Genomic DNA, 60,380 nt, shown 5'->3' on the forward strand with positions numbered 1-60,380 from the left:
GAAAACGTGTAACCAACGCTGAAAAGCCTTTGACTCTATCTCAATCCCTTGAGAAGTTTGCAGCACTTTGAAATAAATTTTGATGGAAAAAATCGAGGCAAAATAGTGATTTTTGGCAATTTTGAGATGTCCCCTCGTTGCCATGGTAACAGGAAATTTAAGACTGAGCATGTCGTTACAAAGGCAATGGTCCAGCAGGGTCATTCAAATAGAATGGTCTGGAAACGCGCTAAGTAAACTCTTCTCGCTGCAATTAAACATGTCTCGGTATAACTCGGTATAGTTTGCTATACGCAAATTATGTTTAAGCGTTCAAGAAAAGGGCGAATATTAAATACAAGAGCAAAAATGAAAAATTTAACGACATGATGTTATTTAAAAATCTTTAAACTTGCGAAAAAAGGATCAATATCTCAGAAAAAAATGTTTTTTTTTAAAACCATATTTGTTGAAAAACATAGATTGCTTGTTCAGAATATTTGCCGATAAACGGCGACATTTTGAAAAAAGCACCAAAATTAAACATCCAATATTTTCAATAATATCGTGAAATATTAGAATATTTTTACATGATACGATTTAATAACATCTTTTCTCTGTAAAATCAATTTCTATTTTGTTAATGAGCGATGCATAAATTTAAAAAAGCTCATGAAACTCGGACCTATATTTTCAAATTTGAGCAGTAGATTTTTACCTTGACACCGGGAACGAAAAATTCCTTATTAGATTGCAAATCTATAAAATTGTTACTTTTAAAGTAAAAACTGATAATATAATGTTAGTAAGTTTTTAGTATTTTTTTTATCTTATAATTTGATTTTTGAATGGTGATGTGCTATGCCAGATAACCCAATCACGTGACTCAACCGAGACAGCTTTTTTCGTAAAATTGGTCCGTCTCCAGACCATTCTATTTGAAAGACCCTGGGTCCAGTCAACATTTGTGCCAAGTTTGATTAGTATTGAAGCATTTTTCATAGTTTCAAAGCAGTTTGAACTTGTAAGAGGAGGCTTTTCAGTGAAAATGGCCATTTTTCACAATATGCTCATGGGGGAAAGGGTTAAACAAAGCGTATTTATGTATATGGCATCAGAATATAAATGCATACTGCAATCTTTATATTTTCTATGACAGAATGTAAAATTAAAGCAGCATCAGTAGTAAGCATACCTTTTTAAAAAGAAAATGAGCGTCAGAAATTATGTCACTTTTATTATACCATTTTGGTACTCTTTGATTTCAAATAATTGTATATAGCTTACCAGGATTTCGTACATGTATTGAAATTATACCTCAGAGTCGTTTTGTACATTATCTTTACTTCCGTTTTAATGTAAAGGTAATATACAAACAAATTCAACGCTGCGTGATCGCTAAATTCATTACAATTACAAACATTAATGGTCCAAACAACAGCCAGCTTGTCATCTGTTCTACATACCGCCCACCAAGCAGCGACCTCACTTACATGGAAAACCTCTGCACAGGCATCAAGAAGCTACACACAGAGAACAAGAACGCCACCATCTGGATTGCAGGTGATATGAACCTACCAGATATTGATTGGTCCTTAAACTCTGTGGTTGGGTCAAACTACCCTAAGAGCATTAGCCAGTGCATGCTTGACACTATGTACGACATTTCATCTGAACAGATTGTGGATTTTACAACCAGAGGCAATAACACCCTGGACCTCTTCATTACAAATAGACCCTCACTTATCGAACGCAGTAATGCACTTCCAGGACTCAGTGACCATGACATGATCCTAGTGCAGGCCAGGACTACAGCAGCACGAACAAAAGCACCACAGAGGAAGATACTTTTGTGGAAAAGGGCTGACCAGACCACCATACGCTCTGCTGTACAAGATTTCACAAACAGCTTCATACAGGACCACTCTGCCACCTCTGCTATTGACAACATGTGGACCGACTTCACATCTGCGATCTCACATATCATAGAAACCACGGTCCCATCCAAGATGTCAACAACTAGGCACAACCAACCTTGGATCACAGCAAAGATCAAGCGCCTTTCTAGAAAAAAGAAGAGAGCATTTAAGAAAGCCCAGTGCCCAGGGACAGCAGACGACATCAAGCGGTACAAAGACCTTCAAAAGGAGCAACACTACGAATGTCGGAAGGCAAACCAAGCCTATGTAAGAGACATGGTTACAGAAATCCCTAAGAAGCTCTACACTTTCATCAAAGGGAAGCGGTCTGACAGCACGGGAATCTCTCCACTAAAATGTGATGGTGTAACTCACAGCGATCCAAGTAAGAAGGCTACAATATTGAACAAACAGCTCACTGGGGTGTTCACTACAGAAGACACAACAGATGTGCCAGCCATGGATGGAGAAAGATATCCAGACATGCCTCACTTCACAGTAGGAGCTGAGGGCGTTAAGAAACTTTTCCTCAGCCTCAACCCCCACAAGGCCTCTGGTCCTGACAATATACCTACACAATTCCTGAAGGACTATGCCGAAGACATTACTCCGGCTCTCACCCTCTTGTTCAACGCCTCTTTGCAACAAGGAACAGTACCTTCAGACTGGAAGAAGGCAAATGTATCACCTATCTTCAAAAAAGGTGACCGTAGCAACCCTGCCAACTACAGACCCATTTCTCTCACATCAGTATGCAGCAAACTCCTAGAACACATCCTACATAGTCAAATTATGAAACACCTTGACCATCACAACATCCTTTCAGATCAACAACATGGATTTAGAAAACAACGCTCAACTGAAAGTCAGCTTCTTCTCACTCTTCAAGACCTGTCATCAGCCCTGGATCAAGGGGAACAAGTAGACGCCATACTACTAGACTTCAGTAAGGCGTTCGATGTTGTGCCTCACCAACGACTCCTCTCCAAGGTGGATCACTACGGCATCAGAGGGCCAGTCAGAAGCTGGATTGAGAGCTTCCTGTCTGGCCGCAGCCAACAAGTTGTCGTTGAAGGCCATTCTTCTGCATCCTCCCCAGTTACATCCGGTGTACCCCAGGGGACAGTAATAGGACCTTTACTGTTCCTTCTCTACACCAATGACCTACCAAAGTGCGTGACTTCCATCAGCCGCCTATTTGCTGACGACAGCCTGATCTACAGGAAAATCAAATCAGAAGCTGACGCATTAGCCCTCCAAGAAGACCTAGATAGACTCCAGGAATGGGAACGCAAGTGGATGATGTCTTTCAATCCCAGCAAATGCGAAGTCATACACATCACCAAGAAAAGAAGCCCCATCATTTATGCTTACAAGGTACACCAATCAACTCTTCAATCTGTCAAAAGTGGAAAGTACCTTGGTGTCAACATCGCAAATAATCTTTCATGGAACATACACACAGAATCTACCATCAAGAAGGCCAATAACTCTCTATCATTCCTTAGAAGAAACATCATAAGCTGCCCACAAGACATCAAGGCCCAGGCCTACAAGACCCTTGTTAGACCAATCCTGGAGTATGCAGGCACAGTCTGGGACCCACACACAGCCACCAACATCAACCAGCTTGAAGCTGTCCAAAGGCGAGCTGTCCGATTTGTAAAAGGCGATTACAAAACTACCAGCAGCACCACTGCAATGATGACAGACCTAGGCTGGCCAACTCTACAGCATCGCCGCTCCAATGCCAAGCTAGTGATGGTCTACAGGATCATGCACAACCTCATAGCCATCCCAGCTGCACAGTACTTCCACCCCCTGACACTTGGTGGTCATGGCTACGGACACAGATTCCATGTCCCATTCTGCAGAACAGACACCATGAAGTTCTCCTTTGTACCTTCGGCCAACCGCCTGTGGAACCAACTTCCAGAGCACCTAGCCACAGCAGTCAACCTTGAGGCCTTCAAGGGAGGACTAGTCATGGGGCCCTAATATGCCAGAGTCGATTTTATTTTTAACATGTTCTTCTTTTAAATCTGCACTTATTCGCCGCACAACACTTTGTACATACACCCTGTACGTCAATGCCCCAGAGTGAGTTATGTACAGTATTGGAAGAAGAAGAAGAAGAAGAAGGATTAATAGTATTAACCATTTTTAAACAACAAATAATCAAGCACCAATGCAATTAGCACACCTTTCCAATTTGCTATTCTAAGGGAGGTAACTTTGGACATGTCTATCAATTTATTTCCATATGAGTTGCTTCTCTTGTCCGTTGAAACTCTTACACCGTGTCTCTTGACTTAAAAATGCTCTAATTATTCTGTAAACAGCCAAAATAATCTACATGTTATCAATCCAATTTATAATAGGTCAATAGTGTATTTTATTTTAGCCCTTCCGCTTTAATTTATATTTTTTGTTAAATAGACTCAAGCGATTTAAGCGACAAATAAACTTAATTTCAGGTTCATTTTCCATCATGGCGAAAAGTTTGAAGACCATCAGTGCAAAATCTTGATAAATGCTAGATCTGCACATCACCAAAGGATATATTTGCCTATGTTGCACAAAGTACAAAAGCATATCTAATATCTATCTATGTAACAAACAGCCATAAGCATGATGATTTTGAATCCACCAAATGAAAAAGTTAATAATGAAAAATTATACAAACATGAAAAAATGTTTACCATCTAAAATGTTATTCACACAACAGCAAATAATCAAGCTCTAAATTAAATGTAGATAGCACACTTTTCATACTTGCTATCCCAATGGAGGCAGCTGTGCACATAAATAATCTGTGCACATGAATAATCAAAAGAACGAAACAAACTTATGCAAGCTTAAACATAACTTTCACCTAGAATAAGAAAATATAAGGAATAATTTTTAAAAAATGAATCCTCCACGTTTTCTTATTATTGCTTCTTTACTTTTCATTTTGCTTACATTTATTTATTATAAAATAGTAACCTAACCAATGTATTTATTTTTTTAAAATTTATTCCTTGTACTTTCTCAATATAATGTCTTAATATTTAGCTTTAACAAAAAATATTGGATATACATGTATATATGTAGCCAATTTAAAATTGAAATGCAATATGATATGTGTTGAAGTATTAAACAAGATGTGTCATGTTAGATTTTTAATAGTTTCGTGGCATTTGCATTTTGCGTAAATTTGTACGTTAATTTGTATGCTTATTTGTCTAATTCCTGCGCTGGCATATTGTCGAGCTTGTCGGTTCACGATTTTCCAGATGAAAAAAATAACAATTTCTTTGTAAGAGACAGCATAGTGATCCCACATGATTTCTGAAAAAGCGATGAAAAAAATATAACGTTAGACCCAAAACCCGCGATCATTTGCCTCTAAACATGCTAAAAAAAACTCGTCTCGCCAAAGGTTCGAACTTGTGACAGCTGATGCTATCCGCGTTGAGTTATACTTGACATTATTAGCTTTAAAGATTTTTGATAGGTTATATGGCCCTTTATTAACGGATGTTTTCATATATAACCCGAGCTGCTCGGTCATATATATATACGGTCATATAACCTTATAATACGGCAAACTTCCTTTTTAGGGGAAAAATGAGATTTTTTCAGAAATTGTATGCAACCGTGTATATAAAACTATATACGTCGCGAGTATCCAATGAAAAGTGGCATTACAAACGTGCAGTATTATAAGAGTGTTAAATCATATGAAGTTATATTTTCTAAATGACTTTACATATATATGATTCCTTTAGAACAGATGTAATAAAAAATGATGTTAGGTGGTGGGGTGGTGGTATTGGTGATGGTGGTGGTGGTGGTACTGATAGTTTAACCTCCGGATCACAGCAGAAAATCACATTGAATTTACCGGAGCACAATTCAGCCACCGAATTGTTCCTGTGCAGGCTGTCAAGCAGTTTACCAGTACTAATTGCCTAGTACATCATAGAACTTAATATTACTTGCATTATTTAGACTAAAACGCATACCTTTGAATTTCCTTCCTCATTGCTTCAGACTAATACCTGATCGAAATTAATGGCTTATGTTTTTCATAAATAAAACAAAATGTACACATGTTAAACTTATTTAATATTAATATTTTCATTATATTTTTAGATATTAATTGTCTTAATTAAAGTAGTGCTAATGGTATGCTAATGGTATTCTGTAAGGCCAGGTGTCAGAACTTTTTTTAATTACATGGCTCGTCTGCTATGTATTAATACACACTACAGAATTTTAATGTACATTAGTAATATCAAATATTACCAATTAATTTTACAAAACTTCATATAATTTTTAGTTTTGATTTCTAGATAAAAGTTAAAACACTATTTTAAAAACATTTTCTAGGACATCACAGACTTTATTGTTTGGTGACGACTATGGAAATTATTGTTTTTGTTATTAGAATATCTTTTACCTTCGAAAATCAAGTAGCTAACGCATTTGGGAATAAATAACAAAAAATGCACCGGTATTGAAATAAGTTCAGTCGCTCAAAGGCCCATTATGGCCCAGAAATGCTTTTATTTCTCAACCGGAACCATCATTTTCCGGTACAATTATAGTGAAATACTTGTAAATAGTATTTTGTATGGAAGTCAAAATACTACTTTGTTTACATTTTGCTACTTTAATGACAAATTAGTTCCCATTTACCACTACATTCTTCGGCAAGCAGTTACATTCTCTAAAACAATTATTTAAAAATTACAAAATTAATGTTTGCCGTTTCCAAAGGAGTTAAACAATAACTTATTTCTGAGGCATAATGGTGCAATAGTTATAGCACTTTATGCTACGTGCATCACGACAACAATTTAACCCTAGCTAAAACGAACTACTGAGAAACGCTGTGCCATTAATCTATGTAAAATCTATTTCAAGTTTCAAGTTCTATTAAATATATCTCAGTATGTAATATACATAGACATGAGAACAAATTCTAATAATACACGTAATCACAGAGGACAACTTTTATTTAAGATCTTGAAGGAATTTATACGAAAGTGAAAAAAAAATCTATTCCGTAATTAATGATATTGATACCAGTCCATTCTAGTCATACTCATGGATTTTAATAATGCGCGACCCGGTCTGTAGATATTTTAATCAGGTTATTTGATTTAAAAAATATGCACAATAAATAAATGTACACAGATTTTAGATCAATATATTGTCGATTGAAAACGGCAGATCATACTTTTTTCAGGTAGAAAATACAACAGCATCTGTTGGGAAATCATTAAAAAAATCATTTACATATTAAAGTTTCTCAGAAGTAGAGAAAGTATTCAACGTGTTAATTTCAACGAGATATTTTAAGAACACAATGTGGGCTAATGAATATTGACAAATCACTTAAATTCGTGCATCACGTGCCGAACAAATAGCCAGACAACTATTGCTTTTTAGAGTAGATTTCATTTAAGCTGTCACAGAACGTTTTCTTAAATATTCATTGTGCGAATAGGAAGAAAAAAACTGACACGTCGTGACCAATATGCAGAAATATACAGTAAAGTCTGTGAACAAAGGTCATCCGAATGAGACACTGAGTATGCCATTTATAGATAAATGATCTTTATTTGGAGGTTTCTTTGCTTTATTGAATCAAAGAAAGTTTGTCGAAAAGTGGTCTCTATTCCCAGAGTGAACTTTATTCGGAGGAAGTCTTTAACTCATATTTGAATGTACATGTATTGCTATTCTCAACATTTTGTCAAAAACATTGAAACTGTCATCCTTTTTAACATACTTTAGTTTAAAAAATGATGTTCCACGTGGCTATGCATTAATCGTAAAATATATAATCAAATTTTACGAAATTATGAAAAACTATCTTTCAATTAGAATTATATTACGCAGTTTTATTTATAGATGTATTAAATCACGATAGTCAATACTGGAAAAATTATTGTATCTGTCTTTCTACCCAGGGTTCGCAGGTTCGAGCCATGGCCATATGTTACCCAATAAAACACAAAAACTGCAGGTTACGAGTAAATGTATATGATTAGGTCCAGAAAGCGGACAAGAAAAAATAATGATCAATTTGAGGTTGCAACCCTTCTACATATCACTATCTCGCAAATGGCAATATGAATTAATTACGCCAGAGTCGTGTGTGTTTTTCCTTTCTTTTTTACATTTTTGTTTAATAACAGCAAAATTTCCGTTGAACGAATTGTTGCAAAATCGAGTCATACGTACGATACAAAATAGTTAAAAGAGGCAATATCATATTATACTAAAGCAACACATGTCGATTGTAGATTATGATAGAAAGTAGATCTCACGTATATGATATATAGTTTTGTTTAGAAAACTTATTTAGATCCATATCACACAAATGTTAGTATAGGAAAATACATTGAAATTAAATACAAAAGCAACATTAAAAGTACTTACAGTTTAAGTCTCCACGAAAATTTAGCATTCCCGGTCAACAGCCATTAATCAGTTTGAAACTCATAGAAAAACGATTGTAAAGAAAGTGAAACTGTTATATTGGTCGTCGACCGCCATTATTCAGCACTTCCTGTGAAACATGTTGTGGATTGTAGTCCGGAAGCTTGATGTATCTGCTGTAGCCAATCAGAATTCGATTGTGTCTCTCAGGCAACCAATCAGCAAACTCCTCTTCCCGGCAATCAACTGTTCATACCACGTGACACTACAACAGCCGTCTGCGTGACAAAATGGAGACTTTTTAGTCGAACTTAATTAGAATTTTCCTTTCCAGTCGTTATCACGTTGTTTTTTTTCATTGATATTAAATTACAAATATTAAATGAATATCATTAATATTGCCTATTTTAACAAATTGTATATGTTCATATAGACCTTTTTACTGTACAATTTTTCAATAGCAACGCATGTTGCATTTCGCGCATGCGCATTATGCGTAGGGAAAAAGCGCAATAACGATATAATACATTTTAGCGTACTTAAAGGCTTTAAAAGGCGTGATTTCAAGTTATGTCACCCAGAAAAAAGAAATTTTGGGATGAATTAAAGCGGTAAGTACTTAAAACGTGAATTGATATTTATAACAGATATACAAAATAAGCGGGACCTAAAATTCAACGAACAAAAGTCCTCTGTTCAAGGTATCATTAGGTGTTTTTTTCATCAGTAATTTAAATTAAAACAGCAGGGTGTTAAAGATCACATTTTATTACCCATGTATTACATAATATTACACAATTGGTATTCTTAAAGTGGATTGATAAGGCGGTGTCAAACAGATGACACGTGACCGGTTGTTATTTGCCAGCTTGTTATAACACAGATATAGAAAAATTAGCTCCACAGTTATAATATCATTCAATCGAGTTGTTTAAGTACCATGACATAGTTAATTACTGAAAACTATTAAATGATTAATCGTAATTTAAGTAACTTTTATTTATACCAATCTCATCAATGTAAAGTGTCAAACAGTGTACGTGACGTGCATTTCCATGTGTTACAAGGATCCGGATAAAATGTGTGTTATTCCACCACCCATCTTAACTTCTCAAGAGTTTGAAAAATTATTTAAATATATATGTGACTTAAAACAGAAAGTTTGGCATCTCAGTCAAGTCGGATAAATGATAAAATTAGCTAAACTGAAAACTAAAAATGCATTATATTACGTGTTCTGACTTTTCTTTTTCAGAAATGATGATTAACCTCGATTTTAAATATTATAAAATTTATATAAAAATGTTATATATTATATGTTATAAAAACAGTTTTTATATGGACGATTTCAACAACAATTAAATTGACTTCTATTTCTACTAATATGAGCCGCGTCACGACAAAAACAACGTAATGCGTTTGCGACCAGCATGGGTCCAAACCAGCCTGCGCATCCGCGCAGTCTGATCAGGATCCATGCTGTTCGCTGTCAGTTTCTCTACTTGTTATAGGGTCTGTTAGCGAACAGCATGGATCCTGATCAGACTGCGCGGGTGCACAGGCTGGTCTGGACCCATGCTGGTCGCAAACGCATTATGTTGGTTTTGTCGTGACGCGGCTCATATATATTTTCACATTTTTTACAACAATAATCTCAATGTCAGACACGTGATCGTAAGGGGGAATTCTTAAACACTCGTCTTTTCCATGCCTTTTTAGGCATCCTTGGCCACAAAGCTTTAAAGGCATCTTTTGTGTTTCTGTTAAAAGCTATTTTATATGATTTTCTAATTTTTACCTTAAACTAACTCGGAATTGTCTATGAATTTCTACTACATTTCTATGTAGGGCAAGGCTTTTTTGCCCTACGCAAATTGCGCATGCGCGAAAAAATACTACTTCCGGTCAATTTTTCATAGCAACGGACCGCGTCGTAAAAAGGTCTATAGCTTGGTTCTGAAGCTCAAACACGCTAATGCAGGTGATTATCATATCTAATTCAATAAAATAGAAAATGAAGAACGTTATAATGCAATAGAAGTTGCTTGATAGAATTAAAAGTGCAAATATGTTACTTGCTTTTAGAATGCATGAATATTTTATATCAATTTGACTCTCCATCAAATTTTATCACGTTAAAGTGAACGGTTTCAAATTAAAAATCAAAATTATAAAACACATTAGAGTTAAATTGAAGTTATTATTTTCTAAAGGCGAGATTTTTTCTTTTGTGTCATTGAAGCAAATATGATATGTTTTCTCGTATTGTATGATGACCCTATACAGCTTTCTGATGAGCAACATTGTTCAAGTTGATGTATAAGGTGATGATGATGGTGCTGGTGGTGTTGGTGGTGTTGGTGGTGTTGGTGCTGGTGGTGGTGCTGGTGGTGCTGCTGGTGGTGGTGCTGCTGCTGGTGCTGGTGGTGGTAGTTTACCCTCGGATCACGACAGGGATCACACACCCTGAAGAAAATAAAGAACATTAACAGGCGATTAATTTTGTATTATACGTAAGCGTATTTCTGTATATGGTATCAGAATATAAATGCATACTGCAATCTTTATTCTGGTTCAAATATTTTCAATGATAGAATGTAAAATTAAAGCAGCATCAGTTGGGGGCATACCTTTTTAAAAAAGAAAGTGAGCGTCAGAAATAATGTCCCTTTTATTAAACCATTGTGTTACTCTTTGATTTCAAATATTTGTAAATAACTTACCAGGATTCCGTGCATGTATCGAAATTATACCTCAGAGTCTATAGTTTTGTACATTATCTTTACTTCCGTTTTAAAGTAAAGGTCATATACAAACAAATTCAAAGCTGCGTGATCGCTAAATTCATCAAAATTACAAACATAAAAAGTGTTAACCATTTTGAAATCTTACACAACGCACCAATGCAATTAACACATCTTTCCAATTAGCTATCCTAAGGGAGGTAACTATGCACATGTCTATCAATTTATTTCCATATGAGTTGCTTCTCTTGTCCGTTGAAACACTTACACCGTGTCTCTCGACTTAAAATGCTCTAATTATTCTGTAAACAGTCAAAATAATCTACATAATAATCTACATGTTATCAATCCAATTTATAATTTTTATTTTAGTCCTTCCACTTTCATTGAATAGACTCTAGGGATTTAAGCGACATATAAACTTTATTTCAAGTTCATTTTCCATTATGGCGAAAAGTTTGAAGACTTTCAGTGCAAAATCTTGATAAATGCTAGATCTGCACATCACCAAAGGATATAATTGCCTGTGTTGCACAAAGTACAAAAGCATATCTAATATCTATCTTTGTCACAAACAGCCATAAGCATGATGATTTTGAATCCACCAAATGAAAAAGTTTATAATGAAGAATAATACAAACATGAAAAAATGTTTACCATCTAAAATGTTATTCACACAACAGCAAATAATCAAGCTCTAAACTAAATGTAGATAGCACACCTTTCATACTTGCTATCCCGGTGGAGGGAGCTGTGCACATGAATAATCAAAAGAACGAAACAAACTTAAGCAAGCTCAAACATAACTCTGACCAAGCATAAGAATATATAAGGAATCATTTTTTTTAATGAATCCTCCACGTTTTCTAATTATTTCTTCTTTACTTTTCATTTTGCTAACATTTTTTATTATAAAATTGTAAACTAAGCAATGTATTCATTTTTTTAGATTTATTCTTTGTATTTTCTAACTCTAATGTAGGTCAAAGTTATGTTTAATAAGCTTGCGAGAGTTTATTTCGTTCATTTGATTATTCAAAAAGAACTATATAAAAAGCATATGTTACAACAATTTAAAGCAACATGACGGCAAATTTATTGTGGCCAGATATTAGAACAACGCTAGAACAATGCATTTTAAAGTTATTTTTTAATCTATTTACAGAGAATTATATGTCAAGTTATTGCATTATCGCTTCGCTTGTTTCAAATGTATGTTTTATTATTGTTGGCATGTGTTTATTTTCACTTGCACTTGGTTAAGACATATTTATTCCCGAAAGTATATATAATGTACATACAAAAAAATAACAAACAAAATATTTTTACACAATGGAAAAGGATGAGAATGAAGGACAAATCTTATATAATTCTTCTCCTTTGGCGAACTATATGTTTTGTCTTAAATAAGTTTATAGTTAGTATATACTAGGCAAGCGAATCAGTATTAGTTATACACATATATAAATATATATTTATATATAAACTTATATAGAATAGATTAACTACAAGTAGATGTCAAAATGAAATAATATATATAAAAGAAGACAACAAAATTGTGGGAAAGAGAAGAAAGAGGATGAGAGAGGATTAGAGTGTCAATAAGAATGGATCTAAATAAATCTTTTCCTTTTTTTCTATATAATTTTGTACGTTTGTAAATATAATAACGTTGTCCTGGTATGTAAGAGATGGGTCACCATAGAGAGGCTTATGAAGGTTGATGCTGAAGTCTTGCAAGTTAAGGAGGAGTGTTCTGCGGACGGCATCGTATGCACAGCACTCGAAAAAGAAATGTTGGGTAGTTTCAATTTGCTCACAATTACACAAAGGGGTAAGAGAAATGTTTTTTTTTTAAAACAGGTGGTGATTTAATGCGCTGCAGTTCGTTCGAAGCCGAGTGTGAAGGACCTGCAGTTTAAGACTACCTGTATAAAAGTATTTTGGTGTATATTTCCTGTCCTTGTTTAAGAAAGTTTTAAATGAAGATATTGTCGGGCTGTTTCGTATTGTAACAGACAAGTTGTTCCAATCACGAATAACTGATGGCAAGAAAGAATTGTGGTACAGAGTAGTCCTTGATGCAATTCCTCTGATTGTGCATGGGCCGGAGGCCTTCAAGCGAAATAAAGTATTTGTATTGTATTGTATTGTATTGTATATAGATAATTTCCAAAGATTTAAGATCCAGAGAGAATTTCAGTTTACGCATTATATTAACCCTTTTCAAAGCTTTATCAGTTATGTATTCAATATGTTTGTGCCATGTGCAGTCAGAAGAAAGAATGATGCCTAAATGTTTGTGTTCAGAAACTTCTGGAATTTGTCGGTTAAACATATGCAATGAAGGATGATGCTGACGATTTCGCTTTCTAGTTACAAGTAGGGATTCCGATTTTGAAGGAATGAAGGTGACTTACCACCTTTCTGCCCATAAAGAGATTTTTTGGATGTCAGACTGAAGAAGAGTGGCTGCTGTGTTAGGATGTTCAACTATAATATAAAGACTTGTACTTCTGTACTACCAGTTAACAAACTCGTTTAGAAATATGATGATTTAAGTTAAACTTTTGTATCAGTTATATAGAACAACGACATCAGATATGTTTCATCTGTTACTTATATCATCACATCCAGTGTTAGAGCAATTTTCTTTATTGTTTCGGCGCTGTATGGCTTACATTGTATTGGTGCGCCGTAAAACTAAATAAACTAGAACATAACAGTTCCACTTAAAATATAATGTAAATTTAACTTCAAAAGTAGTAAATACAAAAATTTCATATAAAATTTAATCCAAAGAAAAACATATCTGAAAACAGGTATCTGTGAGATAAAGTGCGGGTAAATATAGCCGGTCATATTTTTCATTTGTCAATGGGGCATCTTCATATAATAATGATGAGGAACAGTGAAGACAATGGCCAGATGGCGTGGATCAATAGAATCAGTTGCCGCCTATAGTCAGAGGGTGTATGACATCTTGATAGGCTAAATAAGTAGTTGAAAAAATGATTGACAAACTTCCAGTCAAGAAATAAAAACAAGTAATGAATATGAATATCATTTTGTTTCGTTCTATTAAATAAAATTATTTCATACAGAAATTTAATGGAGAAACATTGTGTTGCAAGGGCGATTTAGCTTGTAGCTTTATGAGCTTAAAATCGATAAGTATATTGTCATATACCATTAAAAACATCCATCGTCACGGTGGTACTATTTTTTGTTCAGAGCAGAGTGAAAAGAGTATTTACACACATACGAGTAAGTTTCCTTTTTTAAATTTCATGATGAGCAGTGTGGCTTTGGAAACGATTATTTTTTAATATTTCAAAACTGTGTATTATCAGGATGAATTCGGATACATTATTTTCTGTGCTTCTTTATTTGAGAATTACAAGGATAAATATTAGGCATTATGTAATATTATATTTTTCGACGTCAAACAGAAATGTTAGAGTAGGGATACTAGGGATTTTCCGTGAATAATGCAACTTCACAAGTTACATATGTTATATTTATAACCATGTATAGAGGTACAAATGTATGTTGTCATCATTTTTGTGTGAACGTGTATGCTTTCGCTTACTAGTAAAGTGTATGTATATAGCGACCGAAAGTAAGAATATTTGCACTTAGCTGAAAAAATGGCTGAGAACCCTGAATGTAAACCGATTTAAACTGGTTTTAAGCGTAAAACATATTTTTATAGATGTATTTCAACAAGTTCTAGTTTCGTATGGAATACTCGGTGGGTGGAACGGTTCAAAGCTAGTCTGAAACGTTTGAAGACAAAACAAAAAAGAGCGTCAAACTAAAAACTTGCTATAATTAAAACTTGATAAAACTATAATTACTTGCAACGGCGACCAACAAATGTCTTCTTCACGTCAACGCAACTTCTTCTAAAACCAAAGATGTAACTGTTTCCTGAAGACTATATATGTAACGGTGCTTGGTTAGCCGCTATATATGACTTGATCTTGCACCTTTTAATAATTTCTCATCTTTTAATAATTTCTTATATTTTAATAATTTCGCTCGGACCAGCTGTATTAATGTGTCAGAATAAACGTGTATTTCACTATGAAATATGATTTAAATCTTAAATAACACGATCAGAAATGCGTTAGATTATAAGGGAATTCCATTTCATGTCATATCATCTAGAAATGGTCATGAAATCTAAACTTTTGAAATAAAATTGCATTACTGTCGGAACACCCGTCGTAAAATGTTCAATGTGAGAAATATAGTTATACATGTATATATTTAACTTGAACTATTACAATTTTTATTATCATTGCAGGCTTTGTTAACTATAAAATATTTTTTGAATTTACATCAATTGACCTGGAAAAATGGAAGGAGATGCATTAACTCACGTTTATCAACAACGGAATGAGCAGCGGGTAATGTTTTCATTTGTTTGGGAATTAAATTGTTAAAATTCTAAAACGATTTCACAGGATGCTTCAAACAAATGAGTATTAAGTCCAAACTATGACGAAATAATACGTTATTTATATTAAAAGAACGGTCGTTTTCAATTAATCTCTTTTACTTTACCTGTAATGCTCGCAGAAATGTTTTTCACAAAAATATTTTTTTATGAAAATATGTATTGCATACCAGGAAAATTACAAGAGCTACGTTAGATAAATATTTACCATTGGAATCTGAAAATATTTGCCAGGAGCAGGGTGAATGTTTATTACTCAAATATTGTAAATAGTACGAAAAAAACCGAACCTTGTGCAGGCTACAGTTTATGCAAATGTTCATTACTTGTTCTTAACATCTATAACACAACATATATGACACTTTCCTCATAAATTATTTGCAGTTTGTTTGACATATTTTAATGTGAAACTTCTGTTCTGGTCCATGTAGAGTTATATCGTACAAACTGTTGTCGATGTGAAGGTATATTAGTGGTCCTTACCATTGTTAGTGTTCAGAAAATGTAATTATATCATTATAACAATATGTATTAAAAAAGCCTTCTATGTCCGTTAAACAAACTGCATTCTGAACGATTCTAAGAGAAGTAGATTGTCACAAGAAGACATGCAATAAACAACAGGCAATAAATATTTCTTTCCATTGTGACTCATAGACGTGTGCCATCTCAAACGCCCAAATTGGATGATTAGGGGTGTGAGAGATTTATGACTTTATCATGAACAGACTCAATCAAACCAAGTCTGCATTAATTTTCACATTGTTAATACTTGTTTGTTGTTGTTGTTGTTTTTTTTTGTTGTTGTTGTTGTTGTTGTTTAGGCACTCCTTTTCGAGATATAAATAAGAATCAAAAGTCTTACACTTTAGATTCTGGTTATGAAAAAATATTCTATTTGTTTTTATTATCTGATTATTTACCTCAAAGCCCAGTGACATGTACCCTGCTTCTACCGAAAATGAGGAACGCACTGTCAAGCAACGAAAGTACAGATCTACTCGCCAAAAGGTTGTTGAAACTGGAGCTCTTGTTGCGTCTTGGATTGTCAGGGTAGGTATAAATCAGATTTAAAATGATCTGTAACAGTAAAGCATAGAAACAAAACAGCACTTGCTTTTTTCAAGAACGACAAAGAGATATTATAGAAGAGTTTGTTTCGTGTTTCCATCAAAATTTCTTGAAAACTTTATCATAATCTCTTATAATTGATTAAACTGTAAATATGTTGTATAGATTTGAAAAAGAAAATCATCCCAGTACATAATTGCAATTTTTCTCCATTATGTATCGGCCCAATGTAGCTCGGGTATAGCGGGGGCATATGAGCCGAATTCCTTTTTTATCTTCTGATTCAGTACTGTAGTTTGGTTTCGTACTGCATTGCCTGAAGATGTCCAAATAGCGGGTTTGCCGTGACGATAATTGGTTGTTGTATCAACACAAAGGTTTTCTTGACATGAACATTAATTAATGTCTATCTTACAAAGGTTTCGATGTGTATGTTGTTGTATTAGTGACTTTTGTTTCTTACAGGGACATTATAGTCAAGTCAAGTCAAGTCAAATAGTTTATTAGTGTCTCTTCATACGTACAACATGATATAAAACTGTAGTTTAAAACATAATAAAATACGTATGCCTTTCAATACAGAAATATAAGAGACAAATCAATCTATACATTACTTAAAACGTTATATAACATCTATTTTAAAAGACCAAGTATTGAAATAATGACTTGGCCTAAAATATTGTTAACTATATTTATACAATGTTGTTAATAATGTTAAGTTTAAATGTATATGGATCATGAGGAAACTGTGTGTCCATCTGATACTAGTCTAGTAATATGTATCCAATAAATTTTACACTACTAACAAGTGTGTCACACACACACAAAAAAAAATAGTTATTGACAATAAATTGATCCATTGTTAACTGTTATCTGAAATATCAGCATTAAGTGAAGTTATTTTAGAAACAATTATCCAAACCCCAATGCTTCAAAATGATACTGATAGTATATATCCACAATTTCAAGTTCTTTATAATTGTGTGCCTGGACTAAAAAAAAGAAAAAAAATGAATACTATTTCCTCATTTCTTTTCCATATAAGAATGTAGTAATATATGTACAGTCACTTAAATTTGAATAATGTTTTATTTTTACTCGTATAGGTTTTATCTTTCTAATGATACGAAATAATTTTATTCACATGATTTTATAGTTTAAGAATCTATTGTTATTCAGTGTAATTTTACGGGTTTAAGGAAGAGAACATTTTAAGGATTTTTACTGTAAAGCAATAATACCAGAAACACTTTAAGTATTTTAGAACAAGATTAGCAATAGTTTCTTATTTTAGCAATTTTAAATTGTAATATGCATATGAATATGGAATGAGAAGAGAGGTAACTCTGTAAGTGACATTGGACATTCTTGCAGAGTTGCCTCCCTTCCTTTAGATTAAAATTTTATAGTCTCTTGTACTTCTGATAAGAATGGCCGTACATAAATAACTTTTACTTTGTAAAATTATGTCATTGAATTGTTTTATGTTGTTATGTATGGATGAGACTCAAATAAAGAATATATATATAATTATATATACAGGGTATGTATTGTGAGGTCTCTGGGCCCACTTTGATTGACCTAAAGCACAGATTTAAAGCCGGGTATGAGGAATTAGCGGTGGCGCTGTCTGCAGGAGGTGCCGGGACGATCCCAGGATGTATCTTGGGTGGCATTCTTGTAGACAAGTTCGGTGCGTACTGTCATTTGATGATTGCAGTCACTCTAGATATTGCAGCAATTTGTGTGGTTTTGATGCCATGGGTTCCAGCGCTACTGTACCTCTGGACACTTTGTTTTATATCTGGTCTCGTTGAGACCATTCACAACACAGGTAAAATTTTGAATATAGTTACTCTTATTACTTTAGTAACACTTAAACTCGGAAAACAAATATTTATATTTTATTGATGACATTTTAATGAATTATGTCAAAGAAACATGGAGAAAACATGATATTCTAAATATAAAGTAAACATATCACATGATTGTATTTAATTTGAATCGTTATATTTTGTTATTGAAATAAAAGTATTGCTTTGTTCTTCATGTTAAACCAATCAGCGGGTACTCGAATAAATCTTAACATTTGGAAAGACAAGTCAGCTTCCCCAATTATATTGATGCATCTTGGATATGGAATTGGATCATTTTTAGCTCCATTGTACTCAAATCCCTTCCTAGGAGTTAAAATATACAATACATCGATCACGAATGATACCTCCTACGGTAATGTTACTATCGAAGTTACATCGAATTATTCTGATTTCAAAGAGGAAATGTCTTATTTGGAAAATTCGAGAGTTGAGTACGCTTTTGCTATTTCTGGAATTGCCGCAGCTTGTCTATCAATAGTTTTTTATATTTTACAAGTAGTGCAAAGCAAAGCCCTCAAACAAATCCAGAATGAGACAGCTTCAAAAAAATCCAACGGTTTTATTGAAAATGACAATACAATTGAGGTAAATGAAGAGAGCAATAAATCTTACCTAAATGTTTTAAGAAAATATGACTGGCGTAATAAATTAAGGGGGCTGTTACAAATGTTCAATCCGGCTGCATGTGCGAAAGGAAGATTTTGGTACGGATCAAGCATATTGTTTGTAGTATTTTTTTACTTTGGGAACGCTGGAGGTGGACAAGGATTTACTTCGAAGTTTATTCGTTCCTTTTCCATTGACCAGCTTCACTTCACAAATACCGACGCATCATTATTGAATACAAGTTTTTGGATCAGCTTTTCCGCCGGTCGCTTCATTTTCTTTATCATAGCCAGAATGATGTCAGTGAAACTCCTTCTTCTCTTGGAGACGTCTACCCTTATGGTCTTTGCGATTTTTCTGGCAATCTTTGGATGTGACAACTCAACTGCATTATGGGTCCTTACTCAAGTTGTTGCATTCTGTATTGGTCCGCTTTGGCCAACTGGTATTGCATGGACTGACTACCATATTGAGCTTACTGGAATGGCAATGGCTCTTCAAATGGTTGGCTGTGCATTTGGCTACATGCTCCATATGCGTTTAATAGGATATTTGTATGATTCTTTTGGGCCACATACGTACGTTTTACATGTTGCTGGTAGTGCAATTCTTGGTTTTATTTTAGCCGTTGTCTTAGCGATTATTGGCGCAAAGCACGGGAATAGGTTTGTCCCTGAAAACATATCTGACACGGATGGAAGAAATGACATCGATTTTTCAGAGGAGAAGGAAAACGAAAAAAGTTTTACAAAAACAGATGTCACTATGTTATAGTTATAATTTTCTTTTGAATAAGATTATAATAATCTTTTCGACTATATGTATATTTGTGTTTTTTAAACTGTATGGGTGGTGGAAGACATAAATAGTATTTACGTTTCGAATTGGCCCAGCCTACAAATGTAGGTGAGGTGTATAAAGGTGAGCATGCCCACTAGAGAAATTCAGAAGGATAATGGTTAATAATTGTAGTAATATTGATTAGCGTCAATAAATTACCTTGTAAACCATAATTATCTACCTGATTCATTTTATGCTGTTAGACTATCGTTCTTTAGAATGTGGAGGTATTTGAAATAAGCCATGTAAAATAACAAGTATATACTGTTAACTTGAATATATCGGATATATTTTCATTCTATGTGAATAAACAATTATGTATGTCCAGATATAAATATATTAGTATTAAACAAAAATTTAAATTGAGGGTAAGAAAATACAAATCATTTATGTGAATATGTTGGCGGGTGATTATGGCACTGGCCTCTGTACATTTAATTGTCATAAGGGAGTATAATGCTGCCTTACAGAAGGTCATTAGTTCTACTTGCCCCTACCAATATGCATGTAGATATTTTCTAAGAAACTTTTATATAACTTAAAATGTTTTGATTCAACTAAACACGTGATAATGGTAAAAAATCCTTGATTAAGTGTCAAAACTGGCTACATTTTCTTTGGCCACAAAGTCTTTACTAATTTATCTGAAACGATTTGCATTATGATTTTTCAAAAACAAGTATATGCGATTTTGTCATTTAGGCTGCATATTCGATAACTTGTAAACAAGTAAAACTAAATACGAGGTTAGAAATTTGTTATTATAATAAAATAACAAGAGTAACACGATGCCTTTAGTCTAACCAAACCTACGGAAGCCCATTGAGGCCATTTTGAGTTAGAAGTTAGAACTTAGATGTTAGATCTTAGAACTTAGATCTTAGAACTTAGGTCTTAGCTCTTAGAACTAAGAGGTTCCGTAAAGGCGGGAAAACGCCATATTGACTGCAAGATAGACATGAAGATGTATGTGAGGTAAACTTGTAATTATATTACTTTAATTATATTTTTTTGTTTTTAAAAATTGCAGAGATATAGCTATTACGTTAAAAGATAAGGTGCTTTTATATGTATAATTTTAAAAAGCGTGGTAAAAACAACAAATTTCAAAAGGAGACAAAAGGAGGCTTCTTAGCCCATTGTAGCTATTATACCCAAAACATTGCAACAAAAAACACATACGACGAGGGACACAAGCGTCAAAACTGATATATATTGCCTGTCTTAGAGTGTAATTCACCACCTTTTGAACAGAATTAAAAATTTTGTAAACTGTCAGTTTTGTTGGTTTCGTAATGTGTACAAAAATAATTTGATTATTTTTCCTATTGCAGAATCTTCTTTATTCCTTTCAGGACAACAAAAATGGTGTCTACATGGGCATGGATGTTTGGCATTGGCTGTTATAACACCAAGTATCTAGTGTTGTGATCATGGATTTAGCTGTCATTCTCAGGGGCACACTTAACAATTTTAGAGAACTGATTACAAATTACTTATTCATAGTTTATTTTACAAGGCTAACAATCTTGTCCGACGCAAAAACACGTACATCCTATAAGGACGAAGTAAGGGACCCCATTATTGAAGGAATCCTGAGGAGTGTCAAGTGTTTAGGTTTCGATCGATGTTGCACAAATTAGAGCCTGACTACCAGTTGCAATGTCTATGGATTCTGTATGAGGCTAATGCCACAAATCGATCCCGAAGGAACTAATGAACACAAAGCCACAAATCATCTCGGCGAAGATATGTGTCATCTAAATTGTTACGAAAAGTTAAAGCCATATGGATTTCTGCATCCAGGGAGCGATCGACGGGTACAGTCGACGACCCATTTTATGTCTCGAAGTATCAAACAGTAACAACTCCCGCAATGATAGCGTCATACTTCATTGAAAACATTAAACAAAGGCATTTTACAGAAATGTTTATCAAAGTTCTTAGTTCATCGTTCTGGTTTAATTTTCAAGTTCATGTGCATGTATGTTTTGCATATAACTGAAGGATTAAGAAAACGCTATAATTTTTTCAAATCTTTTAACAAAAACTTATAGAAATAAGTATTTTGTTAACTCTGTATTTTTTATGCTTTATTTCATCTGAACCATGCTTACAAGAACAACCATCGTACACTTAACAGCTTGGTTTGGAGGCTCTTCAATATAAGAGAAATTTGTTGGAACTAGATTTTATTGAATTTTACCTTAACTTTAGCATTTCTTGACATTTTGTCTCATGGTATTCCTGAGATCAAAGGAACATCTTTTTCCTATGAATAGTTGTTGTAGACCTACAGATATAATTGATCTTTACCATAAATATTATTGTAAAAGAGCTGAAGTATTAACTATTTCTTGAGTGTGCACGCACTGCACCGGTGTATGCCATTGACAAGTTCTTGTGATATTCTTGTTGGTGATAAGATTGTGGATATTCTTTTTTGTAATTAATGAGATAAGTGTCTTGTATCATGTTTTGCAGTTTACTGTAACTTGAATAAAGTTTAATGTTTGAGAACGGAGTTATCTTTCCTTCTTTTAGCTCTTTCAAAACCGATTTTTTAAGTTCTAATAACTAAGTTCTAATGTATAAGTTCTAATAACTAAGTTTTAATCACTAAGTTCTAAATCACTAAGTTTCTAATCACTAAGTTCTAATCACTAAGTTCTAATCACTAAGTTCTAATGTCTAAGTTCTAATGTCTAAGTTCTAAGAACTAAGTTCTAATGCCTAAGTTCTAATATATTTGACCACGTTAAGGCCACTTTGGAGGTCCTTCACTGACGCGGCCCTTTGTACTTTGATTTTGCCTGACCGCATTGTTATACCTGTTGGCCCGCACATTTAAACATGCGTTGTAACAAGTGCAAGTGCAGATGAATCGCGTGACATCAGTTGATATGGTTCTTCTGATGCTGATGCTTATTTGATAAAAAGGCCGACACAAAGAAATCCACACCCCCCCCCCACAAAAAAAAAAAAAAAAAAAAAATCAATAAATGTACTGCATATTAAACAAAAATACTTTTGCAATCTGTAATTTGCCTTGTCACTGAAATTTAAGGGAACATGCAACTATAGCCACAATAATGGCATGACGTTTTTTTATAAAATCGCTATTAGTTCTTTCATAATCATTTGCACGCTTTACATCTAGTATTATAACTAGTTATGCAACAATTGCTTGATAAGCCATCATTCAGTACCCTGCCAATATGACGACCATATACTTTCTTTGTAATATTATATTGTGCCTATTCAGTAATGCCTCCAATTTGTAGTCAAGAGCAGGTCACACCATCAATCATTTGTGCAGAACACCTTAGGAAATTATATCAAATGGCATTTTTTCAATACTATATATTAAGACAAATCCTTGTATTTTAATATACTTATATATCATGGTAACCCCATCAGTATCAAACCGCTGATGATTTCATCAAATATTTAAACAGGAGTGCAATTAAGGCAATGGTTAACTTTAATTTAAGTGGTCCTTGTGATCTTGACCTTGTAGAAATGGATACACGGAAGCATTGAACCGCTGATGCAAAGTGTACATACTTGTAATTTTAACTGTAGAATAAACACCACAATTTGATAGGAAAACCATTTATTGAAGCTTTGACTTCACCAGACGTTCCTCATTAACAGTTATCTTGAAACAGTTCAATAGGTTTTCAACAACATTCCTGTCATCATTTAGCACAAAGTATATTATTAGGACACACTGAAATCACATAAATCTGATGTTAAAATTACAATAAATCATTAACAATATAATCAATATAATAATCAAAAAATAATATAATCTATAATTAATAATTATGAATGCCAACACGAAACCCAATTGCATGTTCATTGTAAGTCAATTGTAAAAATGTTCCACAATCATCTGTAAAAAATTCAAGGTACGTTTAATGGCTATCAAAAAACTTTTCGTTATTCGGCGACAACACTCGACAAGTTTCTCGGTTTTAATGAGGCCCTTTAATAAAAAGTTTTGGCATATCTTTATGTCTTCTTGATCAACACGATGATCACAGTTATGCCCACCATAGATTCCAGGTACAAAATACATTATATCAGGTCTTCCGTAAAGTATTTCAATATTCTTTTGGATTTCGCTTGTCATGTAGAGTTCTGCTTGGATCAAGTCCATAATAAGACATTCCATATGTACACGATTTGTTATATCGAAACTTTGAAATCAATAAGATCCTTGAAAAATGATATCCGCCAGTGCAACCTTGTTTACGAAGTAATCCTTGCCAGGATTCTAAACGCTGATTTCTACAACTTTTTCCATGCATAAAACTGTTCAACCTTGCTACTCGTTATGTGCCGTTAAAGCTGGAATAAAGGTTGAAGCAATGCTAGCGTTGAATTTTCAATCATCATGCGTATTATGACGCTATCACTGCCGGCGAGTTGTCGCTGTTTGATCATATGATGGGTGGAATGTACAGATCGCTCCGAGGATGCACAATCAACATGGCTTTAACTTGTCGTAACCATTTACATGTCACACAAAGTTAATCAGTTCTAGCCCTTCTGAGAATGACAGCTAAATCTTTTATTACAACACTTGTTAGTGGTGTAAAAACAAACAGCCAAAGTCCAAACCTCCACGCTAATTTAGAGTCCCATTTTAATAATCAGGAAAAGGGATAAAGAAGATTCTGCAATAGAAAAAATAATCAAATTATTTTAATAAACATAAGAAAATCAACATTTTTTAATTATTATAAAACTGTTAGTTACACAATTTTAAATACTTTTTCAAATATGATAATTTGAGTTACAGGCAACGGATATATCAGTTTTAAAGCTTGTGTCCCTCATCGAAGATTTTTTTTTTGGTAGCCAGGTTCGGCTAAAATAGCTAGAACTGGTTAAAAATAGCTACTTACGGAGTCAATTTGTCCCAGCTTGTTGAAGATAGCTTGGTCGACCTTTGTCTCCTATTGAAATTGGTTGTTTTTACCTGGTCCTTATATATAAGATATAATCACCTAATCTTTTAACGTTCTAGCTATATCTCTGCAATTCTTTAAATAAAAAAATAGAAAAATAAAGAAATATATCAAAAAGTTTATCTCACATCTTCTTATCTATCTTGCAGTTAATATGGCGTTTTCCCGCCTATACGGAACATCTAAGTTCTAAGGGCTAAGACCTAAGGCTCTAAGATCTAACATCTAAGTTCTAACTTCTAACTCAAAACGGCCTCAATGGGCTTCCGTACAAACCCGAAAAAGCAGATTTCGAACTTAAATAGGCGTGTAGAGAAAAAAATTTTCTTTAGAATGTGCTGTTTATTTATCTGGCTCAGGGCTCAGTACGACACATGTTTCATGTGTTGGTGTCGTTTTGTACGATTATATTGTAGTACAGATTAAAGGAGCGCTACTGAGGTAAAATAAAACATAAAAATGAAATTCATACATAGATCAAGAGAAGCATTTAGGATGGAGAAATCTGAAGAGTATGATAAAGAAATATACCTAGAAATATATTGAATCTCGAATTTTTTGTGCTACTCTCAGCCCGATTTAAGTGAAATGGTTCCATATATATTAGTCTGGTTAATAATACACCAGTCGTACCTGAAAGCTTTAGATACTCTTAGAGTTGGGGAAATGATCTAAAAATTTGCACAGAAGTTGTTAATCGATACTCTTAGAGTTGGGGAAATGATCTAAAAATTTGCACAGAAGTTGTTAATCTAGACCTTCACTAAATGATACACAAATCTCGGAAAAATATTTGAGCCGTGCCATGACAAAACCAACATAATGGGTTTGCGACCATCATGGATCCAGACCAGTGAATCATTCATGCATCCGCGCAGTCTGATCAGGATCCATGCTGTTCGCTATCAGTTTCTCTACTTGTTATAGGGTTGGTAAGCGAACAGCATGGATCCTGATCAGACTGCGCGGATGCATGCTGGTCGTAAACTCATTATGTTGGTTTTGTCGTGACGCGGCTCATTTCTAGACTCGTCATGTCAGAAATTCTCGAGTCCTTTAATTGAACATTCTGATCATTAAATACTTTGAACTTACTTCGGTGTTTTATTTGAAAGATTTGTAACACCACAAATATTTGAACATACCGATTTCTTCTGATTCTTCAAAGTTAAAACTAGCCATATCAAATTTCTTTTTGAAAAAATGACACACGGTTTCTCACTAACATGCCTCATAGAGTGAGGAAAATATCATCGAACAAAATTACCATTAATCACTTGTGACATCCTAGGATACAAGCATGCAAAATCATTCATGTATATCTTTAATGTTCTCTAAATATAGCACGCTAAGCAACACTACCTAATTCGCGGATGACGCCGTTTTATTTGCACATACGTCTATGTCACTCCAATCTATGCTAAATGATTTACAAGTATATTGTCAAACTTGGGGACTTAAAGTTAATACTAATAAAACAAAAATTATGATTTTTGAAAAAGGCAGACATACAAGTTACAATTTCGTATATAATGACATAGTTCTGGAAAACGTAATTTTTTTTTAAATATCTTGGGATTAATTTTTTTAAAAATGGTCATTGGAGCAATTAGCTAAACATGCTTCGTTTCCATTGCATAATTTATTTACAGTCATCAATAAATTAGAATTATCTATTGGAGACAAATTTCAACTTTTTGATAGTATGGTAGGTTCAGTTTTAAAATATGGTGCTGAAGTTTATGGATATCTATAGAAATGATCCATTGTAAATTCCTCAGAAAAATCTTATGTGTTAAGAAAGCAACAAACTTGGATGGTCTTTATGGCGAAACCGGTAGACATCCAATGCGAATACATCGTAATTTATAATGTTAAAATATTGGACAAAATTAATTAGTTTACAAAATGACTGTCTGCTTAAACGTATGTATAATGTCTTTAAAATTTGATGCAGAAAACGGTCTTTCTTATGGTGGTAACAACTGGCATGCCAAATTAAACAGATTTTAAATGATATAGGAATGTCGAACATATGGATTAATCAAAGAACATATAACAATAAATTTTCAACAAGTTAAAATAGAATATTGGACATTTACAAGCAAGATGGTATAGTAATATAAGAAATTCTAGTAGACTATCGTCATACAGCATCTATAAACGCTCACTCGAAACTGAAAGACTATCTTAATAAAGTTAACATAAACAAATTTCGAATATCACTTACAAAATTTAGATTGTCATCCCATAACCTAGCAATAGAAACGGGTCGATACGAAAACGTAGCGCGAGAAAACAGACTATGTACGAATTGCAATTTAAACGTGATAGAAAATGAATTCCATTTTTTGCTAGTTTGCCCCAAATACTATAGTTTACGTCGCAAATATTTGAAACCATACTATTGTCGTTGGCCATCAATTCATAAATTTTGAAAAAACTAATGTCTACAACAAATACCAAATGTTGAATAACCTGTCAAAATTTTTGTATTTTTCATTTAAAGAAAGAACTGACAACATTTAGTATATTTTTGTCTTTGTCATATATATTTTTTTGTATTTTTCACATGAAAAAAGGACAACAGTTATTACTTTACTTGTCAAATTTTTCGTATTTCTCATTTAAAGAAAGAGTTGACAACAATTAGTAGGTTAAATTTATTCAGTTGTCAATTTTTTTTTGTATTTTTCATCTTAAAAAAAACTGACAACAGTTAGTATCTTGTCAAATTTTTGTATTTTCCATTATAAGAAAGAAATGACAACAGTTAGCATCTTAAATTTATTCAAGTTTTGTAGCACCAAATACAACATTTCAACTTTGTCAAGGTCTTTATATTATCAATGATGTTCTTCTATTGTAAGATAACAGGAACTTAAATTTATTCAAATTTTGTAGCAACAAGAACTTTCTCTGTAAAACATTATGGTATTTATATTGTATATCATGTTCTTACATTACATGATTGTTTACTGTATTGGCTATAAATGTATATTGTCGTTTTATGCCAAATAAAGAATATGTTATGTTATGTTATGTTAATTTGCAATAAATGAAATAAATGTCCGTGACAATAATATGACACATTTTTTATGAACAAATGTTGCACATTCACATTCTTTTACTATGTTTTTTATGAAGTGTATAGTTGTGAACAGAAAACAACTTCATCATGTTATGTTGTTTTGACGAAGGCATTGTCTAAATAAAATAATTAAATAACAATGTTTTTTTTTTCTTTTTCTTTTGTTTAAGAATCATTTTAATACATTTGATTATTACTACATAGGAATAGCTACGACGAAATATGTTTTTGGTTTAGACTTTTTTTGTCAAATAATAAACAAGCACACATGTTTAAAGGATTTTTAATGAACTTGTTTTCAAACATGAACAGTAACAATTAAACTTCATAATTGTAACGAAAATTTCATAAAACAGTTACTTAAGTGTCACATTTAAAATTGATATTTAAAATGTTAAACAATAGCAAACAGCGGTTTTCTAGTTATGTACAAATCAGGATTCAACTTGTCTATGATATATTTAAAGAGTAACGCACATTGAACAATTTAGACTTTTTCTATGTGTTAAAAAAGTAACATACTTTATAACTAGAGTCACTACATCGGTATATTTTAACAAATACAGCTTTTATGGTGCATAATTAATACATTTCAAGTGTAATGGATATTTCGCTCTCAATTTCAATTAAACGATATTATAAGATACTTAAACATATTGCTTTTAGCGAAATCTAACGGGATTTTGTTTTCAAAAACGGAAATTTAGTTCGGAAAACATGTAGTTTACTTTTCTGGCATCTAACACAATAACAACTTCTGCATTTGAGTTATTGTCCAAGGTTGTTGATTCTTTCCTGAATTGTTTGATGTTTTCGCTAACGTCAGCAAGTTTACATGTTTTCATATGGTTTTCAAAATAGGTCTGGGCAGATTTCATTGCGACCTTATAAAACTTAAACATTCTGCCATATTTGCCTGTTGGATTTGTTTGGGGCATTTGGCAAAGAATGTCTTCTTTCTTAATCCGCACTTATTAATAATTTGTGTACTGTAACAGAACTTGACTAAGTTGAGGGTAATCAATTTTATTTTGATATATGTTTCTCAAATCAAAAATATTTGTTAACGATATATCATTATTTTTATTAGTTTATTATAATTTTGTGTGTAAAATTTCAGAAAAAGGGGGATTCATCGAAAGCAAACGATAATAGTAGTAATAATGTACATGTACAATAACTATAGATCCCACAATGACAAGTTCGAAATATATCCAACAAATAATGACCTTTCCGGACAAATTGTGTACAGTTAAATAATTCGACAAAAGTAGATTCATTTATATCATATCATAACGTTATTTACATATCTACACATGACAAGCATTAGAATGTCAGTATTTAAATCTTCCATATACGACTGTCATGCATTACTTAATTTTGTTTGTTTTTTTGACCTAGAGTTTGTTAATGTATTTAAGTCTACTTTATATGTAAATAAGCAAACCATGTATTATACATTTAATTAAAACCGACAAACTATAAGAGGATCATGTCGTACAGTACAAGGAAAATAAATTATCGCCAGTGTCTCAAAAGCGTCACATGATTTTTACTTTTTGACGATTTTTACGAGGATGGATAATATGAAATGCAATATGGCCAATATATTAAACAATAGAATAAAGTTTTCTATTTCAACCCTTCGGAATAACCTCCTGCTACAGAAATACAAAGTTTTAGACGTTTAATTTTTAAGGTCGTTTGTTACTAACAGAATAATTATTCTGGAGAAAAAACGGGAGCCAATGATCTAAAATGTTGCACTCAAGTTATTTGTATACACCTAAGTATATCAAATGGAACATTAATCTTTTACAAAAAATAATTCCAGTCCCATCAGTTAAAATCCTCAGTCTCTCGTTGTTCTCGAAAATAAAAATCAGGTACTGTATCTCCTTTATGTGCAAGTGCGTTGAGATGCAGACAATACAGACCTTTTTCTACCGGTCTAAGGATGAACTGTATTGAATTTTAATTATATAGACAACAGTTCCGCGGGTATTGAGAAAAAAAACGTGCATAACCTTTCTATCACTTGTCAATCGCTTGGCAACGCATAATCGACGAACATTTTTGGTCAATCAAATCATATTGTTACACTTGAGATCTGGTGTAAATTAGTGAAACCAGCTTCCATCACTAGGCACAATATTTGAAAAACGGCCAACGGCCATTGTCATATTAAGGAAATATATATAGTGATATTCGAGCGCTCCTTCTTCTGGTCAGATGTAAGTAAATGAGGTATCCATCTGGCAGTTATTCGCCTTATTTTTAAAAGATTCCTTAGAAACCGACGAGTTGACCTTTCTGATATCCCTGCGATAAAGGCTATCTGGGTAAATTAAAGTCTTGAAATACCCGTGTATTTTTACGAAATAATTTTACTTTCAAAACCTATTTGATTGTAACCACTTATATCTGGTATAATTATGATGCATGGCAGAGCCAAGTCTAAACAATTGAATAAATTTGACGTTTTATAATTGTCTTAATTACTGCTGAGATCGGATGCTTTAAAAGGACTCCACTGACGATTTTTGACATGACAGGGCTTTCGAAATTTAATGTTGATGAAGATCTAAACCAGTAACTGGCCATGGTGTGCAAAATTTCAGATCTTTTGCTCACTTCGTTTTTTCCAGAATAATTATTGTAATTATGAAAAGTGAGCCAAAATTGAATGCGTTGCAACGCTTTTCACTCAAATCTGGCTAGGAACTGCACAAAAATAGAACAGCACAAAATACTATTTTCAATTGATTTCTGAGAATATTTTTACTAATCTTTTGAATATCTTTCTATTTTAAGAATCCCTACTGATCTATGAAAGAAATTTAAATTTCATTTTTTGGAGTTTTTTTTGACCTCAGTGGAGTTCCTTTAATTAAATATGTCATACATAAAATATGCTAATTTCATGCAGATTACAATATAGATAATTACTTTGTTTTTAGTGTGATACACTAAATGAATGGATTAAGAATACAATAAACCTGAGCTGCATTAAATGTTCGTGTGTTAATATTTTGTTTGCCATACACACGAAAAAATGAAAGTTGCAGAATTAACTGATGATAAAGATATTGGACAAACATACCGTGATGGCAAATTGCGAAAAGTTATAGAAACGGGCGCGCTTGTTGTTTCATGGATAGTTATGGTATGCATTTATATCATTTTGATTTAGCTTGAAATATCATTTATTAATTAGTTTACTTTTTTCGTGATCTTTTTTATTTAGCTTGAAATATCATTTATTAATTAGTTTACTTTTTTCATGATCTTTTTGATTTAGCTTGAAATATCATTTATTAATTAGTTTACTTTTTTCGTGATCTTTTTTATTTAGCTTGAAATATCATTTATTAATTAGTTTACTTTTTCATGATCTTTTTGATTTAGCTTGAAATATCATTTATTAATTAGTTTACTTTTTTCATGATCTTTTTTATTTAGCTTGAAATATCATTTATTAATTACAGTAAAAACCCTCAATTAAGACCACCATCGGGACTGGACCAAAGTGGTCATAATTACGGGGTGGTCTTAATTGTGGATATTGTTATCATTGCTTACACACGTTATGACTAGGGCCTATTTTAGTCATTTTGTATGAACAAACAATATGTATCTTAACCTGCAAATACAATATGAAAGTATGTTATAATGTTACATCTGATGAGAAGAAAACATATTTCTGAAGAAATTTTTTAATATCAAATTTTCTTTGCTCTGATTTCAATATTAATTATGTATGATACATAATTCATATATCATGTGAGACATTATTTCTTCACAAAATAAATGTGCATTAAGCAACATTAAACCACTCTGAAATTAACTTTCTCACCTTTTTCATGAAATATCCCATAAATAACAGTTTTTGACACCTTGTGTAATCAAGGGTCATGCCTAAGAGCAATCAAGCAGATAATAATAACATAACAACACATCTAAGATCTAGGAAGGTGTTTATTTTAATATCAGTGGTCTCAATAGTGAGGTCAAATAAAGAACAAAATAATGAATTGGGACTGAATTTGGTGGTCTTAAAAGTGGATAAGTGAGGTGGTCTTAATTCTGGATCATGTAACCATTGACATAAAGAACAGAAAATTCCGTTCTTTTAAAAACTGGTCTTAAAAGCGGGGTGGTCTTAATTCCGAGGTGGTCTTTAGTAGGGATTCTACTGTAGTTTACTTTTTCATGATCTTTTTGATTTAGCTTGAAATATCATTTATTAATTAGTTTACTTTTTTCATGATCTTTTTTATTTAGTTTGATAATTCATTTATTAACTGGTTTACTTTTTTTCATGATCTTTTTGATTTAGCTTGAAATATCATTTATTTATTAGTTTACTTTTTCATGATCTTTTTGATTTAGCTTGAAATATCATTTATTAATTAGTTTACCTTTTCATGATCTTTTTGATTTAGCTTGAATTATCATTTATTAATCAATTTACTTTTTCATGATCTTTTTTTAGCTTGAAATATCATTTATTATTACATGATCTAAAAATAGCTTCAATCTCATTGGTCCAAACTGAAGTCAACAGAACTTTTTATAAAATCATATTCACTGGGGGTAGTATCATATGAACTGGCTAAATTGGATTTTCCAAGTCTAAAAATAGATTGAGACTCATATTCAATGACCATTCACCGTAGACTGCTAATTAAAAAATAATTGTTGCGTTTTGTTCTTTATGGCATATTTCTCGATTGAAATATCATTACTTTACTGTTATAATTAAAGGCTAAACCGCATCGATGAGTATAAACTTGAATTACTTTCGTATGCGCAGCGTTCGCGTAGTCGTTGCACGCCTAACACGTGCGTCTTTTTTCCCGCGCTTCAACGAGGCAAAATTTGTACATGTATATAAGGTTGTACTTTTTCGTGATTTTTTTTTTTTAATTCTGAGGCCTATTCATATAATAAAACAATTATTGTCTATTAATTTGTTTACTTTTTTCATGATATTTTTGATTTAGCTTGAAATATCATTAATTTATTAGTTTCCTTTTTTCATGGTCTTTTTGATTTAGCTTGAAATATCATTTATCAATTAGTTTACTTTTTCATGATTTTATTTTCGTATGCAATTCTCATACGGTACTACTTTTATAATTTTCAAATGCACATGTAATGTAAACGTTTTCTGACTAAATAGAAATGATTGATATAGTAAGTAAATGTTCAGCATTTATAATCATATTGATATACATGTACATTATATGTGCTTTGTCATTTTTAAAGATACATCATGCTCAAATTTTATATTTGAAAATATTGAAAATTGCTACACTGTCTCTTTGTAAATATAAAATTAACATGTTATAAATTCACAAAAGTAGCTATGCTATGTTTTAATCTCAATATGAATTATAGTGTCATTAAAAAAATCTGGCAAGTTTTTTTTAAAGAAAGGACCTACTTGACCTGTGATAGTTCATGCAGCTTCTCATACATAGTTTTAAATTGTTTAATTCAAATCCATATTCAATTAGACATCCATAGATTTCAATAAATTTCTGAGATAAAATTATTTTACTCAAAGATGAGCAAAGTATATGTTTAACAAGTATTATCATCATTATTTTATGTAACATTTTCGCAAATGTATGCAATATATAATGTTAGGTTGGTAAATAGAAATTACAATTAATACAATATAATTATTTATTCTGCTATTTCTATCTATTTTTCTTATATTTTTACATTTAGAACTTTTAATCATGTATTTAATCACAGGGGATGTACGCTGAAGTTTCTGGACCAAATTTAATTGATTTAAAGTATAGATTTAACACGGGGTATGAGGAATTAGCGTCTGCATTATCAGCAAGAGGGGCAGGCTCATTTCCTGGCTGCATTGTTGGAGGTTTATTGGTTGATAAATTGGGAGGATGGAGTCATTTAACGGTCGCAGTCACTCTTGATGTTGCTGCTGTTGCTGTGATTCTAATACCATGGGTTCCAACTGTAGACTATATTTGGATTCTTTGTTTTATTAGTGGTTTCGTGCAGTCCATTCATAATTCAGGTAAAGTACGTTTGTTGAATTATTTCATGAAAGATAAAGGTCCATGTGAAGCCATACTAAGACTTAAATGCATTCAATAAATTTGTTAACAGAACAATCTACCACAACTATTTTAACGAGGGAACGGTACATATTTATACAATAGGTCATTTTATATAAAAATGTTAAATGAATATATATTTCTAAATAGGGCAGGGAAACCTTTTTTGTAATTTAACAAAAGGCTCATTATGGCCAGAAAATGCTTATATCTTTATATCTCAAAATATTTTTTAATTTTGATATATTATTATACAGTTATAGTGAATAAGTATTTTCATGGAAGTCAAAATACTTCTTTCATTTTGCTACTTTTACTACACATTATTTCACATTTATCACTTCATTGTTTTAGGTAACAAGCGTCAAACATTCTCTAAAACCGTTATTTAAACATTATAAAATTCATGTTTACCCTTTCTAAAGAAGTAAACATTTATTTGTTTTTGAAGCATAATTTGCCTTTAAACATGTTCAATTTATTAATAAACTTTGAACAAATAGAATAAATAGACATATGTGACCGAGGATGTTTCGTAAAAGTAATAAGCAAAGGTCACATTTCAGTATAGTGCATACTCACAACATGTCATTTTTTTCCACATATTTCAGCGGGAACACTTATAGCTTTAAACATTTGGAAGGACAAATCGGCATCGCCATTGATACTGATACATCTTGGCTACGGAATAGGGTCTTTCTTTATGCCATTATTGTCTGATCCTTTTCTTGGAACGATGATCCCATTCTCCTCAAATAACACTATTCCATCCAATGGCACCGGTAAACTTAGAAACCTCAATGTTTCTGTCATTGAACCATCATCAGATTCTACGGACAAATATTACATTGAAAATTCAAGAATTGAATATCCATTTGCCATGTCTGGTATTGCAACAGCAAGCCTGTCGATAATATTCTTCGCATTTCAAATAATTGAAAATAAATATACCAAACATGGAATGGACAATCATGCAGCAAAAGGGGAAATGGCAATTCCAAATAGTGAATTGCCAAGTACAGATAATGATAATGGTTCCAAGTCAAAGAAAGTAAATTCAGAGATCAATAGCGAAATGAAAAGATCAAAATGGGAAAAAATAAAACAACTAATTCAATTGATAAACCCGGCATCTTGCGCGAATGGAAGATTTTGGTATGGATTCAGTATAATCTTTCTGATGTTTTTTTATTTTGGAAATGCCGGTGGTGGACAATTTATTGTCTCTAACTTTGTTAGAAGCTACTCTATTGATCAGCTTCAATTTTCTTCGGAGAATGGAACTTTGATAAATACAAGCTACTGGATAAGCTTTTCCATAGGCCGCTTCTTATTCTTTATCTTTGCAAAATGGATGTCTGTAAAGATTCTTATTTTTGTTGAAGCATTTGGTGCTACTTTATCCGCTGTACTGATGGCTATATTTGCAGATGAAAGTTCAATTGCACTATGGGTACTTATCCAACCAATTGCATTCTTTTGGGGTCCAGTGTGGCCAACAGGTGTTGCTTGGACAGACTATCATATGGTGCTAACTGGTATGGGGATGACTTCTCAGATGCTTGGAGCAGCTTTAGGGGGAATGTTTCATATGCGTTTAATTGGCTATCTTTACGACAATATCGGTCCAAAGACATACTTATATCATGCTGCTGGGAGTGCGGCCTTTGGATTGATTTTAGCAATAGCTTTGAACGCTATTGGGGCGAGACATGGAAACCGGTTTGCAACAGAAGTTGAAGAATGTGTTGACGAACAAAATGAAACGGATAAAAATTCAAACGACTTAGACGGCAAAATGTCAACCAGGCTCTAGAGTAACTGACTATTGATTGAATACCAGTGCTATAGGCTCTGTTAACAACAATTTGCTTTCCTGATAAACATACTTTATCAAATTAAATTTGAGTCGACTTTTAAGCGGAACATCTCTTTGAATATCTTTTTTTCTTTTAAGTCTCAAATAAATGACGGTTTGACATTTATTGATAAACATTTTAGATGAAAGACCTGTAAGAAGTTGTATTGTTCTAAATGTGACATTAATAGTTTAAATATGCAAGAGGATGTACACTATTTTAAATTTCTTTAAAAGAGCTACGACAAACAAACTTCAAAAGCTAAACTGGAAACTTACCAACTAACGATCAGAAGAAAGGGTGATCCCATTTATGCATTAATCAAAATAAACTTGCAGACTTGGTTTGACTAAGTTTGTACTAAGACATTGTTGCGCCATCTATCTTATTACATGTTCTGTAATCAATGGTTTGGACTATCTCTTGTAATAACAGGGGTAAATTTGATTTTCTGGTCCACATTTGACGTATTCGCAAAGAAGTGTATCAACTTAATAGCAAAGAAAAGCATTTACTTCTCTATATCCTTCTTTGAGTAAGATAAAAAAGTATCATTTGGAAGTGTTGTTCCACTGAAATTTCTTGATTAAATATATAGAAATGCTAAGGTAAGGATAACATTTCTCTAGGGAAACATTCTTGGTTATTATAATATTAAATTGTATTTATGTCAGCCTTTGTATCGCCTGTTGTTCATGGTAAGCATGACAACAGGTATATCCACAGAGCGTATCAGATAATCCAAGGGTATCAACCTATAATAAAGAAACTACAAGAGCTGTTAGTAGGACAGCGCGCTAGACTATTCTCGGTCAAGAGCCTGGGTAATGTATGGCTAAGGATAGTGACCTTCTATTATGCTCTCAAATAAGTGTGTGAAGTTTCAACGCATTCCCCTCAGTAGTTTTGGAGATACCAACTTGCATGCAAAAACTGAACCAAAATTTGACATAGGTGGTTATATCAGCTCTCACTCTTCTTTATTATGCAACTTATAACATTTTAGACAGCTCTAACTATTCTCCTTGGGATATACTTAACATTTTACATGTATCCCTTATTTTATATGGAATAAATAAACATCAGTAAATAAAGCTTTAATGAACGCAATGAAAAAGAACTTAAGAATTTAATAAATTTTTAAGTTATTTATTGCACTAGCATGTTCAAAATGACATCACATGTATAAAGGAATTAGGATATGTATGGAAAATTCACAAACAATGCATATAAAGCTTCAATGACTGACAACTGCTTTCAAAAATACATTATCTACACTGCAATAAGACATTAATATAATTTGATAAGTCTCAACAATTATAAATGTAAATGTCTACAGTATTAAATCTGGAAATCCATGGTAATAAAAATTGAGATAAAAAAACACTATGTTAACATCTAAGATAATATGGGAAAATATAAAACAAATACTATCAGAAACAGCAGTTGACTATTCTCAGACCTTGACAGAGGATTGAGTAAAGGGCTATAAATACATTATTAAAGGTACATAATAATGTCAAAGTTAATAGTGCTTATAAAAATGAAAAGTAATAAGTGAAAAACATAAATTTGATTGACATTGTTCGCAAAAGACAATATGTAAGTATCAATATATATTCTACACTTGATCTATCATCCCTGAGATAGTAAGAAAATCGTTGTCAAGACAATGTATAGTACAAAAATTCTTTCGAAATTATTACAGTTTTATTTTATTAATTAATAATCATTATTATTACATGTGTATCAGGTATTAATAAAGAAATATATCTGTGTACTTTATAAAACTTAAGAAAAATAAAGGTTTGACAAAGACTGTTTAAAAGTGATCATTATCCTTAATAAGCAATTAACACAGGTGTATCATAAGTTAATAGCAACAACATACTCTTCTCTATGATTTTAATAAAGTACAGTTAATGCAGAAAATGGCAGCCATAGTAAATAAGCCATATTCATATAAAAACATGATTCATAACAAACTAACTTAAACTAGAAATGTGTGTGGAGGACATTTATGCCGCAACTTCATTTGCCTTTCACAGTGGCATATTTACATACTTATACTTATCTCATAAAGGTCAAGACGCCTATTAATCAGTAATTTATACAGTTAACAATTACAACTAATATGTTATAATAACTCAGTGATTTTTACAGTGATTTTAACACATTTTGGTCATATCTTGGCTGTTGACCTACCTAGAAAGATTTTCTGGCTAACTAACCTGTTATTACAAATTTTTGGCAAAGGACTGACTACTAATTCAACATTGTTTTTAAATCACTGGTGAGAGATGCATGACCATTAGACAAAATGTCTTTGATCACTTGTCAGCGAGAAATGTAGCCTTGCAATGGCTTGAACCCAAGAACCACTGGATTACAAATTCTATGCCCTCACTATTTAGCTAAGCATTGACAGGATTTTAGAGATTGTCACCTTGCCTAGACTGTATGTGACCATGTATTAATGACCTCAAAATCAATTGGTGTCATCTTCTGGCAATGTGCAATGTCTCTATCAAGTTTCATAAACCATGGCTTATTCCTTTCATACACTGACAATACTGAATACAGATCAGCACAGTAAGCTTCCACTACATAAATAACAGCATTAAAATCGGACGAATAAAAGTGGATCAATATCAAAAGGTTCCCTTTACCATATCATTATTGATAATAGTAAAAGATTGTGAAAGTACTTGGCATGAAAAATAAAATCTAAAAGCTAAACTTTAAAAAAAGCATATTATAAACTAAAATAGGAAGTATTATAGCAAATATTTTAGGAACTCCACAGGTCTTATAGCCTAAAAATCATAAAATTTGAAATTCTTCCATTAATCAACTGGTGCACTTAAAATGGAAAACTATGCCATAGATAATATATAAATATACTCGGTATTTAATTGACAATCGCTTTTATGCAAATATGGGCTGATCTGAGTGAAAAGGTTTTTAATTTAAGGTAAATTTGCTCAATAAAATTGATAATGAATGTGAAGCGGAGTGAGCAAATATTCAGAAATTTTGCACACAAGTTCTTGGTCAAGATCTACATCCTGTTATACAAAAATCTTGAAAAATATTTTCCATCCCTTCATGTCAAAAAACTCGAGTAGAGTCCCTTTAACTAAAAACCTTACAGATAAAAAGTAATTTCTTGTATCAAACAAAACAAACAATTTCATTCAACAAACGAAATGCAAATGAACAGAAAAAAAGTCACAGTGACGTATTTTTTCAAAAACTACATTAATAGTTTCATGAACAATCAATCAAAATTATCTACATGTAATTAAAGTCAAATATCAACACCATGTATATAAAAAACAAGTTCATAACATGTTAAACAATCCTTAAAAAAAGTTTATTTACTGTTAAGTTATGATGTTTTAACAGTGGATATGTATGTATAATTTTCATTTCTTTAAAGACTAAATTTTTCCTTGGCATTTGATTAGCATACAGTTTTGCCTTCATCAAGATTTTGTTTTTAATTGACATTTTAAATATATTTTCTCTTATTGATAACAACAAATGAAATATATTTAAAATGTTATATATTACACTAACTTTATATCAATCAGTATCATTCTCTTTCTGGGTCAGCTAGTCTTATTCTTATAGACAGGAGGATATAAAGAGATAAATGTAACACAACACAGCAAGATTACTACGGAATCACAGAGGGGAAGCACATTCAGATTTTATTTCATTTTTCACAAGAGAGCAAATTTTTTTTTATATATATATATATCTCGTGGGAACGAGATAGCAAATTTTTTTTTCCGAGTTATAACTCATGGCCACAAGATAACGAAATTTTTTTTTTTTCGAGTTTTATCTTGTGGCAACTAGATAGGAAAATAAAATCAAATCAAAATGTCCTCTCTGTACTTCCGTTGATTACTGTGGCAAAATCAGCTTATTCATTATATTGTAAAGTCATATTGAAATTGAGCAACCTTTGAACAATTTTACCCCCACCTTTTTTTTTTCATTTCCATCCCTACCAAATATGATTTGACAAATATACAAATAAATATAACTTTTAACTATATCAACATATTATAACAATAATCAAATAGGAAAGTCAGTTGGCTTTTTAGGGAAATTTACTTAGTGTCATAAATGTATGAAAGTCATTGGTATAAATATGGAGACAGTTTTACAACTACTAGATACAAAATAGTTCATAGAAAGTATGTCAAACATATCTATTTGTATTTTACTTAAATACTATTGATTTGTAAAAGTATCTTACATATAAAAATATCATATGGTTCAAAAGTTTTGATTTTTATTCCACTTCTTCTAATTCTTTGCCTACAGGATCAGAATCACCTATATGTACTGTAAACATGTCAATATCTCTCAGCATTCCTTGAGTTTCCTCTGGTAATGGATTATCTTGCAGATCTAATTCTCTTAAAGATGACATCTTCCTTAACCTTTCTAAGTCAATGCCTGAAATAGAATATGAAATACATTTAAGCCTTAAGTCTGCTGGTGGTAACTGAAAACACCCATGTTACTAGTGCAGACTAGATCAGATGGAACTTTTCTTGTCTGTTTACTGTTCAGTCACCCTGTAATTTTGAATTTCATCTTAAATGATAAATGGTTTTGTCCAGATTGAAAGATGGACAAGTCCACAGTGGTATTTAAAGTAATTGGTTGTACATTGTGAAAACTTACTATTCTAGAGACAAACTGTTCAGATAAATACTCGTTTAATATAAAGACAAATACATGTATGTCTACAAGGTCTTAAGATGCTAAATGGCTAGCATTATTGGTCTTAAACAGTAACAAACAATTATTTCTCTGAAGAAAAGTACACCGTAGGGAACGTGTTACAGTATCGCGTTTTTCGGTTACAGTATAGAATTTTCAAGATGGAGGATTATTTGTTGGGAAGAGAGGTAGTTGATTTTTATTCCGGTCCATACTACAAGTAGTTTAGTTTCTAAAAGATGTTTTTGTGCTTTGCTTGTAAGGAACAGAATCCGGTATCTAGTCATATATTTCTTCAGACCCTGCACCGCAGGTTTATCGCTATATTGTCTCATAAATATGCAAACTTGACAGTTTTAAAATTTGAATCGAGAGACCAACGCATTTTTCTCCAATTTCGTCATTATTTATGCATGCCTAGAAAAAGTAAATCTGCAAAACGTTAGCCCTTTATGTTAGGAAACGTTTATAAAAGTAAATGACCAGTTGAACCTATTTTCCTGTTGGTAAAATGCGTTTGAAAAAATAAACAATGTTACAGTATAGAGCGAGGTAATTTGTACAGGGTTACAGCATAGACCTAGCGATTTGTATCCGATTTTGTTACAGTTTATACCCAGATTTCGGTTACAGTTTAGACTTCGATATTTTCTATATAATTATACTAGGTAAAATGTATGAATGTTACATAGACTTTTAAATCTCTGTGAGCTTATTGGCCCTATGGCTATTCGTCCGTCTGTCGTACTCATGCTTGTGCAATCTCATCCGCTTAGTAACTACTTTGCTAAATGTGATGAAATTTACATGACTTTCTGCCAATTAAGTTGTTCAAATGATTTCGGTTGCAATCGGGGATATGAAAACCCAAAACATAGATTTTGAAAAAAGGCAATGTTAAAGACCCTTCTCATCTCGAACCAAAAGCATTCAAATCAAATCATGATCATGGCGTCATTTTGAATGCTTCTTTGTTGAAGTTACGATTATTTTGTCATTGTTAAATAAAAAGTCGTTTTTTTTTTATTTCAGACATCCTGTATAACAGTTTTCAAGTTTCTGAAAAAGAAAATAATATTGAAAGTTATAGAGTATAAATTAAGGTCAGACAATTACAATATCTTCTCTAGTGAGCCTGATGGAAGTACATAATAGTGGCAGAGTCGGGATAAGGCCGTCGACTTTAAATCATCCTTCATTTACTGCTGTAGTTGAAATCCAATCATGACTTTGGATTCTTTGTATGTGAGGAATCTATCAAGCTAATTTACGGAAGTTCGGTGGTTCTAGTCAGGCGCTCGTGTCTAAAATGTTTCACATAGGGTATCTGGGGTCTTTCTTTACACTAAAGCAGGAATGTTTTCACATGACCTCGGTGTCGTTGAAACTTACAATACAAGAAAGCCAAACGTAACAAAATAGAGTTAAACAGAATCGCTAAAGAAATTCCAACACAACAAAATTGAAAATGTTCATAAACCCTTTTAAATACTTACAAAATTATTGCTCACTTGCCTGCTTGTTAATTGTGTCTTTTAATAGCCTATCTATGGTATGCAGGCTTCATAATCCCCGATCCCCTCTCAAAATTTCATTTTGTTTAGTTTCACTCATTGTATTCTTGTTTGGGGCACACACGAGTTTTAACCTGAGGGGGATATGCCGCTTTTCATAGAATGGCAATAACGTGTCACATTGAAGTTCCATGATAACCGCCATATGAACACATCCACAGATGTTAAAAAGTCTGAAGTGTACCAGTTCATGTTTAATGTGAATTCTGCTGAAGCCGGTGCTAGGAGGCGTGAACAGTAGCTCGCAGTTACCACTACCGTCCATGAACAGGTTTAATCAAACTGAGCCTGCAACATTTTCATGTTTTCCGTGTTGGACTTCTGTTAAGGATTCTTTTTTCTCTATTTTATTACTAATAGGCATTATTATAATGTGTAATGAAATCAAGCAATAATCTTTCTTCTCTCATTACAATTCGATAAAAGTTACTGTTGTTGTCGTGAAAACAGTCCTTACTTATGACATTTCTTATTCTGCAAAAAGTCTCAATCTGAAACTTAAAGTAAGAAAAATAGCACACTATTACTTTTCTGCTGAAGAAAAAAAGTAATACAACCTTTCAAGAATGTATTAGATAGAAAGGTATGAGTTATTTCATAAAAATAATGGATACACGAACGTTGTTTGAAATTTGGCAAGTATCTAAACTGTAACAGAAATCGGGTATAAACTGTAACAAAATTGGATCAATGTCGCTAGGTCTATGCTGTAACCCTTCAAAATTAACCTCGCTCTATACTGTAACATTGTTTATTTTTTCAAATGCATTTTACCAACAGGAAAATAGGTTCAACTGGTCATTTACTTTTATAAACGTTTCTAAACATAAAGGACTAACGTTTTGTAGATTTACTTTATCTAGGCATGCTTAAATAATGTCGGAATGGGAGAAAAATGAGGTGGTTTCTCGATTCAAATTTTTAAACCGTCAAATCTGCACATTTATGAGACAATATAGAGATAAATCTGCGGTGCAGGGTCTGAAGAAATATATGACTAGATACCGGATTCTGTTCCTTACAAGCAAAGCACAGAAGTATATTTTAGAAACTACACTACTAGTAGTATGGACCTGAATAAAAATCACCTACCTCTCTTCCCATTAATTATCCTCCATCTTGAAAATTCTATACTGTGACCGAAAAACGCGATACTGTAACACGTTCCCTACGGTGAAGTAAGAAGTTTCAAGTGAATACCTGCAGTGGCTGTCAACATAGAAGTTATATAATTGTGTGTATGCAAAAACTTGACCTTGTATTTTATAACAGAACATAATGGTATAAATCAGTAAAACTCCATGTTATAGAAAGTGGCTTTCAAAGACAACTGAAGACATAAAGGTTTGTAAGCCCCAACTATTCTTTGATTATTCTGACTTATAATACAGTTAGGCCTCTATCACATCAGTCCTACAGCAGCAGTATGAATGAATTTTGACAAAAACTGCTGAGTCTCGTATAGGAGTCGCAAGACATTTGAATGAATTCTTTAAAATCTCAAGGCTGTCGAAATGTTGCAGACTGATTTCTCAACATGCCATTATTTCTGCAATTTTTTGACAGATTTTGGACGTCTCAAGACTGTCATAAGAAAAAACGTATGGCAGATTCAGGATTTCTAGAGGTTCTCATGTAAAAATGTTTTGCGTTTGTCTTGTGAGGACCGCAGGTTTGCGGCATGAGCGTCTTGCGGCTACCGCATGTCGTTATCAAATGATGTCAAATGACAGATATACAAATCTGTCTACATAGACTGCGAAATTTCCTGCGGCCAAATTTCTTGCAGTTAATGTGATAGAGGCTTTAACAAACTAAACATGCTCATTAAAATTCATTTAAAAATTAAACAATCATATCAAACATACAATGTAATAACTAGATGAAGAAGGATTACATATAGGCATTCTTTGTCTCTTCCAACTTTTCCACCAGAATATTATCAATTCAAATGATGAAGGAATGCCTTTGTTCTCTTTTTTTAAAGATTTTGGCTTAAAGAAATTTTTTTTAATGTCTTAGAAATACTAGTATACCTGGCCATTAATTTGTACCTTAAATTGCCTTAAACAGTATGACACACCTATTATTATTCAAAATCAACAACTTAGACCATGGCGATGACTTATTTATATATGGAATTATAAACCCATACCTGTGATTTTGTTGCCTTTGGCAGAGACTGTGTTTAATTTTGGTGAATCATAGATTACAGGAAGACTTTCAAATTTGTTATTTGATATATCTAAAACTTGTAACTGCTCCATATCTCTCACTTCTTCAGGAAGACTAGACAAGTTATTATCTTGTAGCTGAAGCTCTGAAAACAGTTAAAAGATTATCATACACTCATAGATAAAAACAATTACTTCACTGAAACTTATGTTATAACTTTACCTTTATGCTACTGAATAAGAATATAATCAATTGTGTTCAATCTTGAAATTTTATAGCTATCTGCTGTTAAATTTAAAGGGGTTTGAATATCAAAATACTTGACTGGAGCAGTGATTTGGTCTGGTCTAACACAGCCATATCTGCAGGCTGCTCTAGTTTTATGCTGATAGGTAAATCATTATCACCATTTAAAATGATAAGATTTTTCAAATGGTTGTATGTTTATAATATAAAGCTAGCTAAAATTGATTATTGACAAAAGTGCAGTTATCTACAGGTAACCAAGAACCTCGGTGGATTTTTTTTAAACTGTAAAGACTGTTGTGTTAGGCAAGTATCTTTATTTATTAATTAAACCTCACATTTTTTTAAAGACCACTACAATCCCATTTATTACCTGCCATATAATTCCATTTAGACTGGTTTTTATAGAACAAAACAACATTTAGAGGCCTTTTTAGTGATATATACATTGTATAATTATATATGTTAGAAGTCTGAAATAATATTACTGCCCTTCGCCTTTACTGGATTGTTTGACTAATTATAATCAAGGATCAACATAAACATATTCTGTGGGGGTGTTTCAATACTATGAGAGGTACAATAAAATTCAATAGTTATAAATTATTCATATTTCCCATAAATGTCATGTGTGTTGTATTTTTCAATATAGATTATTGCTACTCCATGTACATTCTCATATAAATTAAGAACATTTACCTGTACAATTATTTAGTACATACTGATTTCTACAAAAAAGTGTCATGTTTGAGGTTAGAATTTCAGGACCTTACATTAATTAAAACAACAAACTTTTAAGGATATTAATAGCACCACTGCTGGGGGAGAACAATTTGAAAGGTAACCTGTTAAATCTGTAAACTTTGTACAAAATTTGGATGGTATCCTCTTAATATTGTTTCCACTGAGATCACATTTGTTTATAACACTGTCCTTCAACATAAAGTAGGCTGCATCAGGTATCTTCAGAAGCTCACACTTGGAAAGATCTGTAAACATAAGGCATGGAATGAAAAATTACATTTCCTTCATATTACATGCTGCATATACAATAACGTTATGTATCCATTGACATTATATTCATTATAGTGTAATAAAATTAATTAATGCGTATTTTTGGTGCGGTGCCCATTGGTGCCAGAAATATTTAACATTGCGGCAACTATTATTATGGTCTTCCGAAACAAGCAAAGCTTGAAAGTCGCCGTATCATGGATATGACCTATACTTGGTTAGATGTAAAGTCCAACCAAAAAAATAAAAATATGTGTATTTCCAGTCATATTAAATTCACATAATAATAATAATAATGATAATAATAATAATAATAATATCATCACTATCAAGCTACATGTAATCATCCCTTTTTGAGTAACATGTTCAAACCATCAGGTTAGTCACAGCATTTTACCAGCACTTGTTTATTAACAGCAATTCTATGACAGGTTTGACAGCAATACAAGACTAGCCTATATACAACTGTATACAGTATATTTATAATTGCTGGCATATAAGGCTTTCACTGGTAAGCAACACAAAACCATATTTAATATTGATTTTTTTATTAAGATAATAAAACTAACAATGAAAGCATAAACATAAGATCTATACATTATTCATCTATAAGCATTTATAAGGGCTTCAAACAACATGTTTCATTGATTTGTTACATTTATATTTACACCTTGAATGGGAGTTAGATAGTAGGCCTCTCGAGTCCCATATCTGTTCATAACATTCCAGTGATGGTCTAGTCTGGTTTTGAAGGTATCTGTTGTTTGAGCCAAAACAATCTTTTCTGGCAGTTCACTCCATGAGTAAACAATTCTATTAAATGGAGAAAAAGTTTATACGCAGTAAAGTCCCTTGTTTAGTATAATTATTGGTTTGTAAACTTTAAGATGATGTCCTCTAGTGGATGATATGTTTGACTTCTTGAAAAATCTTTCTGAATTAACTTAATATTTTTCATTTATCTTATGGGTTTTTATTAAATCACCTCTTAGGTGTCTGTCTTTCAAGCTTTACATATATAACTTTTTTAAATGGTTTTCTTAATTTAAGCTTGATATTTCAGGAACTGAACTTGTAGCATATATTTCTGAACTCTTTCTAAACATTCAATATCACTGACATAATAAGGGTTCCACGAATATACAGCATATTCCATTAAAGGTCTTACATAAGTTGGATATGTATGACTTTAAAGCTATTGATGAAAATATGTTTAAAACCCCGTCTCAGTAAGCCGAGCCTTTGAAAAGCTTTTTTAGCAACCTTAGCACATTGACTACTACCAGGCTGGCTAACAAACATCTGTTACAGTCACTCCAAGGTCATTTTCACTTCCAGATTTAGACATTTCAATCCTATTGACAGTATAAACATTCCCTGGGTCACAATATCAAAGCCAAAATGGACATTTGTTCTTATAAATTCAAACCAAGTGAAAATCTTTCTATCTATCTTCCTTTTCAGTCTAACTCGGGCGGCATGAAATACCCAAATATTGCCCAGATATCAAACAAATATAAACTTTAAGTAAAATGTTTCTAAAATATTTTATGTACAATGACTTAAAATACAGGATACTTGTAACAAGAAAAATGCAGAAACACGAAACCAGTGCGCTAAGATTTTCATTGATGATCTGTGATAATGGTTTATCAATATCACTTGGATTATTTTCCTTTCACTTAAAATTTATTTCACCAAAGGAACTTGAAGTTTTATAATGTATACAATTATTAAGAGCATTAAATTTTACATTATAAAACTTCGACTTTATCCTAAATTTCTTTGAGTGACGACTAAGAAAAGGATTGGAGCACCACACTAAATACCGTATTCCGGTATAATATTATACAGGGCACGGCGCTTGAATGATAAAATGCTAAAATCTTGCCTTTTTACCCAACGGAATGAACTTTAAAAGGTCTAATTCATCTTTTCACACCGATTTATGTATGATAATGAATGAAAAATTAAAAAATCAGCGAAAAAAAACGATATTTGTCTATTTTCTGATATTGATTTCTGCAAGCGTCTAGGGGTACTTACTCCAATCCTGTATTGAGTTAAATCCAATTTCTTTAAAATACAGAACAGGAAATTGAAGTTAAAAACAAAAATATTTCAACAAAAACAAAAAAACAACTTCTATGCATAAAATACATGTATGCTACTGTATAGAAATTATTTGTGATTTTTTTGTTGATTTTTTTTCTTCAGACATTTAGGGCCTACCAGTGTTTACATCAGTTTCCTGTGGTTTACAGATATACCTAAAAATTGAGTCTCTTTTGCCTCTTCCAGCCGTCTTGCAACTCTGGCCACTTCTTGCGCCATTTTATAGATTTAAAAATAACTCTGACAGCTTCCAAAACTGCCAGTAAACTAAATTGTATTGTTTCTTTGATATAAGCTTTACTCTTTTTCTCATATCAACCAACTGCTTGATTAACAGACAAGTGTACATTATCAATGGAAATGCGAGCGTTTCTTAATACAGATTAGATAGTAAATTAATGGAGGACTAGAAGGCAAAAATAATAAAAACCTGGATAAAAAACTTCGCTTCACTGTTCCAGATCAATAATTAACATTGAAAAACGTAAGCACTTGATTATTTATCGAGTTTCACATTAATTTTAGTATGCCAAATTCATCATGTATGTTAGAATTGTATGCAAATCTTGATGAAAATGTTAATTTTCAAGTTTAGGCTTGCATAAACCTGATAAAAAATCCGTCTTGGTGTGAACCGTCCCAATAGTGAAACGTCTGTCTACTCCTCCATACGCTTGCATAATTTATGAACGCAGAATAGAAAAAATATCGCTTTTTAAATTTTATGCAAATTTTTACTTTTTTCAGTCATCATCGTAGATAAATCAAATGAAGTATTTAAGAGATGAATAAGACATCTTAAAGTGCATTTCTGTGAGTGTAATAGAGAGATTTTAGCATTTAAATTTTAATCATTAAGTTAGCGCCTTGGCCGGTAGTATACAGGAATACAGCTGTCAGCATTTAGTGAGGTGCTACAAAACTTGTTTTAGTCACACTCCAAACAATTTGATAATAGGTTAAATACGGGTCTCACTAAAAAGCGTCCCGAAGGATTTTAGCGTCCCAAAGCGTCCTGAAGCGTCCCGAAGCATTATTGTTAATTTAAACAGCCAGAAGGGTTATATTTATTGTAAATGAGCTGTATTATTATGTACTGAGGTATTTATGGTAGAAAAAAATATTCTTACTTATCATTTTTTCTATTTATATAAAAAAACTAACATACCTTCGACTCCAGTTCACTTGCTCAAAAACCACCGTATACCGACAAAGCGTCCGGAAGGTTTAATGTTTATCTAAACCAAAATTATTTTGAAATACTTCGTAATTTTAGTTAATGAAATAGTTATGTAAGTAAAAATAGCGAGAAAAAATGTTTTTCATACATAAAATTATCTTTATAGCGCCCGAAATCGTACATCTATCCACGCATGGTTCAAGTCGCGTACTGACTAACATAGCGTCCCGAAACGTATTCATGGTTTTTATTTTTATCTAAGCAAAGATAAATCGTAATTAAGTTCTTTTATGATATGTGTAAGTGACATTAAAAAGGAAATAAACATTTCATCCACAAAATATTATTTTACAGCGCGAAAACTGACGTTTCCCATGTTGCGCTAACAAAGCGTCCCGAAGAATTTAGCGTCCCGAAATGTCATGAAACGTCCCGAAGCATTATTTTTAATTTAAACAGTCAGAATGGTTATATTTATTGTAAATAATGTATATTATTATGTACTGAGGTATTTATGGTAGAAAAAAATAATCTTACTTATCATTTTTTTCTATTTATATAAAAAACAAACATACCTTCGACTCCAGTTCACTTGCTCAAAAACCACCGTATACCGACAAAGCGTCCGGAAGGTTTAATGTTTATCGAAACCAAAATTATTTTGAAATACTTCGTAATTTTAGTTAATGAAATAGTTATGTAAGTAAAAATAATAAGAAAAATGTTTTCCATACATAAAATTATCTTTATGGCGCCCGAAATCGTACGTCTATCCACGCATAGTTCAAGTTGCTAACTGACTAACATAGTGTCCCGAAACGTATTCATGGTTTTTATTTTTATCTAAGCAAAGATAAATCGTTATTAAGTTCTTTACGATATGTGTAAGTGACATAAAGAAGGAAATAAACATTTCATCCACAAAATATTATTATACAGCGCGAAAACTGACGTTTCCGATGTTGCGTTAACAAAGCGTCCCGAAGAAATTTAGCGTCCCGAAATGTCATGAAGGGTCCTGAAGCATTAATTTTAATTTAAACAGTCAGAAGGGTTATATTTATTGTAAATAATGTATATTATTATGTATTGAGGTATTTGTGGTAGAAAAAAATAATCTTTATTATCATTTTTTTTCTATTTATATAAAAAACTAACATACCTTCGACTCCAGTTCACATGCTCAAAAACCACCGTATACCGACAAAGCGTCCGGAAGGTTTAATGTTTATCTTAACCAAAATTATTTTGAAATACTTCGTAATTTTAGTTAATGAAATAGTAATATAAGTAACAATAGCGAGAAAAAAATGTTTTCCATACATAAAATTATCTTTATAGGGCCCGAAATCGTACATCTATCCACGCATAGTTCAAGTGAAGTCCCTTTAAGGAAATTCTGACTATCTTCATTATCTTCGGTGTCCATTGTATATCACCTTGCTTATCTTCTCCTTGGAAGTAGGTGCTAATCTGTTCATCGGGGTGATATCTGATTCTTTAACACATTTTTTTGAATTGCGCAATAGTGCCTTTTTTCCACATTCAACTTTTTATCGTCGTGTATTTTAATGATTTTTTATTTAACAATTAGCGTCTGCTTCTTAGCTTTAACGATATAAGCATGCATATAGTATATATAGCAGTAATTACGTAAGTCTCTTTATTCGTTGAATTGTTACTAAAGTCTTTTATAACTCAACATATGAGTGGCAATGTACTTTTTAAATCATGTTATATGTGTTCTATGTATATTGTTGTATATTGTTGGGAAAGTCCATTAAAAGGGTAATTCTGCATATTATCCGAAAACGAAAGTGTCAACAACTAGATAAGAGCCGCGCCATGACAAAACCAACATAATGGGTTTGCGACCAGCATGGATCCAGACCAGCCTGCGCATCCACACACATGCTGTGCGCTATCAGATTCTCTACTTGTTATAGGGTTTGTAAGCGAACAGCATGGATCCTGATCAGACTGCGCGGATGCCCAGGCTGGTCTGGACCCATGCTGGTCGCAAACGCATTACGTTGGTTTTGTTGTGACGCGACTCATATAGTTTAATTCTAACATCGTGATAGCTCAGGTGGTAAATCAACGTCACTGTTACTTTAAATGATTTGAACAAATAGGTTCGAAACCTACGCACGGCTTGTTATTATGATGTTGTTGTTAATGTGTTTCTCCCTTTTTATTTACTGTGTCTTTTGTTTGAATACATTGTCAAATCTATGAATGACATTCCAATAATACATTTCACATCATTCTAGGAATGACATTCTTTATAGTTGTAGATAACTGTTATGCACGACTTTCACGTGCAAATTTAAATGTCGAACTATACATACATACGCATGCATGCATACATATGCATGCATGCATCACATCATTCTAGGAATGACATTCTTTATAGTTGTAGATGTTGTTGTCATGCAATGCTTGCATATATATGTCTATATGTTTATGTTGTTTATATGCTATAAAACATTGTATAATGTTTCAGGCAATAAAATTTGAAATTGGAAAAAAAATTTTTTTTATATTCTAATGTATATAATTGAACGAATTAACAAGAGACTATCTAAAGGAGTAGGTATGCTATTTTTCACACTTACGGCTGTATACAAATCGTGATTGATATATAATTACTTCAGGCACTATTTATGCAGGTAGGTGTTTACCTTGTGTTAACAGTTTACTTCATTCAAACATTAAAATATGACATTTTCAGCTCAGTTTAGATGTATATAAACTACTAGTTATTGCGTACTGATTACAGTCTGACTTACAATGGCTAAAGTCGTACTATTTGGTGACAGCTATATCAAACGTCTTCACTATCACTGTGCGAAGATCCACTGTTAATACCAGGGCACGTGCATTGGTGTTTTAAAGGCGGTCTAAGAACCGACCATATGGACCATGCCCTATATTCTCGTCTGCTGCGCCAAAACGCAGATGTTGTAGTTCTGAATGTAGGCGGTAATGACATAACAGCTACACCATTCCCGAACGAAATCGTCAGTAGAATCCAAATTCTTGTGGATAATTTAAAGGCCTCTGGGGTTAAAAAAGTTTATATTTGTGAAATTTTGACCAGAGGTGAATTTTCTAAAGCATCGGGTTTGACAAAAGAGCGCTTCTGAAATCAAATAAAATACATTAATAAAAGGCTGGCGAAAAAAATCAAAGAATATTTAATTCGATTCAATGATATTAAATACTGTAAGGACTACCACACAGACAAGGTCTATCTTAACACAAACGGGCACAAAAAATTCAGGGCCAGATTACAACGCGTGCTGTGTAAAACAGATACGTGAATGGCTGAAAACTGTCCTTTTAAGGACAACAAAAGGCCCTTTTAAGGGCCACACACATGTCTCGAAAGAAATTACCTCAGTTGTCAATATAAATCAATCGGAATATAACCTTACCAATGAATTTCCGTTTTTCTATCAGTGCATCATACATTAAGTAATGAATATATACAGAAACAGAAGAAATGTATATTTCCTTGTATTAATTCAAAATATCGGTAATTACCTGTTTATAATACTTATTGTAATACTTACCAATACTTACATACTATTTCAGGTATTCACAATTTCATGATTTTGCCCGTGTAATATACACTATTTTTACATATCTACTGTGATATAGAGTCTGAAAAAAAAAAGTTTTAAAAATTATCATACGATTTTGAAATTTTACATTTTCTAGTGTTAAGATATCACAAAAAACAACAAATATGTACTGTTATTATACACAAAAATGTCTAAAAACTATTATATAACTTATTCACAGTTTACGAACGAATGTCCGGATATACAATGCAATAAACTAGGAAAGGCAGTTATCTGGACTCTTCAGTAATGCGTACACAACAGGGGGTGGATGGGGTGCGGTATCCATAGCAATTGCGGTTAATTTCCTCTATCGATAGATTACAATCTTTCACTCTGTTTACGGCTTAAAAAAAATAGAAATACAATAATTAAAATTTAGACAATTAAAACAAATCATAATGATAATAGTCTTGTTAGGTGGGATGTCATGTATATTATTTATTAACTTGACAAAATGATATTAGGATTGCAATGAAATGAACACACTAATCAACATAAGGAACGAGACAATGAATCACAAATCAATAATTATAGATTATAAGAACAGTGCTTGTGCACCTAAATGTATAATTACCTACAGTACATACAAACCGGAAAAATGACACTGCCAGCCCGTGCATTCCATAAAATATTTATAAATACAAACATTAAAATTTTGCTTTTACATACATGTACATAAGTGTTATAGAAATATATAACCTTCTTATGGATAATACATAATGTCATGATCGGTACAATTTAGAAAAAACAATGATTTCAATAAGTTACCATTTATTTCAAATACTATCAGGGTTTTTTTCCGGACGTTTTGTTAGCGCGACATGGCTAACGTGAACTGATTAATATTATCCATAAAAACAAATGTTACTTGATAATGATTGTATTCGGCTATATACAATTTATTACAATATCAACTTTTTTTGGATTACAATAACATCTTCCGGACGCTTCCTAATTTTAGGAGTATGAGAGTGTGTCATCAACTGCGCACGTCCATGTCTACTTTAATCTTCTGGATATCAAATAATATTTGATAGAGAAGAACTGTCTTCCTGAATAATATCATCTAGAAAAAAAACAATATTTAAATGGATAGTGATTTCTTTTAATTATATCGATGTTTAAAGTGAAACTGCTTTGGGACGCTAAATTTGTTCGGGACGCTTTGTTAGCGCAACATGGGAAACGTCAGTTTTTGTGCTGTATAATGATATTTTGTGGATGAAAAGTTTATTTCCTTCTTTATGTCACTTACACATAACATAAAAGAACTTAATTACGATTTATCTTTGCTTAGATAAAAAAATACCATGAAGACGTTTGGGACGCTATGTTAGTCAGTTAGCAACTTGAAACATGCGTGGATAGACGTACAGTTTCGGGCGTTATAAAGATAATATAATTTTATGTATGGAAAACATTTTTCTCGCTATTGTTACTTACATTACTATTTCGTTAACTAAAATTACGAAGTAATTCAAAATAATTTTGGTTTCGATAAACATTAAACCTTCCGGACGCTTTGTCGGTATACGGTGGTTTTTGAGCAAGTGAACTGGAGTCGAAGGTATGTTAGTTTTTTTTTATATAAATAGAAAAAATGATAAGAAAGATTATTTTTTTCTACCATAAATACCTCAATACATAATAATATACATTATTTACAATAAATATAACCATTCTGACTGTTTAAATTAACAATAATGCTTCGGGACGCTTCATGACATTTCGGGACGCTAAATTCTTCGGGACGCTTTGTTAGCGCAACATGGGAAACGTCAGTTTTCGCGCTGTAAAATAATATTTTGTGGATGAAATGTTTATTTCCTTTTTAATGTCACTTACACATATCATAAAAGAACTTAATTACGATTTATCTTTGCTTAGATAAAAATAAAAACCATGAATACGTTTCGGGACACTATGTTAGTCAGTTAGCAACTTGAACTATGCGTGGATAGACGTACGATTTCGGGCGCTATAAAGATAATTTTATGTATGGAAAACATTTTTCTTATTATTCTTACTTACATAACTATTTCATTAACTAAAATTACGAAGTATTTCAAAATAATTTTGGTTTCGATAAACATTAAACCTTCCGGACGCTTTGTCGGTATACGGTGGTTTTTGAGCAAGTAAACTGGAGTCGAAGGTATATTAGTTTTTTTTATATAAATAGAAAAAATGATAAGTAAGATTTTTTTTTTCTACCACAAATACCTCAATACATAATAATATACATTATTTACAATAAATATAACCCTTCTGACTGTTTAAATTAACAATAATGTTTCGGGACGCTTCGGGACGCTAAATTTCTTCGGGACGCTTTTTAGTGAGACCGTTAAATACAGTAGATAATACAAAATTTGCCTGGTAAGGCCTAAAAAAAAATTATGTCTGTTTCGGGTAACCCGACCCTACCTATAAAAATGCGCCGACCCTAACTATTTTTTTCCGTTTCTGGACAAAAAAAAATTCGTAAGCCAAAGGGAGGATAAATGAGAATTGAAAGCTTGAGACGCTCTCGTAAAACTCTCAGACGATTTAGATTGGTCATTTTTAGTCATACGTGTTTTGATTGGCTCGTGCTGTATTGTGGTCAATGAATGTTACGCTATCGGAAACAAAAATTCTACATGTAGACGATATTTTTAGAAGGAATTCCTACCGGAAGTATTCTCCGGTTCCGTTTTACATATATTGACATAGAGCGGAACGGGGAAACCACGCACGTGTTGCGAGAGAACACTTCCGATTTAGGAATTTCTACATGTAGAATTTATCTTAGAATACAGGCACATAGGACTTAGTGTCACTCGTGGAGGATAAAACCATTTAAAAGTATGTAAAATCCAGTTGTTAGCATGTGTGTTCGACCCGTTTGATCTCTTTGTTGATTAGTATTTCATGCGTAAATACCAAGCTACAATGTACATGTCATGACGGTCTCCTCTTTCGGACCTGGGTGATATTTGACTTTCTGGCTTTACTGTGGTAATTTACGTGAAAATAAGGATCTGTTCATAGACAGTTTTGAAAGAAAAATATATATTGTATTGATTTTATGCGAAAACCCGAAGATACTACCTGCCGGTGGAAAATTTTGACACCGAGAACAAACATACCCATAATTTTCGTACTCGGATGTTGTCAGTGAAAAAAAAATTTTTTTTAGTAGATCTATATTGATATTTTATTGCATAAATAACAAGGTTAAACACATTTTAGGTAAAATCAATGCCACTATTTTTTATTGCTTTTAATATTCAAAAATTTGAAAAGCTGTTTTGATATGTCCTGTGCCACACTTCAAATTCAAAATGAATTAATATTAAAACAGTAACATTAAAATGAAAAGGGTGAGAAAAAAACACTGAAGTTACACATTTCAGCTTGATTGGAAAATTGAAAGTGTTACAATTTATTAAACCAGTTCAAGTTCAGACAGTAGTTAGAAGCAAATGAGACCCTAGTCCCACTGAAAATCAAGTGCACTCGAGTATAAAGTATAGCCACAGGTCATATGTACATAGATATTCTGGAGACCTGCAAAGCTTTTCCAGTATATTTTTCATCCTCTTTTGCATACTGAAACAAATTTTTAGCCAGACTTGGAGTCTGACTCTGTACTGTGCATCATTTTGTTTCATACTGTCCCATTTTCCATGTGCTATTGAGATCTAGTCTTTGATTTTTTTCAGATGGGCCATGGATACTATTAGACAACACTTTGAATGACATCTACAAAATGCCAATTCAACAAAAAGCTTGGCTATTGTCTTTGATATGTTGATATACATGTATCTGATAGAAAATAAACAGTATTTGATTGACAAGGGTGTTATTTTACAAATAGAAGTGTTTGCACTTTTTATGTGAACCAGTGTTTCAAAAGTGCAATTCAAAATTATAGATTTTGTTAAATTGTACCATAGTGTCAAAATATAAACTTTGTTATACTGTAAGAGCTTCAAGATGTCAGCTCTACAATTGTTAATTCAATGAAATGTGCAGTATTTAATGCACGAATATCAAATAGTGAAAAACAAGTCTAGATTTTTTAACTAAAACTTTGAAAAAGATCACAGATCACAGCATGTCATTTTAGCTCTTTTATTGTGCTTAACTCCTACCATGCAACCAATGTAGACTCAGATCAGCAGAATTGAAACCATGCAAGCTGATGAGAATCTGCACTGTTTGCTGTTCAGATTAAAGTCAAACTTAAAGTAGTGCCTGTAGCAAACAAACATCAAAATTAACACATGTTTGGGTATATTGTCTTTATTCAATATTGAAATAACATTCAATTGCATTAAAGCTATGCAGATTTTAATCAGAATTATTGTTTATATGATAAAATATGATAATACAAAGTCAGGCAATGTCAGTAGTGTAGGAAAGACTGCCATGTGCAAGAAAACACTCTGAACTTACGACAGATTTTTGAAAAAAAAAAAAAAAAAAATCAAAAAAAATCCCTACCTACCTAGCAATTTGGGAAGGTTACCCTAAACAAACAATTTTTTTTTTTTTGGCCTAAGGAGAGAGAATAGTCTGTCATTTGTACTTTTTCAGTGATATTGTTAACCTTTAGCATTTCAATACATTCTGCCTATATTGGAAAACTTAGCTTATTTTTTATCAGAAAAATATAATAACCTTATAAATTAATTTAAACATTATTTAATATGAAAAAGGCAAAGCCTCAAAGCGAGCTCGATGTACTTTTAACGTGAAATAGTATGAAATAATCGCTCATTGCAGTGACGAGTGCGTGTGACGTCACACATACTGTGTTATAAATGGCTCCGCCCCTGTCGTTAAATGAATAACGAGTTTTGAAAACGCTGATAAAACTTTGAATGTTTATTTTATTTCACTCTATAATTTTTCAAGCGAAATAAAGATTATTAAAAGTGAAATAAATTTAAAACTTAAAACGTTTGCGACATTAAAATAGCGTACTTGATTGTTTTGCACGTGCTGTTTGGCGCTACATTGTGACGGTCACGTAAACAATACTTTAAACGTCTGTACAGCGTAAACGACTGAATAAAAGATATTGGTGTTCGGATTCATTTTCTTAGTTAGACCATTTTCTTTCATTCTAGATAGTTTTCACAACAAAATTCGACAAAAAATTATTTTTATTTATCAGATTTTTCAAACAAAATGGCGCCTTCAATTATCATTTTACATTTTCCGTTTTAAAACTGTCATTCGATATTTAATACACAGCATCCGATATTATGGTTCCCATAGAAGTGCGCGGGTGACCAGTCTACACATCTGTTTTCAGTCAGAATTCCTCAGTTTTTATCGTTATCTTTAAATTCGAAAAGTTGCGATGTGTCCAATTCGGTACTTCGGACGAAAGTTTTCAAAACCATCACTTAGCAGGTACTTGCGTTACCGTAAAGCTTGCTTTGCGAGCAGGCCCTTTGGGCCAGCTCGTCGAGCTCGCTATTAATATTATATTCTAGTCCAACTAATTGTATTAATTGCTCAAGGAGATTATCAGTATCAATCAGTTAATTAATGGGAACTGTGTCTGTTTTCTACATGTTTTCTACTCTTTATTATTTTATATTAGACTTCAACACATACATGTAGTCATTAGACATTTTGATTGGTCGCAAAACAGATGCTAAAAATCTACATGTATTCTATTTCCTTTGGCTGAATAATCCACATATCAAAAAAAGTTAAAAATTGGTGAACAAATAAATAAAGCTATCAATGGTTTGGTATTTCTGTGAATCATGTATTAGCATTATTATGAAGTTGGATTGGCACTTAGTACTGCTAGTACTTAGACATTTTAATGTCCATAACCATTAAATTACTGATTGAGACACTTAAAATCCAACAAACTTAAACCCCAGGAAATATGGACATTTCATTCTTTGCTGAAATTCCAATTTTTTTTTTTGTATTTCTACAGGAATAATACCTATCCTTTTACCAGAAGACTTGTAATTTTTGTAAAATGGTGGAGGAATTCAAACATGGATTTATACGACTGTGTAAGGAACATGGTCTTGAAGCCCAAGATTGTGTTGTTAATCTGCTTAAAAGGTAAGATCCACTAGAACACACATTGAATATCACAACATTGTTAATATCATCACAGAGACATACATAACTCTATGTCTCTGATCATCATGATCAATATTTAACATTTGTTTCAATATCAGTTCAAAATTTAGAATATCAATTTAAAACCCATTTCTCCCTGTCTTGTTATGAAATTCTTCTTTAAATCTGTAAAGTTCAACAATGAAAGACATTGGAGTAAAACTTCTACACATTGTGTTTTATAGAGTATTTATTGTTCTTGTAAACTTTCAAGTAAATTTTTACCATTGTTTTCCAAGTAATGAAATTATAGTAAAAATTATACTTAGAATTTCTATGAACTCAGTGTGTATATTTGTATACATGCAATATTAAGATTGAAAATTTTCAACTTTAACACTGTTAAGAAAAGGCATTATAACATGTACAATGTATTAATTATCATTAGTAGAATCAAAATTATAGTTATATTATAATTTTTGTTTAAAGCATGGAGCATACTTCAAAGAAAGAGAAGCTTGTGATGAATCTCTCCACTAACAGTTTAACCAGTAAAACGTGTGCTGTGCTAGGCAAGATTATTGCTGCTGATCACACATTTGCTGAATACAAGTTTGCTGACTGTATGCTTAGCGAAGATGGTGAGCTTTTACAATTTTTTAGTTATTTGAAAAGGTGCAGTAAATAGAGGATATTGAAAGAATGTAGGTTCAATACTGAATTTAGCGCAAGACCAGGCTCAAATATTATAATTTTATTCAACAAGTTCACTAAATTTAGAAATAAACCTATATCAATATAATATTCTATTTATATCGCGGGGCGTCCGTGGCCGAGTGGTTAAGGTCGTTGACTTCAAACCACTTGCCCCTCACCACTGTGGGTTCGAATCCCGACAGGGACTTTGGATTCTTTCATGTGAGGAAGCTATCCAGCTAGCTTACGGAACGTCGTTCGTTCTACTCAGGTGCCTGAAATAATGCACAAAAGGGCACCCGAGGTCTTCCTCCACCAGTAAAGCTGGAACGTCGCAATATGACCAATACTGTGTCGATGTGACGTAAAACCTAAAACAAACAAAAATTTATATCACATATCCAAAATAAGAACTGTTTACATTAAAAAAAAGAATCACTTTTTCATTGATGCACTTATAGTGCAACGCTAGGGCATTTTAATGCAATGTTTGTTTAACATAAATGAAGTCAAGCCAAAATATATGCACGGCCATGGAATACCATTTTTATGGGGTCACAAAAGCGGCACGGGTATGTGAAAAATACTGTAAATAGGTTTTGGTATATGTTGCATCTATAAATTTTGACAACTTGTTGATACTTTAGGCATTAAATGCCATTCCTGCATGACCCATGTCAGTGTTTCTTTTTCTTTATATAACTACTACCCTAAAACAGTACTGTTCCCAATAGAAAATAGCCATTAAAATTCCCAATTTCCAATGTTTAAATTCCCAAAATGGCTGTTCAAAATTCCAACAAGGCCAAGAAATTTCTCTGAAATCATTTAAATCCAACATGTTCATATAAATCACCACTTCATAGTTCCACCTTTACAGTGGAAGCTGTTAGCTATCTTTATTCATGATGATTAATCTTATTTGTAGCTGAAAAAATGCTTAAAAAAA

The 60,380-nt window shown here is 32.4% G+C and overlaps 3 protein-coding genes and 1 long non-coding RNA gene across 4 annotated transcripts; 3 read left to right on the top strand and 1 right to left on the bottom strand.

Annotated features, from left to right (window-relative positions):
• Positions 1–15,391: 15,391 nt before the first annotated feature.
• On the top strand, positions 15,392–20,124 carry LOC132754933 (sodium-dependent glucose transporter 1-like). Its single transcript, XM_060745689.1, has 4 exons — positions 15,392–15,495; positions 16,476–16,598; positions 18,159–18,450; positions 18,681–20,124. The coding sequence occupies exons 1-4, from the start codon at positions 15,445–15,447 to the stop codon at positions 19,871–19,873; spliced, it is 1,659 nt and encodes a 552-aa protein (XP_060601672.1). The 5' UTR covers positions 15,392–15,444; the 3' UTR covers positions 19,874–20,124.
• Positions 20,125–30,970: 10,846 nt separating this feature from the next.
• LOC132754943 (sodium-dependent glucose transporter 1-like) lies at positions 30,971–36,607 on the top strand. Its single transcript, XM_060745699.1, has 3 exons — positions 30,971–31,175; positions 33,776–34,067; positions 34,719–36,607. Exons 1-3 carry the CDS (start codon positions 31,065–31,067, stop codon positions 35,921–35,923), a joined length of 1,608 nt encoding a protein of 535 aa, XP_060601682.1. The 5' UTR covers positions 30,971–31,064; the 3' UTR covers positions 35,924–36,607.
• Positions 36,608–39,812: 3,205 nt separating this feature from the next.
• On the bottom strand, positions 39,813–48,132 carry LOC132754951 (leucine-rich repeat-containing protein 40-like). Its single transcript, XM_060745711.1, has 4 exons — positions 47,992–48,132; positions 45,553–45,696; positions 44,442–44,606; positions 39,813–40,442 (listed from the first exon to the last, which is right to left on the bottom strand). The coding sequence occupies exons 1-4, from the start codon at positions 48,053–48,055 to the stop codon at positions 40,276–40,278; spliced, it is 540 nt and encodes a 179-aa protein (XP_060601694.1). The 5' UTR covers positions 48,056–48,132; the 3' UTR covers positions 39,813–40,275.
• Positions 48,133–48,197: 65 nt separating this feature from the next.
• On the top strand, positions 48,198–59,401 carry LOC132754962 (uncharacterized). Its single transcript, XR_009629151.1, has 3 exons — positions 48,198–48,320; positions 58,602–58,735; positions 59,225–59,401. It is a non-coding gene; the product is annotated as an uncharacterized LOC132754962 (long non-coding RNA).
• The last annotated feature ends 979 nt before the right edge of the window (positions 59,402–60,380 follow it).

This window comes from Ruditapes philippinarum, unplaced genomic scaffold, assembly GCF_026571515.1.
Source record: "Ruditapes philippinarum isolate M1 unplaced genomic scaffold, ASM2657151v2 ctg5346_1_1_1_1, whole genome shotgun sequence".
Lineage (NCBI taxonomy): Eukaryota > Metazoa > Mollusca > Bivalvia > Venerida > Veneridae > Ruditapes > Ruditapes philippinarum.

Bases quoted from the DNA above. Each gene is read 5' to 3' on its own strand.
- LOC132754943 (XM_060745699.1), top strand. From the start codon at position 31,065: ATGAAAGTTGCAGAATTAACTGATGATAAAGATATTGGACAAACATAC. The intron at 31,176-33,775 runs GTATGCATTTAT...ATTTAATCACAG, and splicing joins TTGTTTCATGGATAGTTATG to GGGATGTACGCTGAAGTTTC. The intron at 34,068-34,718 runs GTAAAGTACGTT...CACATATTTCAG, and splicing joins GCAGTCCATTCATAATTCAG to CGGGAACACTTATAGCTTTA.
- LOC132754951 (XM_060745711.1), bottom strand. From the start codon at position 48,055: ATGGCGCAAGAAGTGGCCAGAGTTGCAAGACGGCTGGAAGAGGCAAAA. The intron at 45,697-47,991 runs GTATATCTGTAA...TTATGTTTACAG, and splicing joins AAAAGAGACTCAATTTTTAG to ATCTTTCCAAGTGTGAGCTT. The intron at 44,607-45,552 runs GTTACCTTTCAA...AACTGTTTTCAG, and splicing joins AAAGTTTACAGATTTAACAG to AGCTTCAGCTACAAGATAAT.
- LOC132754933 (XM_060745689.1), top strand. From the start codon at position 15,445: ATGGAAGGAGATGCATTAACTCACGTTTATCAACAACGGAATGAGCAG. The intron at 16,599-18,158 runs GTAGGTATAAAT...TTATATATACAG, and splicing joins TTGCGTCTTGGATTGTCAGG to GGTATGTATTGTGAGGTCTC. The intron at 18,451-18,680 runs GTAAAATTTTGA...TAAACCAATCAG, and splicing joins TGAGACCATTCACAACACAG to CGGGTACTCGAATAAATCTT.